The sequence below is a fragment of the Theropithecus gelada genome, chromosome 14 (assembly GCF_003255815.1).
Source record: "Theropithecus gelada isolate Dixy chromosome 14, Tgel_1.0, whole genome shotgun sequence".
Taxonomy (NCBI): Eukaryota; Metazoa; Chordata; class Mammalia; order Primates; family Cercopithecidae; genus Theropithecus; species Theropithecus gelada.
Window position 1 is genome coordinate 53,808,127 of NC_037682.1, and position 72,089 is coordinate 53,880,215.

A 72,089-nucleotide genomic window follows, 5' to 3' on the forward strand; every position below is an offset into this window, starting at 1 on the left:
ATAATTGGAAGTAAAGCACTCCTCAGCAAATGTAAAAGAACAGAAATTATAGCAAACTGTCTCTCAGACCACAGTGCAATCAAACTAGAACTCAGGACTAAGAAACTCAATCAAAACTGCTCAACTACATGGAAACTGAACAACCTGCTCCTGAATGACTACTGGGTACATAATGAAATGAAGGCAGAAATAAAGATGTTCTTTACAACAAAGATACAACACACCAGAATCTCTGGGACACATTTAAAGCAGTGTGTAGAGGGAAATTTATAGCACTAAATGCCCACAAGAGAAAGCAGGAAAGATATAAAATTGACACCCTAACATCACAATTAAAAGAAGTAGAAAAGCAAGGGCAAACACATTCAAAAGCTAGCAGAAGGCAAGAAATAACTAAGATCAGAGCAGAACTGAAGGAGATAGAGACACAAAAAACCCTCCAAAAAATCAATGAATCCAGGAGCTGGTTTTTTGAAAAGATCAACAAAATTGATAGACTGCTAGCGAGACTAATAAAGAAGAAAAGAGAGAAGAATCAAATAGACGCAATAAAAAACGATAAAGGGGATATCACCACCGACCCCACAGAAATAAAAACTACCATCAGAGAATACTATAAACACCTCTATGCAAATAAACTAGAAAACCTAGAAGAAATGGATAATTTCCTGGACACTTACACTCTCCCAAACTAAACCAGGAAGAAGTTGAATTTGTGAACAGACCAATAGCAGGCTCTGAAATTGAGGCAATAATTAATAGCCTACCAACCAAAAAAAGTCCAGGACCAGATGGATTCACAGCCGAATTCTGCCAGAGATACAAGGAGGAGCTGGTACCGTTCCTTCTGAAACTATTCCATTCAATAGCAAAAGAGGGAGTCCTCCCTAACTCATTTCAGACTGGATTAAGAAAATGTGGCACATATACACCATGGAATACTATGCACCCCTAAAAAAGGATGAGTTCATGTCCTTTGTAGGGACATGGATGCAGCTGGAAACCATCATTCTCAGCAAACTATCGCAAGAACAGAAAAGCAAACACCGCATGTTCTCACTCATAGGTGGAAATTGAACAATGAGATCACTTGGACACAGGAAGGGGAACATCACACACTGGGGCCTATTGTGGAGAGGGGGGCAGGGGGAGGGATAGCATTAGGAGATATACCTAATGTAAATGATGAGTTCATGGGTGCAGCACACCAACATGGCCCATGTATACATGTGTAACAAATCTGCGTGTTGTGCACATGTACCCTAGAACTTAAAGTATATACAAAGAAAAAAAATGAAATGGTGCTATTAAAAAAAAAAAAAAGCTTATCCACCACATTCAGGTCGGCTTCATCCCTGGGATGCAAGGCTGGTTCAACATATGCAAATCAATAAACATAATCCAACATATAAGCAGAACCAAAGAGAAAAACCACATGATTATCTCAATAGACGCAGAAAAGGCCTTTGACAAAATTCAACAGCCCTTCATGCTAAAAACTCTCAATAAGTTCGGTATTGATGGAATGTATCTCAAAATAATAAGAGGTATTTATGAGAAACCTACAGCCAGTATCGTACTGAATGGGAAAAAACTGGAAGCATTTCCTTTGAAAACTGGCACAAGACAGGGATGCCCTCTCTCACCACTCCTATTCAACATAGTGTTGGAAGTTCTGGCTAGGGCAATCAGGCAAGAGAAAGAAATAAAGGGTGTTCAATTAGGAAAAGAGGAAGTCAAATTGTCCCTGTTTGCAGATGACATGGTCGTATATTTAGAAAACCCCATCATTTCAGCCCCAAATCTCCTTAAGCTGGCAAGCAACTTCAGCAAAGTCTCAGCATACAAAATCAATGTGCAAAAATCACAAGCATTCCTATACACCAATAACAGACAAATGGAGAGCCAAATCATGAGTGAACTCCCATTCACAATTACTTCAAAGGGAATAAAATAGCTAGGAATCCAACTTACAAGGGATGTGAAGGACCTCTTTAAGGAGAACTACAAGCCACTTCTCAACAAAATAAGAGAGGACACAAGCAAATGGAAGAACATTCTATGCTCATGGATAGAAAGAATCAATATTGTGAAAATGGCCATACTACCCAAGGTAATTTATAAATTCAGTGCCATCCCCATCAAGCTACCAATGACTTTCTTTAAAGAATTGGAAAAAACTACTTTAAAGTTCATATGGAACCGAAAAAGAGCCAGCGTTGCCAAGACAATCCTAAGCCAAAAGAACAAAGCTGAAAGCATCATGCTACCTGACTTTAAACTATGCTACAAGGCTACGGTAACCAAAACAGCATAGTACTGGTACCAAAACAGAGGGATAGACCAATGGAACAGAACAGAGGTCTCAGAAATAACACCACACATCTACAACCATCTGATCTTTGACAAACCTGACAAAAACAAAAAATGAAGAAAGGATTCCCTATTTAATAAATGGTGCTGGGAAAACTGGCTAGCCATATGTAGAAAGCTGAAACTGGATCTCTTCCTTACACCTTATACAAAAATTAGTTCAAGATGGATTAAAGACTTAAATGTTAGACCTAAAACCATAAAAACCCTAGAAGAAAACCTAGGCAATACCATTAAGAGCATAGGCACGGGCAAGGACTTCATGTCTAAAACACCAAAAGCAATGGCAATAAAAGCCAAAATAGACAAATGAGATCTAATTAAACTAAAGAGCTTCTGCCCAGCAAAAGAAACTGCCATCAGAGTGAACAGGCAACCTACAGAATGGGAGAAAATTTTTGCAATCTACCCATCTGACAAAGAGCTAATATCCAGAATCTACAAAGAACTCAAACAAATTTACAAGAAAAAAACAACCCCATCAAAAAGTGGGCAAAAGATATGAACAGACACTTCTTAAAAGAAGACATATATGCAGCCAACAGACACATGAAAAAATGCTCGTCATCACTCACTGTCAGAGAAATGCAAATCAAAACTTCAGTGAGATACCATCTCACACCAGTTAGAATGGCAGTCATTAAAAAGTCAGGAAACAACAGGTGCTGGAGAGGATGTGGAGAAATAGGAACACTTTCACATTGTTGGTGGGAGTGTAAACTAGTTCAACCAGTTTACTAGTGGCGATTCCTCAAGAATCTAGAACTAGAAATACTATTTGACCCTGTGATTCCATTACGGGGTATATACCCAAAGGATTATAAATCATGCTGCTATAAAGACACATGCACATGTATGTTCACTGTGGCACTATTCACAATAGCAAAGACCTGGAACCAACCCAAATGTCCATCAATGATAAACTGAATTAAGAAAATGTGGCACCTATACACCATGGAATACTATGCAGCCATAAAAAAGGATGAGTTCATGTCCTTTGTAGGGACATGGATGAAGCAGGACACCATCATTCTCAGCAAACTATTGCAAGGACAGAAAACCAAACACCGCATGTTCTCACTCATAGCTGGGAACTGAACAATGAGATCACTTGGACACAGGGTGGGGAACATCACACACCGGGCCTGTTGTGGGGTGGGGGGAGGGGGGAGGAATTGCTTTAGGAGAAATACCTGATGTAAATGATGAGTTGATGGGTGCAGCACACCACCATGGCATATGTAACAAACCTGCGCATTGTGCACATGTGCCCTAGAACTTAAAGTACAATTAAAAAAAAAAGAATAATTCAGACTTGATTTTTTTCTATGTTTATATGGACTCATTTAATACGTGTAATTTTCTCGTTCACTTGGAATCTATCTTGATGTATGGTGTGGGAAATGAATATAATTTTATCTTTTCACATCTGGCTATTCAGTTATCCGCATGTCTTTGATTATAAAGACCACCATTTACTCCACTAATTAGTGATTCTACTTTTATAATATAGTTACTATATTAGTATATTAGTTTATTATAAAAGTTATAATATACCAAATAAGATATAAATATTATATTTATACTATAATATATATATTTCTAAATTTAGTATAGGATAGCTTTTTATCTTTTATTTTGTTCCCATTGGTCTATATATGCTCCAACACTACGTTCTTATTTACAGAGTTATTATATGTTTTTGTAATTGACAGGGCTTTCCTTCTCTCGTTTTTTCCTTTCTTTTTTTTCAAGCTTTGACACATAATAGTTGTATCACTTTATGGGATACAATATGATGTTCTGAGTATATATACATTGTGGAATGGTTATGTCAAGCTAATTAACATATCTACAACTCCAAAATATTTTTTTAAGCTTCCCTGTCCCCAATGACTTTTCTTGCTTATCTCTTCTTCCACACAAATTTTATAATAAACTTACTTAGCTCTAGAAAGAAACTTAGTTATATTTTTATTGGATTATATTAAGTTTATGAATTATATAAAATTATATTAAATTAAACTTTATAAACTTCTGAATTAATTTAGGGAGACCTGAAATCTTTGATATTAGTCTTTCTATCCAAAAATATGATATATTTTTCCACATGTATGTTTTAAAATTGTTTTATGGCTTTTCTTCATATAAGTTTCGGACATGTCTTGTTGAATTTATGCCTAGATATTTCATTTTATTTGGCTTTTACAAAGGGGTTCTTCTCTTCCAACATAAGCAAATTTTTGTTTGTATATATGAAGACTTCTGATTTTTGTGTATTTATTTTGTAACCTACTTTACTAAATTCTTTTGTTTGTTTGTAGTAGTTTTCCATTGAATCTTTTGGAGCTTCGAGTTACATACTTATATTAATTATTTGCTCTATTATTATAATGAATAATAATAGTGGATTTTAGTGTATTGAATTATAATTCCTTGATTTGAAATAAACACTACTTGCTCATGATGAATTTTCTAAAGTGCTATTGGATTCTGATTGATAATAATTAATTAGTATTTTTATTATGATATTTATTTATAAGTGATATTAATCTGTAGTTTCATTTGTTGATATAATATTTTCATTTTGAGATTGATGTTACAGTTATTTTATATTTTTAATAGTCTTTTTTTTTTTTTGAGATAGGGTCTTACTCTGTTACCTAGGTTGCAGCACAGTGGCACATTCATTGCTCACTGCAGGCTTGACTTCTAAGGTTCAAGTGATCTTCCCACCTCAGCCTCCCGAGTAGCTGGGACTACAAGTGTGTGCCACCCCACCTGACTAATTTTTGTATTTTTTGTAGAGATGGTTTTATTATGTTGCTCAGGCTTGTCTCGAACTGGGGTCAAGTGATCCACCCGCCTCAGCATCCCAAAGCACTGGGAATACAGGTGTGATCTACTGTGCCTGGCCACACTCATTTTATAAAATGATTTTTAGAAATAAAATTGTTCCAAGAAACAATCTGAGCCTTGTGCATTATCGTGGGAAGATTCTATGCTACTTCCTCTATTTTTTCTGTGACATTTTACATGTTAGACTCTGTTTCTACTGGGGTTGAATTTGATAAGTTATGTTTTTCTAGAAAATTATTAACTTCACCTATTTTTTCAAATTTATTTGCAAAGAATTTTACAAAGTAGACTCTTATGATTTAAAAAAAAATTGCTAAGCTTTGATGATTATTTCCTTCTTGTCATTCTAAGTTTATGTGCATGGTTTCTCCCATTTCTCCTCAATTATTAATATGTTAGCTAGTACCCTGTTTGTTATGTCCATTTTTCATTTTAATTTTTAGATTTATTAATTTTATTTTTTGTTTCTAATGCAGTATCTTTCTTGAGGCATAATTTACTTACTCTAAAATATATTATGAGTACAGTTGGAAGATTTTGACAAATTCTTACTGTCAACAAAATACTAATCAAGATTAGAAAACACTTCTATCACTCTAGAAATTTATTTTATCCTCCTTTCCAGACAAACCCCTACTCTACCCCAGAGGTAAACAGCGTCCTAATATCTATCACCATAGCTTAGTTTTGCCGGTTTCAAACATCGTGCAAATGGATGTATTAGTCCATTTTTACACTGCCAATAGAGAAGTACCTGAGATTGGGATGAAAACAGGTTTAATTTACAGTTCCACATGGCTGGAGAGGCCTCAGAATCATGGTGGGAGGCAAAAGGTACTTCTTACAGGTGAAAGGTGGCAAGAGAAAATGAGGAAGATGCAAAAGCGGAAACCCCGATAAATCCATCAGATCTCATGAGACTTTCTACCACCAGAACAGGATGGGGGAAAACTGCCCCCATGATTCAAATTATCTCCCACCAGGTCCCTTCCACAACACATGGGAATTATGGTAGTACAATTCAAGATGAGATTTGGGTGGGGACACAGAGCCGAACCACATCATTCTACCCCTGGCCTCTCCAAATCTCATGTACTCATATTTCAAAACCAGTCGTGCCTCCCCAACAGTTCCCTAAAGTCTTAACCCATTTCAGCATTAACTCAAAAGTCCACAGTCCAAAGTCTTATCTGAGGCAAGGCAAGTCCCTTCCACCTATGAGCCTGTAAAATCAAAAGCAAGCTAGTAACTTCCTAGTTACAACGGGGGTACAGGTATTGGGTAAATACAGCTGTTCCAAATGGTAGAAACTGGCCAAAACAAAGGGGTTACAGGGCCCATGCAAATCTGAAATCCAGCAGGGCTGTCCAGTTTTAAAGATCCAAAATGATTTTCTTTGACTCTAGGTCTCATATCCAGGTCATGCTGATGTAAGAGGTGGGTTCCCATGATCTTGGGCAGCTCTGCCTCTTGGCTTTGCAGGGTACAGCCTCTCTCCAAGCTGCTTTCATGGGCTGGCATTGAGTGTCCGTGGCTTTTCCAGGTGAACGGTGCAGACGGTAGATGGATCTACCATTCTGGGGTCTGGAGGATAGTGGTTCTCTTCTCACAGCTCCACTAGGCAGTGTCCCAGTAGGGACTCTGTGTGGGGGCTCCAACCCCTCTTTTCCCTTCCACACTGCCCCAGCAGAAGTTCTCCATGAGCACCCTGCCCCTGTAGCGAACTTCTGCCTGAGCATCCAGGTGTTTCCATACATCTTCTGAAATCTAGATGGAGGTTCCCAAACCTCAATTCTTGACTTCTATGCGCTTGTAGGCTCAACACCATGTGGAAGCTGCCAAGGCTTGGGGGCATGCACCCTCTGAAGCCACAGCCTGAGCTCTACGTTGGGCCCCTTCAGCCACAGCTGGTGCAGCTGGGATGCAGGGCATCAAGTCACTAGACTGCACACAGCACTGGGACACGGGGCCCAGCCCATGAAACCATTTTCTCCCAGGCCTCCATGCCTGTGATGAGAGGGGCTGCCGTGAAGACCTCTGATGTGCCCTGGAGACATTTTCCCCACTGTCTTGGGGATTAACATTCGGGTCCTCGTTACTTATGCAAATTCCTGCAGCCAGCTTGAATTTATCCTCAGAAAATGGGTTTTTCTTTTCTATCGCATTGTCAGGCTGCAAATTTTCTAAACTTTTATGCTCTGTTTCCCTCTTAAAAGTGAACGCTTTTAACAGCACCCAAGTCACCTCTTGAATGCTTTGCTGTTTAGAAACTTCTTCTGCCAGATACCCTAAATTATCTCTCTGAAGTTTGAAGTTGCACACATCTCTAGAGCAGGGGCAAAATGCTTCTGGCCTCTTTGCTAAAACATGACAAGAGTCACCTTTGCTTCAGTTTCCAAAGAGTTCCTCATCTCCATCTGAAACACCTCAGCCTGGACTTTATTGTTCATGTCACTATCAGCATTTGTGTCAAAGCCATTCAACAAGTCTCTAGGAAGTTCCAAACTTTCCTACATTTTCCTGTCTTCTTCTGAGCCCTCCAACCTGTTTCAACCTCTACCTGTTACCCAGTTGCAATGTCACCTCCACATTTTCAGGTTATCTTCTCAGCAACATCCCACTCCCAGTACCAATTTACTGTATTCATCCATTTTCATGCTGCTGATAAAGACATACCCGAGATTGGGAAGAAAAAGAAGTTTAATTGCACTTATAGTTCCACATGACTGGGGAGGCTTCAGAGTCATGGTGGGAGGCAAAAGGCACTTCTTACCTGGTGACAGCAAGAGAAAATGAGGAAGATGCAAAAGCAGAAACCCCTGATAAACCCATCAGATCTCATGAGACTTATTCACTACCACCAGAACGATATGGGGGAACCATCCCCATGATTCAAATTATCTCCCATCGGTTCCCTCCTAGAACATATGGGAATTATGGGAGTGTAATTCAAAATGAGATTTGGGTGGGGACACAGAGCCATACCATATCATTGGGATCATATGGAATGTACTCTTTTGTATCTGACTTCTTGTAGTTGGCATACATTTTGAGATTCATAAATGTTCTTGAGTGCATAATTTCTTTTAATTTCTGAGTTGTATTCCATAATAGATATACCATAGCTTATTTATTCATCTGTTGATGGATTTGGATTATACCCCTGGTTTGGAGCTATAAATAGCAAAGCTACTATTTATATTGTTTTACAATGTTTGTCGTTGCACAAAGCTGCTATAAACATTGTTGTACAATGGTTTCATTTTACTTGGGTGAATACCTAGAATTAGAATAGTTGGCTCACAATATAGTAAATCAGCAACTGTTTTTCCAAAGTGTTGTATGATTAAGAATCCACCAACAATATATTACTTGCTCCATAATTGTGTCCAGTTGCTCTGTATCCTCACTGGCAATTGCTATTATGTCTTTTTAATTTTAGTCATTCTAATGGATGTGGAGTGATATCTCATTATGGTTTTAATTTTAATTTATCTAATGATTAATGATGTCATGCATCTTTTCATATGCTTATTAGCCAATTATATATATTCTTTTGTAATGTTTATTTTGAAGCGTTTTACTCTTTTTTTGTTATTGATTTGTAGAAGTTCTTTATGTAATTTGGATACCATTGCTTTGTCAAATAGGTTTTGCAAATATTTTCTCTCAGTCTGTGACTTGCCTTTTCTCTTTCTTTATTGTGTCTTTTGATGATGAGCAGGAGATATTAGTTTTGGCAAAGTCCAACTTGTCAATTTTTAAAAAGTATATAGTGCAGAGTACACTATAGAGAGAACATGTTCTCTCTAGGAAAAATTGGCCTGTCCCTAGGTTGTAAAGAGATTTTCTTAAGTTTTCTTCTAGTAGTTTTATCATTTTAGCTTTTACATTTAAGTCTAGTTTCTATCTTGAATTAATCATTGTATATGGTATAGTTTTTTTTAATGGTTATACAGTTGTTTCATTTATTGAAAAGTCTTTTCTTTCCTCATTGAACTGCCTTCAAACCTGTGTTGAAAATCAACTGACTATATATATGTCCTTCCTTCCTTCCTTCCTTCCTTCCTTCCTTCCTTCCTTCCTTCCTTCCTTCCTTCTTTCCACCTTTCTTTCTTTCTTTTCTTTCTTTCACAGGATTTTGCTGTCACCCAGCTTGGAGTGCGCTGGCGTGATCATGGCTCACTATAGCTTCGACCTCCAGGGCTCAAGCGATCCTCTCACCTCAGTCTCCCAAGTAGCTGGGACTACAAGCACGTGCCACCATGCCTGGCTAGTTTTTTTCTGTTTGTATTTTTTGTAGAGACAGGGTTTTGCCAAGTTGCCCAGGCTAGTCTTGAATTCCTGGACTCAAGCAATCCACCCACCTCAGCCTCCCAAAGTGCTGAGTTTACGGGCATGAGCCACCATGCCTAGTCCATGTAGGTCTATTTCTATCTCTTTTAGACAGTTCCATTGATCTGTTTGTCTGTCCTTACATTGGTACCATACTGCCTTGATTACTGTAACTTTATAATAAGTCTTGAAATCAGATAATTTAAGCCCTATGATTTAAAATTTTATTTTTGAAAGACTTGTGGCTATTCTATGCCCTTTGCCTTTCCATTTTTATTTATTTAGTTGATGAACTAAAATTGTATATATTTATGGTATACAATATATTTTGATATACGTGTACATGTAGAATGGCTAAATCAAACTAATTAACATATGCATTGCCTTGTATATTTATCATTTTTGTGATGAGAACATTTAAAATCTACACTCTTAACAATTTTTTAAATCAAATTTATTTTTATTAACCATAGTCACCACAATATACAGTAGATCTCTTGAATTTATTCCTCCTATCTAAATGAAATTTTGTATTCTTTGACCAATATCTCCCTAATCCTCCAGCCTCTTGTAACTATCATTCTACACTCTGCTTCTATGAGTTTGCCTTTTTAAGATTCCATTATAAATAAGATTATATGACATTTGTTTTTCTGTGCCTGGCTTATTTTACTTAATATAATGTCCTCCTGGCTGATGATTATTGTCACAATAACACAATTTCATTATTTTTTAATGACTGAATAGTTTTCCATTGTGTATATGTACCACATTTTCTGTATCCATTCATCCATTGATGGACACATAGGATGATTTCTTATCTTGGCTATTGTGAATAATGCTGCAGTGAACATGAGAATGCAGATATCTCTTTGACATATTGATTTCATTTCCTTTGGATGTATACCCAGTAGTGGGATTGCTGGATCATATGGTAGTTCTGTATTTATTTTTTTGAGGAACTTCCACACTGTTTTCCATAATGGCTGCAACAGTTTATATACATACCAACAGTGTATGACTTCCCTTTTCTCCACATCCTCTTCAACACTTGTTATAGTTTGTCTTTTTTATAATAGCCATTCTAACAAGCGTAAGGTGACATCTCATTGCAGTCTTAATTTGTGTTTCTGTGGTGATAAATGATATTGAGCATTTCTTCATATGTCTGTTGGCCATTTGTGTGTCATTTTTGGAGAAATAACTATTTATGTCATTTTCCAATTTTTATTATTTATTTAAATCTTCAGCCTGAAACAAGTGTTCATTTATTGACTACTTACGATACAGTGATTTTGTATCTTAGTTGGTAATCAAAGATGATGGTGTATTAGTCCATTCTGGTGCCACTAATAAAGACATACCCAAGACTGGGTAATTTATAAAGAAAAGAGGTTTAAGGGACTCACAGTTCTACATGGCTGAGGAGGCGTCACAATCATGGCGGAAGGCAAAGGAGAAGCAAAGACACGTCTTACTTGGTGGCAGACAAAAGAACGTGTGCAGGAGAACTGCCCTTTATAAAACCATCAGATTATGTGAGAACTTACTCAACTGTCATGAGAACAGCATGGAGATAACCACTCCTGTGATTCATTACCTCTCATTGGGTTCCTTCCACAACATGTGGGGATTATGGGAACTACAATTCAAGATGAGATTTGGGTGGAGACATAGCCAAACCATATCAGATGGTTATATGCTAAGTGAAAGATGACTTAATCTCCCTTCCAGAGATTATCTTTCAAAGGGAATATTTAATTTTAAGAACCAGAATTGCATCTCATGGTGATAGTCATCACTCTGAGAACAAGGACAACATTGTCCATTTTAAAATCAAGTTATTTGTTCTTTTTGCTGTTGAGTTCTCTACATATTTTGGATATGAACTCCTAAACAAATACATGATTTGCAAATATTTTCTCCCATTGTCTCTTTAGTCTATTAATTGTTCCCTTTGCTATGCAGAAGCTTTTCAGTTTGATGTAATCCCATTTTTCTATTTTTGCTGTTGTTGTTTGTGCTTTTGGAGCCATATTCAGAAATATCATTGCCCAGATCAATGTCTTGGAGCTCATCCTCTATATTTTCTTCTAGTACTTTTACAGGTCCAGGTCTTAGGTTTAAGTCTTTAATCCACTTTGAGTTGATTTTTATGTATGGTGTGAGATAAAGTTCTGATTCTAATCTTCTGCATGTGGATATCTAGCTTTCCCAACCGCTTATTGAAGAGATTGTGCTTTCCCCATTGTGTGTTCTTGGCACCCTTGTGTATTCTATTTAAGTTTTAAAAACAGGTTGTCAACTCCTAAAAACATACCTTCTGCAATTTTGATTTGGATTTATATTAATTTGCTAGGATGGCCATAACAAACTACCACAGACTGCGTGGTTTCAACAATGGAAATTTATAGTGTCACAGTTCTGTAGCTTAAAGTCCAAAACCAAGGTATTAGCAGGTAGTGTTTCTTCTGAGGCCTCATTGTCTTGCAGATGGCTGTCTTCTCACTGTGTTCTCCGTGGTCTTTCCTCTGTAAATGTGTATCTCTAGTGTCTCTATGTTTAAATTTCTTCCTCTTGTAAGGACAACAGTCAGACTGCGTTAAGACCTCCCCTTTAGTTTAGGCTTCATTTGAGTTTAATCACCCCATCTCCAAAAATAGTCACTTTCTGAGGTACTGAGGGTTAGGGCTTCAATATGTAAAATTTAGTAGGACTCAATTCACACCATAACAGAATGGTATAGAATCTATGTCAATTCTGAGACAATTGATATCTTAACAATGTAAACCTTCCATTCCAAGAGCATGGTGTGTCTCTTCACATATCCAAGTCTTCTTTAAGTTTCCAGAGATATTTCAGAGTTTTCAGTGTAGAGGACTTGCATATACTTTAAGTGTATCCCTAAATGTTTCCTGTTTTGTGAGGCTGTTGTAAATGGTATTTTTTCCCTCATATTTTATGAACACCCTGTAACAGAACATGGTGACTATGCAAATGCACCTTGCAGATTTCCAACTCTGGGGACATAATGATGACAGCCCTAGCAGCTGCATTCTGAAATCCATCACTGCATTTGTGCTGCAGTCATGCATTCCAAAGACTTCTCCCAGCCGATGCCTAAGAAACTTGGGATCCCTCTGGTGGGTGACTTTGGCTTGAGGATGCCCTGATGGTCTTGCCTAATTCTCTGGGAGCTGCACTGGAGGTTCAGATGCTTCTGAACCAACTACCTTCTTCTCCTCTCTCTTTCACCTGGACTCAGATCTGTATCATGATCTAACAACTCATCTTCCTTCAAGCCTTCTCTTCATTTTTTTCGTAGCATCTCCTTTAATAAATCTCCTGCAAGCCTAATCCTATCTTGGTGTCTACTTTTCAGAGGACACCTACTAATAAAGAGATTGAAGAATTTTATTGTTGTTGTTGAGAAGTGTTTTTGTTTGTTTGTTTTTTGAGATGGAATTTCACTCTTGTTGCCCAGGCTGGAGTGCAATGGCGTGATCTCGGCTCACCGCAACCTCTGCCTCATGGACTCAGGTGATTCTCCTGCCTCAGCCTCCCGAGTAGCTGGGATTACAGGCATGTGCCATCATGCCTGGCTAATTTTGTATTTTTAGTAGAGATGGGGCTTCTCCATGTTGGTCAGGTTGGTCTCGAACTCCCGACCTCAGGTGATCTGCCTGCCTTGGCCTCCCAAAGTGCTGGGGTTACAGGCGTGAGCCACCACGTCCAGCCCCTTCCCCCGACTTTTTTTTTTTTTTAAATGAACAGGTATTGAATTTTATGAGAGGACGTTTTTCTGCATTTACTGAAATGATCATATGTTTTTTCTGTTAGTACAGTTACATTGATTGCTTTTCAAAAGTTACATTATGCTGGGCACTGTGACTCATGCCTGTAATCTCAGCACTTTGGGGGGTTGAGGTGGGCAGGTTGCTTGAGCACAGGAGCTCCAGACCAGCCTAAGCAACATGGTGAAACCCCATCTCTACAAAAAATACAAAATCTAACCAGGAGTGGTGGCACACATCTGTGGTCCCAGCTACTGGGGAGGCTGAGGTGGGAGGATCACTTGAGTCCAGGAGGTTGCTATAGTGAGCCATGATCACACCACTGCACTCCAGCTTGGGTGACTGAGTGAGACCCTGTATCAAAAAAGAAAAAAAGATTATGATAACCTTGTCTTCCTCAGATAAGCCCTATTTGGTCATGATATTTTTATCTTTTCAATATATTTTTGTATGTTATTTGCTAATATTTTAAAGAGCTTATATCTATAGTTACAGAAGATATTAATCTGTAATGTCTAATGCCTTTGTAGAGTTTTGGTACCAAGGTTATTCTGGTCTTGTAAAATGAGTTTGAAAAAGTGTTCCCTATCTTCTATTTTCTAAAAGAGTTTTTCAAAGATTGACATCATTTATTTTAATTTTTTGGATAGAATTCACTCGGGGAAACCATTTGGGTCTGGAATTTTCTTTGTTTCTTTCTATGCATTTTTATTCTTTATGTCTGGCATAGTTTAGCTGCTCATGATTCTCTCTTTTTCTTTTTTATTTTTTTAGATATTTTTTTTGAGATGGAGTTTCACTTTTGTTGCCCAGGCTGGAGTGGAATGGCATGATTTTGGCTCACTGCAACCTCCACCTCCTGGGTTCAAGTGATTCTCCTGTCTCAGCCTGCCAAGCAGCTGGGACCACAGGTGCACGCCACCACACCTGGCTAATTTTTTGTATTTTAGTAGAGACGGGATTTCACTGTGTTGCCTAGACTGATCTTGAACTCCTGAACTGAGACAATTCACCCACCTTGGCCTCCCAAAGTGCTAGGATTCCAGGTGTGAGCCACTGCGCCCAGCTTTCTTTTTTTCTTAAAGTACCTTAGTATAGGATTCAATCACAATCCTTTTTTGTTGTTGCTTAAAGGGCATGAGTTCTCCTATTTCCTTTGAAGGAGAGAATAGGCCAGGGTTGTTTTCCTGGCTTCATAGCACTAGAATTCTGTTCTAGAACTATTCTGGAATTCTGTTATGTAGAATCCTGTTCTAGAACTATCTAGTACCATTCATAGAGCTATTCTGTTGTTATTACAAAGTGTCCAAAAATATATCTTATGTATTCTAAGATTTGCTAGCTGGGTTACCTTTCCTTATTTTTATCAGAAACTTTTCTTTCCCTTGCCCTTAATGTCCTGTCCTGCTTAAATTTGATTTTACTCCCATTAATTTCTATTCAGTGCATACCTTCATCCTGGAAAGGAGAGCTTCTTCGTTCTAAGGATTTATGGAATCTAGATTGCTATAGCACCCTCTGATCTTGTATTCACACACTGAAGTCTACAAGGCCCCTGCTAATTATGGCTGTTTTCCCCAGTATGTGTTCCTTTCCCTTGGGAGCATCCACTGGCAATTTTGCATTGGCTCTTAAGTTCAACATAAATCCTGTTGTCTCTTCTTTGTTCCCTCCTGCATACTTGCTAATACCGTGTGGTCTTCATGATATGGTGATATTTTTTCTCACTTGCTCATATTTGAGGGCTGGTGGTAATTCCTTGTTTTGCCACAGATGTTGTCTGAGAGATTTTGGTTTTGCTGTCTTAATCTCTATTTTCTTGGTTGATTCAAAAAGATTAAAAATTACTTCATTATTGCTACCACCTTTCTAGAACCACCAAACATCTTTGGAAATTTGATGTTGGAGGTGGGGCAAAAGATGTCAAATTCTATGCCTGCTGTAGTTGCTTAGGCACTCTATGCAGACCACCAAAAGCCCTCTTTGAAGTGAAAGTGTTAGGACTCCTGTGAGAAGCCATAAAGAACCTTTAATATTGATGGTGGTGGGCTCCAAACACTGAAATTAATACTTGTGAAATAAAGGTGGAAAGAAAAATTATCTGCTTCTTATTGAGTTCTTTCTGATACAAGGCACTGTGTGAAGTCTTTGACATGAACTTTTCTCAGTTAAGCCTTAAGCCCCTACATGGTGGCACTGTTATCACCTCTCCTTTACGATGTTGAAAAGGAGGGATGGTGATGCTTTGTCACTTTCCCCAGTCACTCTCAAGATCTCTCAAACTACAAAGCTGGTGGTCATAGCCATGCTGTGATACTGTCCCTGCCCTTGGTGGTGGACCCAGCCTTCTCTGCTGATACCAGGCAAAGGTGAATCCTAGCTGAGGGTTTGAGCTGCGCCTTTGCTCCCAGCCTGCCTCCTCCGTGGTGGGCTGGTAGCTGGCTTTTAGGTGGTAAGCTTCAGGAGGCAGACATCTGAGACAAAGCTGAGATGGTAGTTCTTAGGCTTCCCAGGTAACTGCCACTATGTGTTTTTATGCCCCAGGAGAAATGTGTGTAATGTGTTTGGTGCCCTCTTTGGGGTTTTAGGAGGAAATGGACCAGGGAAAAGTCACAGTGTCTCAAGAAAGACAATGCCACAATACCTCACCATGATGTCACATTGCAAGATTACAAAGCCAGAACACAGCAAAGCCACCATGGCCCTAAGCCACCATGGCAAGTGGGTGTCAGGATGCTGTGATGTAATTACCAGATTGACAAACCAGAGCTCTGTAACAGCACATGACCAGAGCCTTCACCACCACAAAATGGGACCTGACACCAACACAACTCCACACTGAGGTTACAACCTGGCTCTACAAAGGACAACACTGCATGACACCACCACACCATAACAGTAAGATTAGAATATGACAGTGCAGTGCGATATCCCTACTGTACCTTATCATGATGTCATCACTTGGGTATGACAATATGGCAATGCCCCGAGAATAAACCAGCATATTACAAAGTCCTAACCCCATAGCCTCTGTTGTGATCAAATTCCTTTATTGAATCTCATTGGCTCCAAGTTCAGATGTTTCAGGGGCTTTAAGCTCAGCTCAGAAACTCTGCAGATATAAACATTGAAAGGAATTCCCTTTGCTAGCCTGTGCTGTTTGTAGGCATGCTCGTTCCTCCACTGGGGTGACAATAAGGAGCATTTCTTTCTCACCTTGTATCTCTCAGCACCTACAGCAGAGGCTGGCTCAGAGTGAGTATAAATAAGGAAAACTCTATTTAGTGGAGATAGGGTTGAGCCAAAGAAATCAGCTGACCTGAGGGATTGTTGTGTAAATCACATAATCATAGGCCTAAAAGGTACCTTTGACTCCATGGTTTCTGGAGTTTATTCGTTTCTGTATTCATTTTTGCCACATTCATGTATTACCTGTTATTAGCTCAATATATTTAAGTCAACTCATCTGTTAAAAAAAGTGGAGATATAATTCTGTATGTATGTATGTGTGTATGTATGTGAGATGGAGTCTTGGTCTTTCGCCCAGCTGGAATGCATCAGTGCAATCTCGGCTCACTATAACCTTCATCTCCTGGGTTCAAGCGATGGAGATAAAATTCTTAAAAAGAAGAAAGGAAGCTAAAAGCATAGACAGGTATTGCCCCCACCTGGCTCCAGTCTCCCTACAGGAGTCATCCAGACGTTGGCCTCCAGGCCCTGCTTGCTGTGCTGGGGCTGCATTCTAGATGCTGCAGACAGCCAGGTGGTGTCTGACATAATCCACGCCCCTGCAGAATGGAGGGCTCCATGCTTTGGTGGCATCAGCCTAAGCCAGGTGGGGGGCTTTGGGCTGTGCGTGACTCAAGCTAGGGAGTGTTTCCTTGGGGAAACAATGAGACTTAAATCTGTGTCCTTGGGTACTTCCTGAACAAACAGAAGGGATAGAGGACTGGGGCTCTTGCAATTTTGCTGGCAGTGACTGCAGTCCTGGAACTATTTGTTGTTGATACCATCCTAGCCAACACTTACTGAGCATTTACACTGAAATGTCCTGCCTTCCTCTCTTAATTTTCACAGCAGTTACATGAGGTTGATACTTTTTGCTTTTCCCAGTTTAACATTTGAGACATTGAGGCTGAGTGGTTAAGTGACATGTACAAAATCACACAGCTAGAAAGAAGTGGAGCCAGAGTTCAACATCAGGCCAGAAGCTCTCTGGTTCCAGAAGCTCGTTTGGCTCTGAACAATTATATTCAACTCTTTCTCTGACTTATTTTTCCTAATTTCTACTTGTCTGGCTAGTGTGACTGGAACATGGGTAGGGGTAGATCGTTATATTTGGATGATGTCTTGCTCACTGCTTTTGCTATTCTTTGACACTTTGGAGAAGCCGGTTCATGCGACTTAAAGCACCTGGGAGCCCATGGTCAGCTGAGCTGTGTGATGCTCCATCTCTGCAGATGTCTGGGGACCTGGCCAGAGCTGTACCCCATGAGGAGCTAGAGACACAAACGGAACTTACTCTAAGGCAACAATAATAAGTAGCATGAGAAAATATGATGTGGCTGTTTTTACTGCCATCATTTTGCTTAATTAAATAAAATCTGCAGGGATGTGTAGCAGGGGTTACTCCTCTGTCATGTGCCCTTTTTCTCCTGGTTATTTTGATCCTGGCACCCACCTATAACCCAAGCCCTGTCATGACTGGTTATTTTCAAATCTGCAATCATTTCTTCTTGTTGACTTGCTGAAACTTCACCCTATTTTGGAGCACAGAAAGTTGGCTCCTAAAAGTGGGGTCCACAGGTGGAGGCCTGGAGAGAGTGAGCGCAGATATTCAAATGCAAGCTCATTAATATTGTGTAGGAGTCAGACACATAGACACACGTCCACAATGGCGTTATTCACAATAGCAAAAAGGTGGAAACAACCCAAATGTTCATCAGTGAATGAATGGATAAATACACTGTGGTGTACACCTACAATAGAACATTATTCGATCACAGAGAGAAATGATGTACTGACATATGCCGCAATGTGGACGAACCCCGAAAATATGCTAAGAAGCTAGACTGAAAAGTCACATATTGTATTATTCCATTTATATCAAAGAGCTAGAATAGGTAAATCCACAGAGAGAATGCAGACTGGTAGTTGCCAGGGTCTTGGGGTAGAAAGGAATGGGAATAGCTGATTGCAGATTTGAAAATATTTTGGAACTAGATAAAGGTTGTGGCTGCATGACATTGTAAATGTACTAAATGCCACTGAACCATTCATTTTAAAATGGTTAATTTCATATATGAATCTCAAGTGAGGCCAAATTTTAAAAAGTGCTACAAGGAGAGATTTGTTCAAAGCATTAAATAGTTGTAAAGCACTTAAGCCATGCCAGCAATGACTTTGCCCTTCAATGGAAGCAGGATATGTATTTTTCCATCCTTGCACATTCCAAGCAGACAGCAAATTTCCCTCGCTGGCAGGAGGGAAGGCAGCCTCTGGGAAGGCTGCCGGGAAAATGATGTGAATGAGAAGAGGTGCTGGGGAAGGGAGAAGAGCCCAGGCCGGAGAGTTAGACTCAACATCCAGATCTTCCACCTGAGCTATGGGAGCGGGAAGGAGATCTATTTTTTAATTCAGGTTTTCTGTGACCTACACCTCCCCCCCAAAAAAAATCAATCAGAGGATACGTAATTAAATAGCAATATATTTTTGCAGAAATGGAAAATGTTCTACTCATAACTTTTTTTCTTTAAAGTTTATTGTTTTACTTAATTATAAGAGTAACACAATATTTATAGATTGGGAAGAAGAGAAAAGCATGAAGAAAAACCGGGAAAAAACACTTATTATCTTACCATATAGAAGTGGCTACTCTTACAGTGTCATATTTTTTTCCAGCATTTTATCTTTGCCCTTTATTCACATAGTTAAAATCACACGACATACACAAATTTTTCACTGACTTATTTTCCCCGTAATATAGAATAAACATTCCTCTGCTGTGCTAAAACTGCCTTGTGTATATCATTGTGTTTGGTTGCACAATATTCCAGTGGAAAGAGGCATAGTTTATTTAACCACTCCTGATCATTGGACATTCTGGTTGTTCTCTGGGAGCTAAATCTTAACCTCTGCACAACAGAAGTCATAGATGCAGAGACCCAAGGAATCCCATGGGACTGTGACTGTGTGACTGGAAATACACAAACCTTCAGTCAAGGTGCCTGGTAATGCTGGTGTATCATTATAATTTAGTAGTAGGAAACTAACTCATAGCAGTATCTACACTGTTTAAAGAATCGATAGAAGCACACAGCCTGAAAAAGAAAGAACCTGAGTTGGCAGGTCCACCCCAGCACTGCCCGGGGAGAATGGAGCCCTGGCCCAGCAATTTCCATATTTTACATCTTAAGTAAACAGTTTCTGAGCACCCTCTGTATGGCAGGCAAAGGGGATGTACCAGGAATAAGGCACCCTACATATCTCAAAGGAGTGCGATGTCTAGCAGGGCAGGTAGACTCATAAGTGTGACTGTGGACTGTCAGGGCAGTGCGGTCAGCGCTGTGTGGGATTGTGTGTTGGGGGCACAGAAGGGGTGTGCTGGGCATAGTCTTGGTAGCAGAGATGAGGGTGGGGACTCCAAGGATGCTTCCTGCAGGTGACTCTGGAGTCGGGACTCAATAAATGGACTGGAATTAGAGAGTCCTCTGGGGTCTAGTGTGGATTCTCCATTGACTGAACCCTTCTGATTCCATATTCAGCCGCAGCCGTTTTTGAACAACTTGGCTTCCAGCATCCAAACACTGTTCAGGCCCATGTGATGGTGCGCTTCTCATTGCCATGGCCATAGAAGGATCTGGTCTTGAGCTTGGTTCACATAAGTCTATCCCTGAGAAATAGGTCTGCTCTTTGTTCTGACCTGCAGTTTTCTGAACCTGCAAGGCTAAGGATGCTGGGCCCTGAGGCATGGTACCTTTGCCCAGATGAGCCACTTCCCCCAGGAAGGCCTCTCCAGAAACTTCAAAGCTCCGTGCATCCTGTTTCTTTCAAAAGCAGAAGCTCCCTCTTCAGGGTGTTGTGAAGATTAGAGATGATACGGCAACAGGCCTGGCTCAGAATTGGTGCTTGGGAGTCTAATCTTGTCTTCCTCCCTCACAGCGCTCTTGCTTCAGATCGGGGTAGCTGATAGGTGGAAAGGATGAGTCACAGAGTTCACTGACACCCTCAAGCTAGTTCTCCCAATTCATTAACCAAGCCGTCAGTCAATTCAGCTAATTGTTATTTTTTGAGATAAATGTTTAAAATATCATCTCCTATGACAAGGTTCTCTAAAAGCTCAAGGATGTGTTGGGGGTGGTAGGGGAAGATAACACGCATGCACAGAGCAATCAGAAAAGAAAACTGGAAATGATGTGACTGCCAAGGCTCCCCGCTCCAGGCACAGGCTGCTATGTGCCAGCACGGACGGCCTGGTTCTTATGGTCAGTGTCAATCTGACCGGCCAATGCCCGTGTGTAACCACTCTACTTCAAGGCTCAGTGTAAGGGCTGACTTCCCCTTTCTCTCTTTCTCCTCCATTTTGCACTTGCCAGCTAGGGCACCAGTCAACATCATATCTGTGTGGAGGACAGATCCTGTCCGTCCCTGGGTCTCCGTGACTCAGCGGTGTTCCTTGAGATGACCCTGTGGAAAAACCCATGGTGGGCTCCGCCTAGGAGCAACAAAAGGCCCTGCTGTCCTTCCTCTGGTGAGGTGAGAGCTAAGGGAGCTTGACTGAGCAAGGCGGAGGTACCTGGAGAGCAGAGAGATGGAGGGCTGGTGCTGTGCTTCTTAGGTGGTAGAAGTGAGGTCACCAAATAATGCAAGGCATGCAAAGCTATAGCCTTAGGCTATAGCTACCATAATTTCCATAGGCCTAACTGAGGCTTTCAGGAACTTCCACAGATGCCCAAGGTAGTCTTGGAATTGAACTTGAGTCCTTGAAAGTGGCCAAGGGTCAACTCCTGGCCAAGGTAGCCAGGTTCTAGATGGACTGAGTCAAGACCACAGCCTTGGGGATGTCCGTCAGTATGGTCTGGGATCTCCCCCAGGAATGCCCCCACTCCACACACACCTAGAGTGAGTCATTCCCTTTGCTTCCCCCTACTACCTATGTTACCAAATCCTCTGAAAACATTTCATCCGTGTGAGACCTGGAGTTGCCATGCTACAACGGAGGGGAGGAGTTGCCACTGAGGCTCTTACCCTACTCAGGGCTTGAGGTTGGTCACCTTTGGCTGGATGACATGGCCTCTTGCCCCCTATGGGACCACATAGACCCTCATATCACAGTTTATGAGTCTTCATACACCCCATTTGGAGCAAGGGACTTGTCCCCCCACTGCTGCTCCTGACCCTGGCCCTGTGGGATACCTGCTGGCCACATTGCTATGTGGCTGAAAACATGGCTCTGAGTGTCACACTTAGACTGGCATCCAGGGATAAATCCCCTTTTTGAAGGATGAAACTAGTAAGTGATAACCCATCAACCAACCAACAACCCCATACCATCACTCAAAAAAGAATAAGAAAGGGAAAAAGGCGGATTCCGGAGCCCAGTTCCAGATGCAACACTCACACCCATCATCTCTCATCCTCCCACCCAAGTGCTGCTTCAGTTTCCTTTAGAGGTTCTGAGGACTTAGGCATACCCCTGTGCTCGTGCATGAAGGAGAGGTCTGAGTACAGCTCACAGGTCAGGAGAAGACATTCTGGGGCTGGGATGGTTATGTTTAAATCCTGGCTCAGCAGATTACTAGCAATTTGACCTTGGGCTCGTTATTACCCCCTCCGTGCCTCAGTTTCCCCATATATAGCATTGTAGCAGGACAAGCCACAGACAAAACCCCTCAGACACTGAGTTAAAGAAGGAAGGGCTTTATTCGGCTGGTAGCTTTGGCAAGATTCACGTCTCCAACAACCGAGCTCCCTGAGTGAGCAATTCCTGCCCCTTTTAAGGGCTCACAACTCTAAGGGGGTCCACGTGAGAGGGTCGTGATCGATTGAGCAAGCAGGGGTTAAGTGACTGGGGGCTGCATGCACCAGTAATTAGAATGGAACAGAACAGGACAGAGATTTTCCCAGTGCTTTTCTGTACAATGTCTGTAATCTATAGATAACATAACCGATTAGGTCAGGGGTCGATCTTTAACTACCAGGCCCAGGGTGTGGCACCGGGCTGTCTGCCTTTGGATTTCATTTCTGTCTTTTAGTTTTTACTTCTTCTTTCTTTGGAGGCAGAAATTGGGCATAAGACAATATGAGGGGTGGTCTCTTCCCTTAGCATGGGAAGGATAACATTATTATACCAACCTCATAGAGTTGTGAGAATTCAATACATAAAGCACTTAAAATAGTACCAGAACATGGTAAGTGCTATGTAAGCATTTGCTGTTAGAAGGCTCCAGGTGGTCACTGGCTTTCTAGCCCAGGCAGAAACACTGTGCGCTAAAGGGGTCTCTGCTTTGCACTTTGATTCTCACCTGTGCTTTGAGCAAGGGATCTGCCATTTTCAATAAAAGATGATGGTTATTGCAAGGGACTCAATTAGTAGGTTGTTGGTATTTACTCCCCGAAACAACTAAAAATATTTTAAAATAACATCTTACTCAAAGAAAGGGTCTTAGCAGAGCAGCGCAGCTGAAAGACACAGGAGCCATCTTGCAGCAGCAGCCAGTCTTTGAACGCACCCCCATGCACTCCTGACACTCAACCTTGTCTTTCTGTCTCACAGTTGCTGGAGTGGAGGCACGTGTCAAGCACATATCGAGGGCGTGGGGCTCTCTCGGAAGCGCCAGGCAGTTTCCTGTGCTCTCTGTGTGCAGGCAGCAGCATTAAAGCCCACCTCTGGCCTTCAAAACTAGAAATGCTGCCACTGTAGAATGTGTTGGCTTCTCTGCCACATTAGAGCCGAAGCCTCTGATATTGTTGTTGATCTCCCTGGAGTTCTTAAAGTGTCCTGGACACTCAGGGATTTCTGGCCAGCATTTGTGGATTTAGAGAGAGAGAAACATACACTCTTTGGTAAAATTCTCAACTCCCAAAAAAGCTGTTCCTTGACAGTTTGTCAACATGTGTTTGGAAGAGGTCTCTAGATGACCTGAAGCTCACAGCGGCCCACCTCCTTTTTCCCAGTGTGGATTTTTGTTTGATAAATTATGTCTTTGCCTGGCCTTTCAATGGCTGATAATAGCAATAATAATTATATGCATTTAGCACTTACTGAGAGCTTTCATGTCTTATATAACTTAATTCTTAAAATTAACCTTGGGGGTAGATACTATTATTATTCTCATTTACAGATCCATGAACTGAAGTTCAGAGAGGCAAAGTGATTTGCTCAAGGTCACACAGCTAGTAAATGACAAAGCTGGTTCAAATCTAGATCTGTCTGACCCTCAGCGCCTGTGTGTTTGCCTGCTGTGTGTGGTACATCCATGTATCATAGGTAGACAGAAAGGTCATGGACTTTGGTGTCAGATAAGCACAGGTTCGAAGCTTGGCTCTGCCTTACAAGCTGCGCAAACTTGGAGAGACCATTTAGTCTCTGAATAATAATAACAGCAGTAGTGGTAATGATAATAGCTAATACTTATATCAGACTTGCTAGGAGCCAGGCAAGCTTTACTATATTAACTTGTTTAACTTGCCACGACCCTATGAGGTTGACACTATTATTTTGTCAGGGAATTAATAACAGTGACCTCAATATGAGCTCATGAAGATTAAATGAGACACTATTTATGTAAGCATGTGGCCTGGCACAGAATAAGAGCTAAATATCAGGTTGTGTGGGTGACTGCCCCTCTGGTAAAAATGCAGAAGGCCAGCATCTACTGTGTGTGAGAAGAGACGATCCTGCTCTCTGATTCTTACCGCTACATGGAGCCGATTTGTTTCACAAGCTGCTGCTCCCGCTGCCTTCTGCTCCCATGCTGAGCCTGTGCACAGAGCAGAGCCTAACACAGACCTGGCACTCCATAAATGTCTGTAGAATGAGTGAGACAAGGGGACCAGGTCCAGCCACTTGCCGCTGATTTTGTCCTTCTGTATTCCAGAAGAGAAAACACATTTTCTCATAAATAGACAAAGCCCATCTCTGAAAGAAGGCATGGGGCTACTCATAAGTCTCTTGTGCATTCGTGTGGTGTTTGGGGACATTCTGCTTTTGGTCATTAAAGAAAAGAGGAAACATCTGCGTGGCTCACCATCCATCACACTCCCAATAGGACAGCCCATTATTCTCAACACAGTTCCTAGGATTTTGTTCCTAGGGGGTAGGAGCTGGGATGGGGTCAGGAGTGGGGGAGAAGGAGCGGTCACTGCACTGGCTGGGAAAAAGCACTTTCCAGCCATAGGAAAAGTGGAAGAGCACTTTCTCATTTAGGGGAACTGGTAACCTACTACTGGGAACCCTGGCCTGGACAGAGGCATCCCTGGGAACTCAGAAGACCTGTCTTCCTGGCAGCAGCCTGAATGTACCCAAGGTGTTTGCTGCAGTTCCTGTAACAGCCCATTTCCACCTTGACAGGAAGAATTTTTCCTTTGTATCTAACCTGAGCATCTCCTCCTACAGAATGTAAACTCATTTCCTTTGGCCCCATGCTCTGAGCAGAGAGGGACCAGCTGGTCACCAATTTCTATCTAATAGCTCTTCGGAGCCTCAAAAGCTGTTATTAAATTGCTCCTCAGCTGCCTCTTCTCCCACTAAATAATTCTTGTTCCTGCTTTTCTCCACGGGTTCAGTTCAGTTTTTCCACTCTGTGCAGCCTTGGTTGAAGCCCCTCCATCTTCCCCATGGGCCTAGAGAACTTGGAAGCTGAGGGGTCAGACAGTTATAGAGGCTGCTGCTGGCTGCAGGATTGGGGCAAAGTCAGCCTGGGGGCTGCCCAAGTAGCTATTTGTTGCTCCTGACCAACACCAGGCACAGTCCCAGCATCTCTCCATGCTCTTCTGCCCACAGGTGAAAAGAATAAAGATGTTTTTTTTCCTCACCCCTTGACAGCCTGGGCACTCAGCTTTTCTCTCCTTCCTCTTGTTTCCAGTTCTGCCCATCTCCACACTGTAGCCAGTCAGCACCCTCCGTGGGCTCAGTTGTACAGGAGAGACAAGCTGGAGAGCTGAAACAAGCAAGCAAGCACACAAAACCAACAAGAACAGCAGCGGGCACCATCCACGAGCTGCCAGCTAACTGCATACTTTATCTCGTTAGCTCCTCAGACAACCCTATTGTCCTCATTTTACATGAGAAAATCCTAAAGCTCAGTGGTACAGCCCGTAAGTAACTTGTCTGAGACCACGCCTGCAGGAGTGGGTACAGCCAGAATTGAAATCCAGGCAGTGGGACTTCAGCGCCAGTGCATTTAACACCTACTGTCTCACCCTATTTATTGTGCAGGAAGTGAATCAGGGATGGAAAAAGAGCCCACAGTGGGTACCTTAGGAGCAGGGTACTGCTGTAGACAGCTGGAGTGAAAGGCAGAGACTATGAGGGGACAATCAAAGTGGGAGAGCCAGAAGCGAGTGATTCAAGCATGAGGATGACCCGTTTCAAATGCTCAGAAGAGCTGAATAGAATTCTTTCTTAAATATCTTTAACCCAGGCCTAAGCTGTCATGACAATGGATCCATTTTCTATCTATGTCCCAGGCCTGTTCCCTGATTGCACAGAGGGCACTGACCCTCCTCTCCAAGCTTCTCCAGCCCCAAGAATCCAAACTCTTCCCATCTACCTCTTACATACTGGTGCCTGAATGGTAACACTCTTAGAAGGTCTGATTCTCCATCTTCTCCCTGGATCCAGCTCTCCTATTCTTTTATTCACAGAGTCTGGCATCTGACTGTACTGCCAGCATACGTCTGTTCCCCAATTTCTCTCTCTCCTTCCTCCCTTCCATAACATGGGTAGAAAAGGGATCTTAACTCCCTTTTTAAAGTAATGTTTTCCACCACCACAACCAACTGGGGTGTGGTTGGCTGAAAATAGCTCCCCCAAAAGATATCTAATACCCGGGACCTAAGAATGTTATATTATATGGCAAAAATCGGGGGGGGGGGATATCTTTGCAGGTGTGATTAAGTTAAGGATTTGGGGATAGAGGATTATCCCAGATTATCGAGTGGGGTCTGAAATGCAATCACATGTCTTCTTATAAGAGGAAGGCAGAGGGAGATTTGACATATTCTGGTGTCAAAGGTGGAGAAGAGAAGGAGATGGGAATATGGAGCAGAGAGAGATTTGTGGATGTTAACCCAGGATTGGAGTGATGTGGTCATCAGCCAAGGAATGCTAGCAGCCAAGGAAGTAGTAGGAGGAGCTAAGGAGTAGATTTTCTCCTAGGCCTCTGGAGGGAGCTCTGCTAACACCCTGATTCTGGCCCGGTGATGCTGATTATGAACTTGTGACCTCCAGAACTGTGAGAGAATAAATTTCTGTTCTTTTAGGCTACCAAGTTTGTGATAATTTACTTCAACAACCACACACACACACACACACACACACACACAAATGAATACATGAGCATTACCAGTACACATTTGCAGATTAAAGGCTACCACCGTTTAAAAGTTCTTGGACCCCTTATTTACAATGCCTAGGGGTGGGATAAGTGTAAGGGTGTAACTCAAAATTCAAACCCATTGTTTTAGGTAGGCAGTGTTTTCCTGCCATTCCCTCAAACTTCCCATCTCCATCCCTCCATGCTCAAGGCATTAAAGGCTGGAAGCTTCACCTATGGGATATGCAAAGAGCTTGTTGAACTTGCTCATTTGTTCCTTCTCAAGGATCCTTGCATTTTAAAAAGAGTCCCACCTCCACATCTCTGCAAAATTCAGTCTTTAATCTTGTACTTTCCCTAGGCTCTGTAGGTACCCACACAGAGAAAGAGCAATGAATGCACCATGTGAACTCTAAAGCCCTAAACAATTGTATGGCATAACAAATTTGAAGGCTGTTTCTGTTGTTCCCTTTCAAATATGCCTAGGTATTACATTTTTTGAATGGTCAAAAGCATAGTTCTCACACTAACACATTTCTGCACAGCAATGAGAAGATACATATTCTTTCCCACAGGATTCAAGAGAGCTATTTTCATTTTGAATGTGGAAAAAAACACAATTCATAAATATTTAATGACCCTCCAAACCCCCCATTTTAGTCTGTGCGAAAAATAAAAATGTAGCTCTCCATTGGTTTAGGACACAAATGTCAGCAGCATTATTTGTGCATCAGAGACGTCCTCTTTGTCCCAACAATGGAACTTCCTTTAGTACCCTCCTTCTTTATCCAGCTTTGAGTAGTCCTATATTCTGAAAAATGGTTTCTTCAAAAAGATCTCAGAATTTTTTTGTGTATTCTTTTGCTCTTGAATTTCTGCTGGCCACTCTGAGAGAATTGGGTCTGGCTCTGGGCTGATAGTTGGTGGCTGTACTAAGTCAGGCATCTCTAAGGCTCCAGGTTTCTAAGCTCTGTCCCCTGAGCTCACATGGTTGCAAGTGACACATTTTGGGAAGTATTTGTTAGTGGATGCAACATTTTAATGGAAATGCCTAAAATGCCAATGTAACAGTAGCCCACCTGCTAGGAGAAGGAACCCATTACCACCCAATCTCTGGCAGTGCATACTAAATCCGTCTGATGCAGGACAGGCAAGCCCCAGAATTGGTCCTTAGCCTGGGAGGGTTGTTGGCTTCACCCAGGAAAGAATTCAAGGGCCAGCGGGTGGTGTCAAACAGCAACTTTTATTGAAGCAACAGTGTATGGCAGCAGCAGAGGTACTGCTCCTTGTGGAGTGGTGCTACTCCATAGGCAGTGTGCCAAGAATAGCAGCTCTGAGGCAATTTTGCAGTCATATTTGTACCCACTTTTAATATATGAAGACCAAGGGGGTAGTTTTGTGGGAATTTCTAGGATGAGGGTGGTAACTTCCAGGTCATTGGGTCATTGCTGTGGAAAGGGGCAATAACTTATGGATGTTGCCATGGCAATGGTAATCTGACATGGCACACTGGTGGGTGTGTCTTATGGAAAATTGCTTTCATCCTGATCCTGTTTTAGCTATTCCTCAATTTGGTCCCATGTCCAAGCCCTGCCTCCAGAGTAGAGTCCTGCCTCCTGTGTCACCTTCATACTGAAGGAGCACTTAGAGTAAAAGTCTACCCAGTGAGGACAGCATTCTGGGAGCTTCCATCACCACCTCACCATCCCTCAGGCCCCAGGCATTATTTTTCTTTTCCACAGCTAGGAAGTTTTCCCTGTCACCTTGGTGTGAATTCATGATCCAGGAGCTCACCTTGGAAATGCATCACTTCTCACTCCTGAGAAAGGTCAGGAGGACCATTTGCCAGGGCTCTCTTCAGTCCATGGGTCTCACACACAGGGGAAGTTCCTGGCTGGAGGTAAGGAGCAGATCCTTCTTCCAGCAGGACTTATTTTGCCAGAATTTGGGGACCAATGGCATTGCAGAGCAGAGAAGCTGAGACTGAGAGAAGCCTTACCTCCTGTGCCCCCAGATGAAAAAAAAAAAAACTTGTTCTCCTCATGCTCAATAATGGAGGACACCAGAAGTTGCCTGTAAAAACTAGGTATTTGACACAGTTGGTGAAGCTGAGAAATACCTAACCTTGGGCAAAAAGGCAAGTAAGCTACAGTTTCCTTGGTACACATGGGAGAGCTGGTCTCTGAGGTGTTAAGGGAGGGGACACATTCCTGTGTCTAGTATGATTTGGAGGGTGGCAGGGTGGAACCAGAGCCCAGAGGGGGGCTAAGCCACTTATAGGTAAACATTTGCCAGTAGATGGACCATGCCTCCAATCCTGGGTCTGCCACTTAACGAGGCCCATAACCTTGTCCATGAAGCTCTGCATGAATTCCTATTTTCTCACTTGTAACAAGAGGCTGGTAATACTGTCACTGATAAACTGCATTCCTTCCCTACTTTATATCAGAAGCAAAGAAAGAACATCCAATTGAAAATAGAAATCAAGTTTCATTCAATGGCCAAAGAATGGAGAAGAGGAGCTCGTTCTCTAAAGGCACCTCCCCTGAGTGATGGGAAGCCAGGGAATTTGAAGAGGTAGATGGGGTAGGGCAAGTTGGGATGCACAGGGTGGAACTGCAGATGCACAGGCACAGTCCCTGAATGTGCTTCTTCATCTAGCACATGTACACCAAATGACGGTAGTCTTCTTTTGGGGAGGGGATTTTAGAGCTGTAGTGATATATTCATGACCTAAAAGTAAATGGAGGTCACCTGTTCTGGTTTGCACAGGTTTCTCTTGGGTCTTAACTCCTGGCATTCTGCAAGGGGTCACAAGACTCTTGTGGTGTCCGGGCCATCTGATTTATTTAAGCAGCTGTGTCTGTAGATAATGACGCTGAAGAAGATCTGTTAAGTTTTTCCAATTGCTTGGATGAGGCTGGGGCTATCCCGGTGACAGGGCCATCCTCTTCGGGCCATGGTGGGGTTTTCATGAGGGACCATGTGTGAAGCGTGCGGCACAGGGGCTGGCTGTATAGAACTAGCTCAGTCATTGATGCTGTTGGTGTGACTTTTGAGCTCACATTGCTTGGGTTGGCACAGAGCGGGAGGTCGCAGTAAAGTCTCCTGGCTTTATCTCACCAAAAATCCTTTAGCACCTCTGAGTGGTCCTGAAGTGCGAGGGGATGGCTGCCCCTCCCACCTGCAATAGAGGCAGAAAGCTGGTCTTTCTTGTATCTGGAAAGCATTGCAGAGCCTCAGATAGCTGAGCTTTGAGATACTCTTCAGCTCCTTTTGCCACTCTTTTTTGGGCAGCCTTATGGGCAGAGTGAGATCCCCAGTCCTATCTGGCTGGCCACTGCTCCCTCTCCTCCTACCTGGCCAAGGTGGGCTGCTGACTTATTGCACCAGAGGCACAGGGCCCTTGATTTTTTGCCATGGGGGAAAGATCAAATGCAGACATGGAGAAACTGTGTTTCCAGCTATTAAGGAGTAGGCCTCCAGGGCAATTGGTGATAGGACGAGTAAAATCTGGCCTGGGGTTTGGTATGGTCCTAATGATCTGCTAAAAAAAAAATACAACTTAATTATACCTTGAAATTGAATGATTCCTTTGTTCTCTTGAAATGAATATGCGGAACTTGGGAAGCCCCTGGCTTTCTTACTGTCTGGTCTATTTCCACCCATCTTTCCTGCCAGTGTTGTTTGTACACATTCTGGAAGTCTTTTCTAGGGTTGAAATTCTTTTGAGTTTTGCTCTTGTTGCCCAGGCGGGAGTGCAATGACACGATCCCGGCTCACTGCAACCTCTGCCTCCCGGGTTCAAGTGATTCTCCTGCCTCAGCCTTCCCGAGTAGCTGGAATTACAGGCATATGCCACCATGCACGGTTAATTTTGTGTTTTTAGTAGAGATGAGGGTTCTCCATGTTGGTCCGGCTGGTCTCGAACTCCTGACCTCCCTCGGCTTCCCAAAGTGCTGGGATTACAGGCGTGAGCCACCGTGCCTGGCCTCTAGGCTTGAAATTCTAATGAAAGTGGACCATGGACAGGCTTATAATGCAGAGTTCCTCATAGATCCAGTCCTGAGGTGCAGCCATGAGGATTGGCCATGGACTTGCTGAGCGTTCTTGGATAATTTCAGTTCACCACCTTGAACTCAGTTTCCTCATAGGAATAATAGGATTTACCATGCTGGCACACAGTGGGTATTCAATAAATGATTTTTGAAAAAAAAGAAATAATTAAAGTGAAAGCTGATGTCAAGTAGGTCAAAATATATGACTAAATTCTGAATTTCATCAGTTTCCTCACCTGGAAAATGGGAATAGTCATATGGCGCCTACTGCATAGGTTGCTGTTAGAATGAGGTGCAATAGTTTGTGCAAAGATCCTGGCCAAGTGCCTGTCATAGACTGGGTATTCAATATCTGTTTGCTGTTATTGTTATTATTTTATTATTATAATTATTACCTTTCTAGGCTTTGGGATTTTTACAATGTGGTCAATTTAAAACCAGGAAGTAAGAGATGACTACGTGCTAAGGAAAGTCCCAGCCCTCCACATCACAGTAGGCAGGAGGGTGTTAGGTGTGGAGGTGGTGGAGATGGATGGAGAAGCAAAGGCCATGCAGAGATAACTCAAAAAACATTATGGGCTGCTATTTACTTTGCAAGGCAATAGGGTAGATCAATTCCAAATGAGTCTTTTTGTTGCAAGAGGAAGGCTAAGCTGGAGGGTATAGAAAGCCTACTACGATTGACTCCAGGCATTCTGTCCTTGGAATCCTGGGAGTGTTGCAGGGGACAAGTCTGATTTTCACCTGCAAATATAGGGTGCAGGGCATTCCCCACAAATGGTTTCATTTCTAGACATAGCTGTTTGCCTCGGAAAGCAAGAACTGAAGGAGGCAAGGCTGAGCAAAGGGAGTGGCTGCTAAAATCTTCATCTCTCTAATAGATGGAGCAGAGTTTGCAGGACCAGCGCTCTGTTAGATGATCATCGGACTAAACCTGGTTTACATATTTGGTGTACCAGGTGTCAGCTGGGATCTCCTTATCTCTTAAGCTTGGAATAAGAAAGACTTGATTCCATGATTATGGAAGGTCCAGTTCCTCTCTAAGGTTTCTGTGATCCCTTGTGGTCTTATGTCTGCACCATGTGTACTCAGAGGTGGAACTCACCCCTTTTCTAAATTTACACACACACACACATTCACATATGGATTTGTGTGTATAGCAGACTCTATCAAAGACCTGAATAAATAAGAAAGATACATAACATAAAATTGGATGTGAGATGTCCTGATTCTAGAATATTCATTAGTTCTTTTATCAACTGGGAGTATTGCTTCTCAACTTTTTTCTCCCCTCTCTGCTTGCTTTAGTGGCTGGCCTCTCCTCTCAGTTGAGCTCCTCCTGGCCACCTTTGCATACCTTTGATTATTCGTAAAGGATTGTCATTGAACAGGACCCATCCCCCTCAGGAGGTGGATGTGCTTATAAATTGCACCTCCCTCCCTACATATTCAAAACCAGGAGGATTTCTTAACCTTAACCCATTTGTTGAAGAAGGGCAAGAAAATGGGCTCCATTCACAGGAAAATGCTTCCTCCCAAGCTGAGTGAGACAAAAGAGGTAAGAGCCATCTGTCCAGAGCCCCAGGCCTCCCTTTCCAGTCTGGAGAATGGATGGGCCAGGCTAACTCCATCCTCTGAGTGCACCATGTGTTTGGAAGCAGCCTCAGGGCCTTGCATTCTGCACACAGGGCTGCGTCTGTCATTAGGCACATCCACTTCGCTGCCTCGGACTAATGAGCCTGGGCGACAGGTGGTGAAGTACAATATTCTAGGCTGAAGGCTTCAGCAGGAGGCCAACACTCACACTGACCAGGCAGGGGAAGAGCTGGCACCACCCTGAAAATCATAGCACTGCCATTTGCTTCTCCTCTGTCCTGCCATATCATAAGAGCAGATTAAATCTGCCCTGGTTGTTGCTGTTTCCTCCTGAAGAGCAGGAGGTTGACAGCCTTCTTTTTCTAACACTTACCGAAAGCTTACTCCGCTAAGTGCTCTACCTGCATGGGCTGTCTCCACTGGTCTGCACGATAATTCTGTAGGTAGATATTTCACTTCACAGATGAAGGGGCAGGCATGGAGGAGGTAAAGGCACTTGTCCAAGGTCAAGAGTTAACAAACGGCTCCAGTGCCTGCTCAAGTCACTGCTCATGATAGGCTCTCTGATTTCTTCCTAAGAAAAGAAGAAGGAATTGAACATTTTTGGGCATAAGCTATGGGCTTGGCGGTTCCACACGGTGTTACGCTTTCTAATTCTCACTGCACAGCTCCCAGGTATTATTAGCCCCATTTTCCAGATAAGGAAACCAAGTCTTAAAGAGAGAATCATCAGAAGTCATGTCATGATTCTGGCTGCAGCTATCCTGCTTGTTGTCACCCACAGGGCAGCCACTCTGGGTTAAGCTGACTCCAGGCTCTGCCTGCCGTGTGTGGATGTTAGTGGGAACCCCATCCAGTTGTGCTGGCCCATGGTCTCCAGACCTCCCCAGCTGGCAGCTTTCAGCACTAGCCACCACTGGGCTCAGTCCTGCCTAGGCTCTGTGCCCACGGAAGCCTGGTCTGTCACAGTGTAAATTCCCTCCCTATCCGAGAGTGACTTCTGGGGCTGGCCTGCTGCCCCATGGGACCAGGTTGTTCAGAACCAGTGAGCAGAGCAGGAGGTGGCTGCAGGATCACTGAGCTGCAGCCTCCCTTCCTGACTCCCCCACCAGCCTGGCCTTATGCCAGGACACCAGTGCAATCCAATTCCTACATTACTAGGGCTTAGTGGGCCTGGAGACTGACCCTGCCTCTGCCTTTGATCAGAAGCTTTGATTGGATTTGAATGTATCTTAGTTAAGCAAGGTGCCTGTCTATACAGGTTGGGTGCAAACAAAATCCCCAGCCCACCCATTCCCATTGCATTCCAGAATGCAGTGTTTCAATACTGTATTAGTCAGGCTTCTCCAGGAGATATGCATATATATATATATATATGTGTGCGCGCGCCCACACACACACACACACACACACACACGTGATTGTAAGAGCTGGCAAATCAGAGATCTATAGGCCTGTAGGGCAGGCTGGCAGCCTGGAGACTCAGATAAGAGTAGATGCTGCAGTCATGAGTCTGAATTCCACAGGGCAGCAGGCTGGAAACTCAGATAGGGTTTCTCTGTTGCAATCTTGAAGAGAATCCCTTCTTTGAGAAACCCCAGTCTTTGCTCTTTAGGCCTTCACCTGATTGGATGAGGCCTATCCTTATTAGGGAGGGTAATCTGCTCCACTCAAAGTCTATGATTTAAACGTTAATCACACTGAAAAACAAACACCCTCCACTGCAACATCTAGACTGGTATTTGACCAAATAACTAGGTACCATAGCCTAGTCATGCTGACACGTAAAATTAACTGCCACAAGTACCCATCTGTGACTAGCAGCAGCTGGTCCAGAAGTCCAATCTGTTCCCTCCAAAGCTCCTTGAGATGCATTAGGGATGGCCTAATGCACAAAAGCTCCCCCAGTGGCCACACACAGATGTCACTGTCAATAGCAGTAGTGGCTCCCCCCAAACATTACGCTTGGGTGGAGGGTACCTGGTCAAACTGATCAGGGCTGTCTGGATTAAAGATCTGAAAATTCCCAGGCATAAGGAGGTGAATTTTGCCATGGAGTACCTGTGAAACTAGAAGCACAATGTCACTGGCTGTGTACAATGTCATTTAGGAATTAAACCGTTGAGCTTTACCAGCAGAAAGCAGGTCAACAATCCTGAGGTGACACCCAGAGTGCAGCAGTGGCAGTGAGGGCCTCTACCCAGGCTGCCACCTCAGTCAGCAACTCATGGCATTGGGTTCCACTCTGGGGTCCTGCTCTCATGGGCTCAGCTCCAAAGGGAGAGCACTGTTGGGTTTTGATGCTCCAGCTCCTGGTTCTAATTGTAGCAAGGTGTCCTTCCAGAAAGTGTTTCATCTCCTTGTCTATGAAAGAAGCTGGCTGCTGCTCTCTGCACAGCGGTGGTAAAATGTCACATTTCTTAATATAGGTGACCTGAAGGAGCGGATTGTCACACATGATAATATAACTGGCAAGCCCTGATTGTCCCCCATAATTGTGAGGCCCACAGAAACAGCATGAATGGAGGACCATAGACCATATGTTTAAATATTTAAGCATCATAAGTCATGCTAACATACTGTTGAATAAAATATGTTCTCTCCTCCTACCTGGACAGATATACCTGCATAAACACCTGGAAGGCTGGTTTGAATTTAGAATCCTCATTCTCCTCTGAGTTCTGAGAATATGCATTGCAGAGAGTCATGGTCCCCAGACTCCAGACTGCCTCACTTTCTCTTCCTGCTCCTGGCTTCAACCCATGGAGGCTTTGCAAGGGGCCAGTGTGTGCACACAGGTAGACATCTCAGCTTGCACGTCGAAGCTTTGTCTGTAGGTCCTGCAACCAGCTGCTTCTTGCCCACCTCAAGCCCAGACATGTGCACACTATTGGAGTGGTCTAATTTTTGGAGGATAAGTCCAGGGAAGAGGCCACCACAAGTCTGGGAAGCAGACTCAAACTGTTTGGGCAAAGAATTTAATCCAGGATACCCAGAGTGTAGTTTGGATGGAGGGTGTGGGGGAAGGGACAAATGGGATGGGCTCACTGTGTTGGCTCCATGACTTTGCTTCATGGGAAGGGGCGTGGCCTGAAACGGCCAAAACAGAACTGTCTAAAATCTGGAGACCAGGGCAGGGACCCCTCTGGCCTAAGAGTTGCCTTGTACATTGGACTAATCCCCTAGATGCTACATCAGGATGAGCTTCTTGCTTTCTGAGGACTTTTTGTGATTTGATGTTCAATATCTGTTTCCATGGTTATCGCCTCCTCTCATCCTTCTCAGCTCCTGTTTTCTTTCATCACTAATCTTGGAGATTTTCCTAAATGTGCTCTCTATATTGCAGATGATATTTTTTTGGAGGGTCAACTTTGCTGATCATTGTAATTTATTGTCCTTTAGGGCTATTTAAAATGTTTTGCTACTTTATTTTTATTCCATTGTAACTTTATACATTTTAAATTTCATCCAGTTCCCTTTGTTTTCCAATTTTTAACTCAGCTGAGTCTTTGTGATTCTGTTAGTCTACCTTACAGAGACCAAGAATCTTTCATGATATTCAAACATCAAGCAGGTTTCTAAAAATGTATTCTGTCTCTGATGATAAATAGTTTTTTAAAAAAGATAATTTTGATTTTTCTTTTTCTTTATTTATTTCTATTTTTTTAGAGACAGGGTCTCAGTCTGTTGCGCAGGCTGGAGTGCAATGGTGTGATCATAGCTCACTACAGCCTCGAACTCCCGGGCTCCAGATCTTCCTGCCTCAGCCCGCCGAGCAGCTGAGGTGGGCACCACTGGACCTGGCTTAGTCATTCATTTTTGAGAGGAAGTTAAACAGACTTTCTTTCATTTTGCTGACAGTTTAGTCCGTCTAGGGTCCTGGCATCCTGCCCTCACACATCTTGACATGCTGGGTGGCCTGAAGAGTGTGGTCTCTGCTCTAGTGTGCAGAGACATGGCATCCAGGGACCCTGGCTTCCCTTGGTCACTATGCAGATGGCTCAATGTGAGCCGTTCTTGGTCTTTTTCAGAATTCTTTCTTTCACTGCTGGTAAGGAAACAGGTGCTTTCCTCCTGGGCTGGCTGGAGCACTCCATGTTTCCTGAGCTGGATAGCTGTCATGGCCACATGTCACGTAGACCCTTTCGGGAACACAACACAAACTCGGTGACTTAAATCAACAGAAATTTACTGTCTCACAGTTCTGGAGGCAGAGATCCAAAATTGAGATGATAGCAGAATCATGTTGCTTCTGAAACCTGTAGGAGAGAATCTTTCTTGGGCTCTTCCTAGCTTCTGGTGCTTTGCCAGCAATCCTTGGCATTCCTTGGCTTGGAGCTGTATACCTCAGTCTCTGTCTCTGTTGTCACATGGTATTCTTCCCACAAGGGAAGAATACACAGTACCTGAGTCTCTGTAGCTCTTCTCTTCTTACAAGGACACCAACCATATTGGACTAAGGGCCTACCCTACTCCAGTATGATCTCGTTTTAAGTAATGACATCTGTCATGACCTAATTTCCAAATAAGGTCACATTCTGAGGTATTGGGGGTTAGGACTTCAACATATCTTTTTTGAGGACCTGATTCAATTTATAGTAAGTAATGTTGTAGTGGGTGTCAAAATGAAGGTTTGGGGATATCATTAAGTGGGTAAGGCTAATTCATGGGGAATTTACAGTGCATTTAATCAGGAATCCTGGTAGGTTGTGGGGTGGTTGAGGAGTCAAAGTGAGCTTTGGGTTCTACTATAGTGACATGATAGCCAGGAACACAGGCCTACCTGGATGCCAACCCTTCTTCCCACTAGATTATTATCTAAGGAAGGTACCCACAAGGAACAATGGTCAAATGGGAAACAAAACACCACCTAAAAAACTGATCAAGCCTACTAGTAAAATATGGTCCATTGATTGCTTGGGTTCTGACCAATCATGTTACAGTGTTTTCTCCCTTAGAGAGAGCTGGTGACATGAGAGGCAGAAAAAGGCACATGGTGGGGAGGCCCTGATGTGAGAAGGTTGGGGGCAGGCAGGAGAACTATAGCCACTAGTTTGAGGATCTCCATTTTATAGAAGCATAGGTCTGAGAAAGGGGTTCTAGGTGATGATAGCCCCATTCTTTGAACCAGGGTACCACATGAAGGTTCAATCTGGGCACAGGGATGGGTTCAGAGGTGCTCAGAACCCATCTGAATCTGCATCTGTAAGTCAGAGGAGACCAAGACTTAACTCCAGAAGCTGGGCTGGGAGCTGATTAAATCTCTCTTCCAGCCTCCAGTCAGAATAGAGAGAGGCATACATCTGTCCAAATGCAGTGTGTGTGGTTGTGGGGAGATGGAAGGGAAGGGAAGCACAGACCCAGAGACTGGAAATCGAGTGAGAACCTGCCCTTTCGTCAAGACATTCCTTCTGTCGAGAATTCTTTATATGGTCCACAGTTTTCATCACTTGTTCAGTCATTCTGTGTCTCTCTCTATAGCTGTCATACTCACTTGGCAAAACTCCAAGCTGAATGTACTCAACCCATTACCTGCCAGAATTTGAGCAACTGTATGTTGCTGGAGAAAATCACACAAGCTGAGAAGCTTCTTTTTAAATGCATAATCTCAACCCACCACTTGGCATTCAACCTGTAATTAATAAACTTGCTTTTCCATCATTTAGGATGTTATTTCCTACCTTTGCCTATCTTCTCAAATTCCCTACTCCATTCCTGCACCCTTCACTCTGACCTAATTATCCTGTTTCAATTGTATTTAATTAAAAAAATTAAAACCATCAGCCATAAATGCCCCTAGCTTATGTCTGAATTCATTTGGGTCTTCTGCCTCTGGTCCTTCTGGTATAAAGGTGAAAATATGCTGTTCCCACCCCAGTTCCTGGAGCTCCTGGGGTTCTAGATCCCGTCCTTTCTTGCCTTCTCGAGGTTTTACTCTTCTGGCTATCTCCTATTCATCCTAAATTACCAACCCTACCCTTTTCCCTAGGGCTAGTCTCTTCAGTTCACTAACATGATTGATGCTCCCTTAAGCCTAAAAGTCCTTCTTTGATTCCTTCATCCCTCTTCAGCTGTTGCCCATTTCTCTGCATCTCTTCACAGTTTAACATCTCAAAATAGCTGTTTACATACTTGTTCCATGGTTTAAGTCTTTGATTAGTTTTCAGACTCTCGAGTTTGGTCTCTGACTTTAACACTTCACCCAAACTTCTTGTGTCAAGGTTACCAACAATCTCCAGGTTGCCAAGTCCAAAGGACAATTTATACTCTCATTTTATTCAGTTTCTCAGTTGAGTTGTATCCCAGTGGCCACTCCTTTATTTGACAGTCCACCTTTGGTTTTCTTCCTATCTCTAGATCTCTGACAATTTCATCCCAGTCTCTTTTATAGGTGCTCTTCCTGTACCAATGTCTACATATTGATTTTTTTTTTACAGTACTTGTTCTCTCTACACTCTCTTCCTAAATGATTTATTTTCATGACCCAAGATACCATCTACATGTTGATGATGTCTAAATTTATATCTCCAGATCAATCTCTCCTTTGACCTTTAGACACACATATCCAACTGCCTACTTGAGTTTTTTAGTTGGATATGTCATAGGCATCTAAGCCTAAATGTGCCCAAAACAGATATCTTTAAAATTTTTTAAATTGTTTTTTCTTCAATTTTTTTATTCAACTTTTGTTTTAGATTCAGGGAGTACCAGTGCAGGTTTGTTACAACGGTATATTGCATGATGCTGAGGTTTGGAGGTAAGATAGAACTCACCACCCAGTTAATGAGCACAGTACCTAATAGGTATTTTTCAGCCCTTGCTGCCCTCCCTCCCGCCTCCTTCTTGTGGTCCTCAATGTCTGTTGTTCATATCTTTATATTCATGTGTTTTCAATGCCAGAACAGAACTCTTGATTTTCTTTCCCCTATATCTTTCAACCAGCTCCTCTCATAGTTTACCTATTCATTTTAGTAAGTGGCAAGACTCTCCACCCACTTGCTCAAGCTAAAAATGTAAGTGTTGTCCTTTATTTCTTCATTTTGTTGTTGTTGTTGTTGGGTTTTTTTTTTTTTGGTTTTTTTTTTTTTTTTGAGACAGAATCTCTCTCTGTTGTCCAGGCTGGAGTGCAGTGGTGCTATCATAATTCACTGCAACCTTGACCTCCTGGGCTCAAGAGATCGGCTCACCTCAGTCTGCTAAGTAGCTTGGACTACAGGTGCACACCACCATGCCTGGCTAATTCAATTTTTTTTTTGTACAGAGGGGTTCCTTCTATGTTGCCTAGGCTGGTCTCAAACTCCTGGGTTCAAGTGATTCTTACACCTCATCTTTTTAAAAAATCAATAAATCCTGTCATTTCTACCTCCTAAGTATATCTTAAGTCTATCTATTGGCTTCTGTTATTCCTCAGTATTCTAAGCCTTCAGAATCTTTTTCTTGGACTATGGCATTAACCCCTTTACTGATCACCCTGCTTGTTCTTAAACTCCCTTCAAATCTGTTTTCAAAAAGTGATCTGAGGAATCTGTAAAAAACAAATCAAATTACATTTTTTCTTTGCTTTGAAAACTCTTCAGCAACTTCCCATTACACTTTCAATGTTGAGATATAATTTACAAACTATAAAATGTGCAAATCTGATTTTGTCTATTCAGTGAATTTTCATAATGATATACACCCAAGTAGGCACTAGTCAACACAAGGCTGTCTTGTAATAGTAGTCTGTTCCTTTTTTATTTGCCTAGCAGTAATCCATTTTATGGACATACCACTATTTATTTGTCCATGCTCTTATTGATGGGCAATTAATTTTTTTTCCAGTCTTGGACTATTATAAATAATGCTGCTATGAATGTTCATGTATAAGGCTTTGTGTAAACACATGTTTTCATTTCTTTTGGGTAAATGGTAGTGGAATTGCTGGGCTATATAGTAAATTTATATTTAACTTTTAAAGAAACTGTCACATTGTTTTCCAAAGTGACTATATTTTCACTATGTTTAATGTAAAATCCAAACTCTGTACATGACCCCAACTCTCTTTCTTTTCCCTCTATCTCTCCTCTCCATTTTGCTGCTCCACTTAGTTCATTAAACACATGAACCTCTTTCCTACCTCCAGGTTTCATCTATGCTATTCCATCCAGCTGGTTCCTGTACCACTCACTCCTTATCCTTCAGGCCTCAGAGAGCCTCCTCTGCCTTCTCTCATCTAAGAAGTTTCCCTCCTATTATTGCCTATCATTGTTTCCTGTTCATTTCTTTCATAGCACTACTCACTCATTTATGATTATTTTTGAGTTTATTGACTTATTTTCTTTTCTCTTCTCTACTACATTGTGTCATCTTTGAAGGTAGGGCTGTGTCTGTTTTCCTCACAGCTGTGTACCCAGCTCTCAGCACAGTGCCCAGCGTGGAGTAGGTGCTCAACAACTATTGGCAAAATGAACTGTTATCTATCGGCTGGTCTTTAGATTGCCTTATAAACACCCCTCAATTGGGCAAGGATATCCTCCAGGACTGTTACCCACTTTAAGAACTTAGTGCCAAGGAAAGAACATAAAATTTCATTCTAAGAAATCTGAAAACATTTCAAATAAATGTGCCTATTCATTTATATAATTGTATAGAGCTCTTCCCAAAGGCTCACATTCTAAGTACTTCAGTAAAATAGAATAATGAGTCAGAGTGTTGAGAGGAGAAAAATGCTTTGGAACTCAAGGTCTTGGAAGAATCAAGAACAACACCCTCGGTAAGGCTTGTCTATGAAGAGAGATGCTGATCCAAGGGGAGACAGTGAGTCCATCATTAGAAACTGGGACACCGGCCGGGCGCGGTGGCTCAAGCCTGTAATCCCAGCACTTTGGGAGGCCGAGACGGGTGGATCACGAGGTCAGGAGATCGAGACCATCCTGGCTAACAGGGTGAAACCCCGTCTCTATTAAGAAATACAAAAAACTAGCCGGGCGAGGTGGCGGGCGCCTGTAGTCCCAGCTACTCGGGAGGCTGAGGCCGGAGAATGGCGTGAACCCGGGAGGTGGAGCTTGCAGTGAGCTGAGATCCGGCCACTGCACTCCAGCCTGGGCAACAGAGCGAGACTCCGTCTCAAAAAAAAAAAAAAAAAAAAAGAAACTGGGACACCAGGCATGAGCCTGGGAGATACCCTGTTAGGTTGAATATACGCCCTTCAGACATAAGGAATGAAGTCTGTTTTATATTTCTGCAAAAAGGGTTATTTGGCTAAGTGAAGGTAGCTTCTGTTTGCCTGGGTTCCCAGATATATACACCTTCTCTAAGGAATCGTGTTCCTGACTCTTTCTCTCAGAGATAGCCTAAGAAGGTGGGAATGGGGTTGAATATAAAAACAAGACAGAACTCATGGTGCTTCTTGCATAAAAGGCAGCCCAGAAGGTTGGATCAGGAGTAGAGCAACTGATCGATAAAGGAATATTTTATTCATTTCAAAGATAGTATGTTTTTGTTCTTTCCAAAAAGAAGGATATCTTCTAGTTATTCTAAATGGACATGGGAGAAACTGGCCTCCCTGGGAACCAAGTTACATCAGAGAGAATTCTAAGTCTAGAAGTAATAGAAATTGACTGTGATTACTTAAACAAGAGATGGAGGTTTATTGAAAGAATAGTCAACAATCCTAGGATTGAAGAAAGAGCTGGAAATCAGACCCCTGGAAGGCTAGAAATCAGGAGAACTCCAAGGATCTCAGCTGCAGAAACTTATCAACCTTTTTTTAAGGAACTACTATCTAATGACTTATATTAAAAATTCCTGCATGGGAGAGACTGACCTGTATTGCAGGTTGTATTCCTATTTCATTGGGCTGGGGGTGGGGGATGGAAGCCTGGGATTTGTAATCCCACCAGAGCCACAGTGAGTAGACAAAAAGCCATTTCACAAAGAAATTAATGTAGAGGAGCAAAACAAACTATTTGCTTTTCTGGTAGTGGTAGAGGTATAAGTATAAGAGGTATAAACAGATTAATTAATTCATTATTATCTCTATGAACATTTGTATAATTCAGTCATGTTACCATGAGCTGGGTTACACAGATGAAATAGAACACATTGCTTACCCTTAAAGAAGTTACTGTGCAATATTGAGAGGCAATTAAAAAAAACACTCGCAATTGTTCAAGTTATGGGTCCTTTGGTTGCAAGAAAACAGAAGTCATTCAAAGTTAGTCAAGTAAAGAAGTGTGCTTATTGCAAGGATACAGAGTTCTCACAGAATCAAAGGACAAGAAATCAGGGCAGCTGAACACCAGGGGAAATGAGAGAAACAGAAGCAGCTGGCTACTACCTCTATTTCCCTCTCCTGGGCCGCAGGCTCGTCTCTCCCCTCTACTTATTGTCAGCTCCACTTTCCTTTTTCTGAAGAACAGCTTCCTCCCTTTACTCATCAACTTGAATATGGCTGTCATTACTTTCAATATTCAGGACCATCTCACCACCAACTGTCAGCAATCTCATGTCTTAAATCAAGTTCTCAAGATAGAATCTGTTCATCCCTGCTCATCTCTTGGTGCAAGGTCACACAAAATCAGATTTCTAGTCAACTGACGTTGGCTACTTATGGGTCAGGTGGTCATCACTACTTCCATTCATCCCTAGCTGTGTGTGTGCACATTTCTTTGGGTGGAGCTTGGTTAGAACAGGATATGTATATGAAGCTGTAGATGGGGAAGGCTCTATGAAACATTTATTTTACAACGTATACTTACAATGAATTGAAGAAAATTCATGCCTGGTGTTGAAGTAGAGACAGGTCTGTTGCATCCATGCTTTGGATGATGTTTAACAAAGAGGAGAAGGGGAGAATTGGGATGGAAACTTGATGAGGTAATAGAACAGAGGGGAGGTGTGTTGAGCATCTGTTGCATTTGCCAATCAAACATCTCTTCTGTTTTTGACTTGCAATGTATTGCATTTTACCTTTGGTGTTCACTGTGTCCAGAGTGTTCATCATGGTGTCCAGTTTCCCTGACCACAGGCTGGCCAGATTACTCTACCCATGAAGGTCATGATTGGATGAAAGGTGAGCAAGTGGGACAAACAGATTCTTTTCTAAATTTTGAGGTAAGCTTCTTATTAATGAAAGGTTCTTTCTCTTGCCTGACGTTGGGAGCTGTAATAATAGTATAAACCACACCCATTTGTGGCCATTGTCTTCAACACCTGGAGAAGCCTTCTTTATTCTGGGAGAATGAAGCCAACAAGCAAATAAAAGCAGACTCCAGAGATAGAGAAAGGATACAATTACATTGGTTGAACACTTGTATTTTCTTGGAACTGGACTTCTCAACTGTGTGAGTATCGATGTTTGAATAAAGTTTCTGTTACTTACAACCAAAGAGGCCTGCCTATGCATCTTGCCTTTTTATTCAATCTGACAATCTCTGCTTTTAATTGCAGTGTTTAATTTACATTTAATGTAATTATTGATATGACTGAGTTTAAATCTACTGTGTTATTTATTTTCCTATTTCCTATTTTTTATTCCTTCTTTTTTGCTTTTCCTACATTATTTTCATAATTCCATTTGATTTTTTGTCAGCTTTTTAGCTATACCTCTACTTTATTTTGCTATTCATTGCACTAAAGTTTATAATATATATCATTAACTTATCACAGTCTACCTTCAAATAACATTATACCACTTCATGTATAGTACAAGAACCTTCTCCCATATTTATACTATTGTCACATTTTACTTCTATATATGATATAAATCCCATGACATGCTAGTATTATTTTTGTTTTAAATAGCCAGTTTTCTTTTGAAGAGATTCAATGATGAAAAAATGTTTTTATGTTAGCCCACATATTTCTCATTAATGGCACTCTTGATTCCAACTTTAGACACAAATTTCTATTTGGTATCATGTTCCTTCTGCCTGAAGAATTTTCTTTGTAATTTCTTACAGTGAAGCTCTCCTGGTAACACATTTTTTTTCAGATGTTGTTTGTCAGAGGAAGTATCTATTTCATCTTTCATTTTTGAAATATACTTTTACTGGGCATAAAAATTTATTTGAGTTTTATTGTCTTCTGGTTTGTACACTTTCTGACATGAAATCTCCTTTCTTTCTTATATTTGCTTCTGTGTACATAATGTGTCTTTTTTCTCTATTTGTAAGAATTTTTTATCAGCGTTTACAGCAATTTGATTATAAAGATATAAAGTGGCCTGTTGAATTTTGTAAAGTTTATTCTCCTTGATGTCATTTTACACCTGCTTATAATTTATAGTTATTAAATTTGGAAAGTTTTTGGCCATTATTTCTTTAAATATTTTTCTATCCCCCTTCCTTTTCCAGAATGCCAATTACACATTGGTAAACCATAATAGAATGGACAGAAATGGTTCCAAAGGTCACAGACCCACTGCTCATTTTTTCCCAATATTTTTACTCTCTCTGCTTCAGTGTGGATAGTTTCTATTGCTATGTCTTTTTCTTCAGCACTGTCTAATCTATTCTCAGTCTCACCCAATGATATTTTTTAAAAATTAAATCTTCTTTATATTCAGAAGTTTCATTTGGATCTTTTATATATTTGTTAGTTCTCTCTCTGTCATGGTCACGTTTTCTTCTACCTTCCTGAGCACATAAAGCAATTTGGAATAGCCATTTTAATATCCTTGCTTGCTGTTTCTATCATCTCAGTCATTCTTGGGTTTATTGGCATTGATTTTTCCCTGGTAATGGGCCATATTATCTAACTTCTCTTCATGTCTGGTGATTTTTGATTGAGTGACAGACATCGTGACTTTTACATCATTGAATATAGGATTTCATTGTATTTTTAAAAAATGATGTTGGGCTTACGTTTTTCTGGCATGCAGTTATATTTCTTGGAAGTAGATCCTTTTCAGGTCTGACAGTAAGCTCTGTTGAGGTAGATTCAGGGCAGCCTTTAGAATAGGGTTAATTTAGGCGATAGCCTTCTGAAGACTCCAGCTGATATCTTTTTCATTATGAGGTCTTTCTACTACAGCTGGTAGCAATATGAACTATTCTCAGCCCTGGGTGAGCTTTGAGAGTTGTTAAGCCTACTGCTTTCTGGTGGCTCTTTCACCAGCATCAGGCAGTTTCATCTTATGCATGTGTAGTTTAGTACCCAGCCAGAGACACAAGGGACCTTCACTGCAGATCTCTGGAAAACTGTCTAAGCAACTTCCTTCTCTCTGGTACTGTCTCTGGCAAATTCTAGACAAAGTGGTCTTTCTGAATTCTGATTTTTGTCTTCTCCACTAATCAAGGCCACCAGGCTCTGTTTGGAATCCTTGTCTTTGCACTGCAGCCTGGAAGCAGCCTTTGGCAGTGTGCTAGGGCAATTGCCGGGCTCAGCACATTTGTTTCTCTTCTCACAGAGGTCATGGTCTTGTGCTGCCTTTTGTCCAGTGTCTGAAAATTGCTATTTCATTTATTTTTTTCTGGTTTTATAGTTGTTCAAGGTTAGGTGGTGAATTAAATCCCTGTGACTGAATTATATCTGGAAGTGAATTTTCTATATAATCATTTTTAATTAAAAATACTTCACCAGTAAATAATATATGTGTATAATTCGAAACATTAAATATATTCAAGAAATTTAAGATAAAAGAAAAAACATTCCCTTACTCCAGGCCTCTCCACCTCAGCCCCACTATGTAGAAATAACCCCTTTTTAATTAATTAGCTTTTTTTTTTTTTTTTTTGTAGCTAGTTCTGAATTTTCAAATACAGTTGATCTTCAAACAACATGGAGGTTAGGGGTGCTGACCCCCTGTGGAGTCACAAATCTGTGTATAGCTTTTGACTGTCCCCAAACTTAACTACTGATAGCTTAGTGTTGATTAGAAGCTTTACCAGACACATAAACAGTCATTTAACACATATTTTGAATGTTATATGTATTGTATCCTGTATTCTTACAATAAAGTAAGCAGGAGAAAAGAAAATGTTATGAGAATCATAAGGAAGAGAAACATATTTACTACTCATTAAGTGGAAGTGGATCATCATAAAGGTCTTCATGTTTGTTGTCTTCACGTTGAGTAGGCTGAGGAGGAAGAAGAAGAGGAGAGGTTGGTCTTGCTGTCTCAGGGGTGGCAGAAGCAGAAGAGGTGAAGGAGGTGGAAGGGGAGGTAGGAGAGGCAGGCACACTGGTATAAGTTTTATTGAAAAAAATCCATATATAAATGGACCCACATGGTTTAAACCCATGTTGTTCAAGGGTCAACTGTCATATGCCTCTACTGATAATTTCTATTGATTTGTTTTTGACATTATCTATTGATTTCTTTTTATGGTAGAAAAGGATTTGGCTCTTTTACACCACTTTCCAATTTTCCATCCTTCACCCTCCTAATATAATTGTACCACCATTTTTACATGATAAATAATCAGCTATATATCATTATGACTGTGCAAATATTGTTTATTTCAGAGCCTAATAAAATACTATGGTTTCATTTTATTTCTCATTCTGTTTTTTATTATTCTTGGAATTTGTAATCGCTTAATTAAAAAAAATGCATACTTTGCCATTCATGTGTTCTTAATATTTTCCAAATACTTCACTTTTAAAGAGATTCTATTGAGACCCCATCTCTTTCTTTTAATTAGAGGTGACCCTCCTGGGGTCCTCCGAGATACTGGAAAGTTACACATTTGTTACCCTGGAATCTCCCAACGCCACTTTCCTAAGTTGTATCCATTGCCTCCTCTTTCCCATGCCTTCATCTTTCTTGATTTACTCTCTCTTTTTGCTGGAGTATATCTTCAAGTATCTTCCTAACAAACGGAGGTAATTTTTTTGAGTCATCCCTCAAATTTGAAATGTGTCAAATATTTTAGTTCTTCTGTTAAACTTGGTGGATAGTTTGATGATGTATAAAATTTTAAGTTATAAAAGTTTTCTATTAGAATTTTAAAGACCTTGGTCCATAGGTTTCTATTATCCAGTGTTACTAAGAAAAAGCCTGAAGTCATTTTAATTCTAATTCCATCTTTGTGACATTTTATTTTTTCATTTTAGAATATCTTATAATCCTTTCTTGATCCCTTGTTCTCTGACATTTAATGTTCATGTACTTTTAATGTGGCTCTTTTTTCACTTATTGGGCTGGACATCTTGTGCATCCTTTCAATATGAAGACTTGTCTTGAGAAAATAACAGTACCCTCCTTCCAGTTCCATTTCCACAACTTTCTCTGTTCTTTCTATAGCCATTATAATTTGTATGATAGAGTTCTTGGGTTTACCTTCTATTTAAATGTTTTTTTGCCCTTCCCATTGGTCGTCTTTTTGTTCTCTTTTTCTTCAGATTTTCTTGACTTGCTTTTTCAGCCATCCAGTTCAAGTTTTTAAGTCATGTCAGTTTCCAAAAGTTCTTTCTTAATTTCTGAGTTTTTTTTTTCTTTGTTTCCTGCTGCTTAATATATGCATTTTTTCCTATGTAACTGAGGATAAGAATTAGGGGAACTATTTCCTTCTGTCTTGCATTATCTCTGATAAATAAAGATCTTTATTTCCTGTTTGTTTTGATTTCTCACATGAAAACCTTTCATGTTAGAGCTTTTCTCAATTACTTATTTAATCTTAGTTGTCTGTTCATATTTAAGATGCTAAAATGTGTGTGTGTGTGTGTATGTGTGTGTGTGTATCTGAGTAAAACTGTGTGTGGGTATGGGTGAAAGGTGGTAGTATTTTTCAACTGATGGCATAACTTCAAGGAAACTGGAAAAACTCTTGGTCATTTTACTGGCACTTCCCCAAATTCCACAGAAGAGATTCCAGTATTCACTCAAGGAAATGCCTGGCCATAGCATTCTGCCTGTAGGGATTTAGAAGGTGGGGACAAAGGAGAACTTGGTTTCATCACTTAATTTACGGACTTTTAATTAATCTCTTTGTCATTACTTCTGCCCTCCGCCTCTTTTGTTGCCTCTGAACCCTGAGTTTTTCCAGTTAATTTTTCTAGAGAAGAAAATGCAGATCTCCTGCCTGGAGAAGAGGTGAGTGGGTTGAGTACCAAATGCTTTCTGATTCTGGTGTTCTGATTTTTCTACATGCTTAGCCTTTCCAGGGTTATATGGAGCAAACTGGTTCTTTCTCATGTTTCTCCTCTGGTGTCTTCCATCTTGCCAAATCAGTAACTGTTCCTCCAACAACTTTTAATCTTCTAAAAATTTGTTGAAATTTGTCATATGCTGATATCTCCTGTCTCATTCTCTATGTGTGTGTGTATGTTTTAAATTATTCTTTTTATCCTATTAGTGGGAACACAGAATGAAGAAGCAATAAGCACATGCTAGCAAACTGCCATCTTTAATCAGAATTCTAGGTTATATAATTTTTATTGATATTGCTATAATGAACACTTTTCTGTGCCTGTAGCATTTTTCTCCTTTTGCATTTATGGATTAGTGTAGGATCAAAAGCACAAGTAAGAAATTAGATTTAAATACTTAGAAGGAGACTTTATCCCACATTTCTGAAGCTGGGAAGAGTTGTAAGGAGAATTCAAGGCTAATGGGAATGGAGATGAAGAGCTTTGTGTCATGTTTTTATTTCTTAAATGAGATTATTTGTAGAGTGATGGGATTATAAATGCTTTTGACTCTTTAAACAAATGGGATGTGGGGAGGGTGTCTAGAGCACTTTTCTTTGAGAAGTAAGGTGTTATACAAGAGCAACTTCTCCAACCTCAACTTTTTGCCTGAGGCAGCCCCCGTTGTCAGCCTAAATGACTTAACTTCTCAAAGAAATAAAATTTTCCCTGGGAAATGAAAGACATTAGTCCTGAGGGCCAGATATCTTCCAGAGATTGTGTCTGGGTGTGCTCAAGTCCTCTGCTTCTTCCATATTCCAGCCCCATTGAGCCATGGGTATATGGAGATCCCAGATAATAAAGAAAAAGCTTGCAATGCTTTTCTAGAAGGTAGAAGTTGCTCCATGAGTGCTCTGTGCTATGGTTTGAATGTGTTTCCCAAAGGTTCATGTATTGGTAACTTAATCCCTATGCCCTTGAGAAGAGATCAATAGATTAATGAGGGTTCTTCTCTCATGAGTGGATTAATGTCACTATCACAACAGTGGGTTTGTTGTTTTGGTAGTGGGTGTTTTATAAAAGTGAGTTCTCTCTTGCTTTCTTGCTCTTACCCTCTTGCCGTGTGATGCCCTCCACCATGTTATGATGCAGCAAGAAGGCCCTCACCAGATGCTGGTGCCATGCTCTTGGACTTCTCAGTCTCCAGAACTGTAAGCCAAATAAGTTCATTTTCTTCATAAATTATCCAGTCTGTGGTATTCTGTCATAGCAACAGAAAATGAACTAAGACACTCTGTATCAGGAATGGAACCAGCTACCTGATAAAGTTTGCCCCAGAAGAAAGGTCCTTCTCTTTAGTTGGTTAACTTTGGATTCTGGGTGTCAACTCACTGAACTGTGAGCTGTCCCAGGAGGCTCATTGCCCATTCTCAGTAGTACCTGGTCCCTCAGGGCCTAGTGTCAAACCAGGTACAAGTGGGCTTATAGACCAGAGTACAAAATGAATGAATTGACTTATTCCCTCCTAGTCTCTCATTTGAACAATGAACTCTTCCAAGCTTTTATTTCTTACATTTCTCCAACAAGGACTCATGTAACAAAGTGAGCATAGAAGAGGCACTAATAAAAACCCCCGTTATCTAAAAAATTAGTCTGAAGAGGAGTGTGGCAAATGACAACTCCACTCATTTGCACAGCATTTTACGGTTTTCACATCCCTGTTTTTCTGCATTGTCTCATTTGTCCTCACCACAACCCTGGCGGGTTCTTAAGATAGTGAACAGCATCTTTCTTTTACAGATAGTGTGATTGAGGCCCAGTAAATTACATGGCTTATGCAAGGTCATGCAGCTAATATGTGTCAACAGAAGGTCTTTGTCCCAGGTCTTCTGACTTCAAGACCAAAGTTATTCCCAAAATATCATATGATTTTAGAAAAATAATAACAATAATGAGACTTAAATCACCCACATAAGAAATATCCATGAAATAATAGCATATTATACCCAGACAGCTGAGTCTGCTCTCAAGGGATTTTTATACTTTGGGGTCTATTATTTGATTGATTGATTAATATTCAAGTTGTTTTAACTCCAAATGATTCATTCATTCACTTATTCACTTACTTAGAAAAACATCCACTGGTTGCTTAATTTGTGTCCAGTACTCTTTGGTAGCTAGAAAAAAAAATATTGACTCTAGTCTATGATATCAAACAGTTTAGCATGAAAGTGTAGGATATGAGGCAGCATATGAATTTTCTATTGTTGCTGTAAGAAATTGCCATAAATATAGTAGCTTAGAACAATTCAAATTTATTATCTTACAGCTCTAGAGGTCAGAAGTTTGAAGAGTCTCATTAGGCTAAAATCAAGATGTTGGCAGGGCTGTCTTCTTTCTGAAGGCTGTAGGAAAGAATCTGTTTTCTTCCCCTTCCCAGCTTCTAAAGACCTCCTAGAAGGTGATCTCTTTCATCTTCAAACCCAGCAATACCTGGTTGAGTCCTTATGACAATGCTGTATTTCTAGTTATGGCTCATCTGCCCCTGTTCTTCTTCATTTAAGGGCTCTTTTGATTATATTGGGCTCTCCTGGATAATCCAGGATAATCTCCCTATCATAAAGTTAGCTGGCTAGCAACCTTAATTCCCTCTGCTACTGTAATTCCCCCTCACCATGTAACATAATATGTTTTCAGGTTCTAGGGATTATAATGTAGACATCTTCAGGGGCTCATTATTCTGTCTACCACAGATAGTAGGTGATCTCATCTGGAAATAACATTAAGATTGTAATTCTAGGCATTGCGTACTTGGTGCCAAATGAGTATTATAGACCACAAGCGCAGAAAGCAAGAAGGAACATCCTCTTCTGAGTGATCAAGAAACTCTTCATATTAGACAAGTGCTATGGTTTAAATATTTGTTCTCTCTGAGACTTATGTTGAAACTTAATCCCCAGTGTAACAGTATTATCAGGTGGGGCCTCTAAGAGGTGACTGGGTCATGAGGGCTCTGCTCTCATGACTGGATCAGTTCATGTATGGATTAATGGGCTAATGGATTGATGGACTATCATACGAGTGGGTTAGTTATCAGGATAGTGGGTCTGCTACAAAAGCCGGTTTGACTCTCAGTGCACCCCTCTTGTCCTGTGATGCCTTTCGCTATGTTATGATGCAGCACGAGTTTTTCACCAGAGGCTGATCAGAGGCAGCTCCTCAACTTTGGACTTCTCAGCCTCCAGAACTGTAAGAAATAATATTTTCTTCTTTACAAATTACCCAGTCTTAGATATTCTGTTATAGCAACAGAAAATGGACTGAGATAGCAAGGAAACTGAATAAGCAAAGTTTCTTGAGTAAGAATGAACATGGCCACAGGGAGTCACAAGAGATTTTTTAAGCAGGGAGAGCGTAATAAAGGCAGTTTTGAGTGGATGAATCTGGTGCTTGGTTATATATGAACCTCATTAGAATATTACTGTCTCTGTCCCTCTCTGTTTCATAGAAGGAAAACCTGAAGTCTAGGTAGTATGGATGTCTCATGAGAAAGTCAGCTGACAAAGCCACTGGCCAGATGGTAAGGGGGTTTTTCACAGTTCTGGAGAGAGAAGGAGGCTCTAACTTTTGCCACTGCTCATGACTGTTCTCAATAAAACAAAATCTGTTTGGAATTATTCCCAGAATACCACTAAAATTAGTTCTTTCTGTCTTTACTTCTGGTCATCTTCTCTTATGGGGTATGCATTTTGCAGAACCCGCTTCTCTATGTCCCTATTCAGTTGTAATTGAGGGATGGGAGGAAGGAACATAGGTTGGGATAAGAGGTATTTTCTTGAAACATTTTGGGAAGTCTTTTTCTCCAGTATTGCCATTAAAGTCACATTGGGTTGTCAACTCTGGGCCCTTACCTAAAGCTTCAGCTCCAATTTTTTTTTTTTTCTCTGCTCTTTCATTAAATGTGAGGCAGCACAATGCAGAGGAAAAGCACAGGGAAGAGAAGCAGAAGAGCTGGCTCCTAGCTCTCTTTTACGAGCTAGCTCTGGGATCACAGGCAACTCACTTTTCCTAGTCTTATTTCTCCACCTGTTAAATGGGTTGGCTTGACATGACAGTGGTCTTCAGGTTCATTTGAGTTCTGAGCCTCCGTAATTATGATTCTATGACTCAGCATCAATGGAGCTCCCACTTGTGGAAGTCAAAGGTGGATCTACATCTACTACTCATGTATCCACCTCCCCATTTCCCTGACTGACTTTATGCTTCACGTTCGTTACCTGTTTGGGTGTCTTTCTCATCTTGGTTTGGCAACCCTTTCATCAAGATGTCCCAGAATGTGTGTCATTGGATGTCACTTATTCTCTGATCCTTCCATTCATTCATCCAACATTTAGGCACCTATTTGTGCAAGGTGAGGCAGCTCCATCTTTCTAAGCTTTCCTGTTAGGTAGGAAGGAAGTGCAATCCAGGCTTTTCAAATCATTGTCAGAGAATGTCTGAGTTGGAAGGACATTTAGAAACCATGATTCAATAGCCTTCCTTTCACAAACAAGGAAACAAAAGCCTAAAGAGATGAAGTGATTTGCTTAAAATCACATGGCTGAACTGGGAATGTCAGAACTGGGACTGGAGTCAATTTTCCAGTTTTCCAGCCCAGTTCTGCCTTCTCCCTCCATTATCTACCATATTCTATTAACTGCTTTGAAAACAAAACTGTAATGAGCCCTAAATTATTTTCTCCTTTAGCACAAAGAATTTTTAATTGGGGAAGGATGTGCCCAAATTTGTGATGAGAAACAATGAACACAGCCTCAGTGTAATTACTGGGCCATGGCCCATTGTTTCAGTAAAGGCATCCTATAATGGAAGGAAAAAGAAGATGAGGAAGGAGAGAATGCAGACCTTCTTTGTTCTCAAACCTTTTGTCTCTCTGTTAGGCTGTGTTTGTTTGCCAAACATGAGCCTGGTAAATTGCGTGCCCCAAGTAATCCCAACCATCTACCCCGACTCCTCAGTGCTGAGCTTGGCAGCTGATAGCTCAGCCTGTTTCATTGCCAAGCTGAATGAATAGACCTCAGCCAAGTTCTGGCTGTGAAAAGAGGCCTTGGGTACAAGGGCCCCATGCTTTTTGTGATCCAGTAGGGACAGGTCACTGCCTGGCTTATTTGTCTTCAAACCAGGCCAACCCACTCCACACCACGTGGGGCCAAAACAAGAGGCCAGCCTCATAGCAGCAACAGGGCAATTGCCTTTGACCTCTCTCTTCACTCCCGCTCTGGTGTTGTCCTCTCTACTCCAATCTGGTTTCTACCAGCTCCCCAAATTTTTAGCTTCTAAAAGTTTGTCTCCTATTCCTAGTTCCATCAAGTTAATCCTTTAACTTATCCACCAGAGTTTTTTGGCTTAACTCTTGGTTCTTCCCTGAGTGATGGATTATACTTGTCTTTCAGCTCATCCCACTCCTGGTCACTTTGGGTTAAAACCCAGCCCAATTTTCATGAGATCTAGTCCCCAGAAACTCCTTTTCCTTACCCCAGGGGTTGAATTACTCTAGTGGGCTTGTTCCTATTGACTTGCCTTAGTTTTCTACGTCTAAGCCATTGTGCCTGTCTCTAGGACTCACTGAGTGCTCTCCTCCAGAAACTGCCTGCACCTGCCACTCTTACATTCACCTCCTCATCTTCCTGTCTTTATGCTTCACTTTCAGAACCTGCTTTGGCTGTCTTCCTCATCTTGGTTCTCCTACCATAGCAGCTTACCAGCTTTGGGCTCTGATTTGGCATCACTGGTGCCATTAGATAAGAGACCACCCCCTCATCTCCTGTAGATCCCTTACTTACTGGGTGAAATCTCAGCTCCTTCATTCCCATGCCTTGGTTCCACTACCAAGGAAGAAATATTTAGAAATGACCTGTAGTTTTCCTGCAGTACTTTTAGCTGAATGTTTTGAATCTCTTGTATACCCTGGAATTTGAAATTAACCAGACTCCTATGGTTAAAAACAGCTGAAAATCAAGCCTAAACATTTCTCAAATTGTAGTTCTGTGACCATCTGCATCAGAGTTCCTTATTAAAAATATAGATTCCAGGCCATCACCTCAGATCAAATGAATTAGAAACTTGGTGGGGGCTCTGGGGGAAGATTATTAGATTGATTATTAGATACAAGAAAATTTGATAACTACTGATTTATCTCCCAGGTTTCAGTTGGTATCTTATTTAAGCTATCCATAGCAACCCTTCTGGTCTAGCTGGTTCTTGAAAAAGGGAGATTTCAGAAGCCACCAGACTATTAAAGGAACATTGATATTATGTGTATTCACTATATTAAAAAATCAGTAAGTTTATTAGAAATCTTTCTTATATAGACCTCTGAACAGGCACAGTGGGGGATACTGGTTGACTAAAACACTCAGACTAGCTATAATTCTAAAGTAAAGGTGCATATTTTCATTTGCATCTCAGGGAAACAGAGACGGTATGGGGACAGCTCGCAACAAGTCTCCACCTTGTCAGAGTGGAGCTGTCAACTTTGGCAGGTAAGTCTGTTCTGATTGTGATAAGTGAAAGTACATGGGGTGAAGAAAAAGTGGGTCATCATTCTGAGATCCAAAAATTGACATAAAATTGCTTGTGAAAGTAAATCTCTGTGAGAGATAATTATCAAATTAACAGAAGCTTATGGAGAGGAAATAAAGTCAAAATATGTAAAGATGATAGCGAAGATAGCTGGAGTGCTGGAAGGATCTCTATAGAATCATAGATTTCTGACTGGAAGGGGCCTCCAAAATCACATTGATTGAGAGTTGCAAATTATTTTAAGCTCTTGGATTCTTCTATGAAACAAAATCTTATGCAGAAAGCTAACATGTAAAACAAATACAGAGTTGCTCTGGTTGGGGCGAATGAGCGAGACAGAGAGAATATGTTAATTAGGATACACTAGGTTATGTGCAGTAACAAACAATCCAAACATGTTATCAGCTATTGTAACAACAAAGGCTCTTCTGGTTCATGCTATATGTCTATCATGGATGGACTTGGTCAACTCTACAGTTCCTTGCTTCAGGTCCCAAGCTGAGGGAGCAGCCCCCGTTTTGATCACTGATGGTTACCATGACGAAAGAAAAGTACAACTCTGACAAATGTTGCATCGGCAATTAAATGCTCCAGTTTAAAAGTGACAGAGAGTACTTCTATCCAGGTTGCCTTGGTCAGCATTAGTCACATGGCCCTACATAACCACAAAGAGGCCAAGAAGTACAAGCCTACCGTATGCCCAGAAGCTATTTCCTACTGAAAATATTTAGTGAACACCACTGTTGACTAGCATTGTGTGTGTGTGTGAGACAGCTTTCACTCATGCCCAGTGTTATCCCTAGGTACCTGCAAAGAACTCTTAGGCTCCATGAAAACTGATTTGGAAACTACTAAATTAGCTCTCTTATTTCATAAATGAAGAAAACTGAGGTCAATTTACTTATTTAAGGTAAGATAATATCAAAATGTAGGCCAGAATGGAGGTTTTCTTTGGTCTCAGTCCAAGGCTCCTCCCATTTTTGCTCTGAATGCGGGGTGTGTGTGTGTGTGTGTGTGTGTGTGTGTGTGTATGAGAGAGAGAGAGAGAGAGAGAGAATGGTGACTCAAGAGTTAAATGTAGATGAAGAACAGACCGGTTCTGAAAGGAAATGTGAACCTGAGGAAATTTTCCATGAAGGTTCCCCATGCATTCCAAGTGACAAATAGATGCAGTAAAGATATTATATTTGTTCTGATTACCCAAAGGATGCTGGGCAACATAAAGAGTTTTTGAAGAGAACAGCAACTGATGATGAAGCGTGGTGCCCCTAATGGAGTGAGGAAACCAAGCAGCAATCACCAACTTTGCAGGGACCTAGGGGAAATGTTCTGGCTGAGAGGCTTCCATTTCCTGTCCTATCAGCTTCGCCAGGACCGAGACTCAGGGTGGTGGGAGAAGCAGGTGGCAAAATGCATAGCACTGCCCCTGCCAGGGCTGACAGTTTCTCTAAGAGGAGAGTGTGGGTAGGAAGGAGATAGCAGATGTCTCTGGGACAGTGTCCTGTTCATCAGGCTTTGTAGTATTTCCGTGTTCAGTGAAAGAGAGATGAACAAAGAGAGAAAGACAGGATTTGGTGGCAGAACAAAAATGGCCATCATGCTGACTCACTTAATTTTTTTTTTTCTGGCCACTGCACTGCTGCCTTCCTTGTTTTGTTATTGTTTCGACTGTTTGTATTCCTTCTGTAGTGCCTCCAGGAGCACCATTTCGGTTTTGATGAGATCCAAGGAAGCCCTGTCACTTGCCCTATCGTGTATGTATGCCCTCTCCACTCTGGTCTTCTCAGGATGAATCCCTTGATAGTAGTCAGAATAAACCTTAATTGATCAAAAATACTTGAAGAAATTGAAGTTATAGATATCAGCAACATCTAAGACAAGGAGAATCCTCCTTCCCTTCCTATGACTCTCAATAGTGGAATCCCCTAACTCTTCTTACCCCCATTACTGACTATGTAAATCACACCTTAATGTGTCTGATGGCCCTGAATTGACGGTTGTGTCAGGAGGGCCTCTGATCTGACACAGGCAGTTTAGGAGGCTGTGGTAGAAATGGGGTCTCCACTGGGGGCCTGGGAAGTGCAGGGTTAATGTGGAGGAGGAGGAGCTGAAGTACTGTGAGCAGGAACATAAAGAAGGGAGAGGAGCTTGTGCGGGGCTGCAAGATCATTAGTCAGAAAGGGCAGGGACAGGGACTTGTGGTGGTCCTTTGAGGGGATGAGGTGGTACCACCTAAAAGTGTCAGTGAGAAGGGTAAGCGTTCTCTGCTGCTTCTTGTTTGCTCACTTTCTCAGATGCCCCAATCACAAAATATTTCTGGTTTCATTTTTCTTTTTTTTAATTCAACAGACAACCTGATGTCATCATGGAGGCTGAAAATCCTCACGCCTTTCATTCTGTCTAGGGCTGACTGGAACCAGGGCTGGCTGTGCCCATCAGCTGTCAGGCTGCTCTTTAGCGAGGCTTGGAAAGTTCCAGCAAAAGCCCTGCCTTTGAACCGGAATCACTCTGCCACTGTCTGCATGTGGATCCTTTGTAGTGGAGACAGAGATCTTTGTTTTGTATAAAAACAGACGGGCACTCTTCTTGGGTCTGTCCCTCTGCTGACAATTCCAAGTAACGCTTTATCATCCCCAAGTGCATTGCATTGCTTTAATATCTGGCAGAGCGTGAATTGTAAACACGTCATTAGACTTAAAGGCTGCCTTGAGATGGTGGCTGGAGGAGAACCGGCCCTGAAGAAAAGAGGAATTTGGCTGAAAATGAGCTGCTGAATAATTTATCATGAATTGAAATGTCAATACCTTAAGTGAGGCATAGTGAAGCTTCATAACTCGGAGGTAAACACTGTGAGGATGTAATTCTGGAGAGAACATTATCAAAAGCAGTGGCTCTTTGGAAGGAGCAGGAGGCAGAGAGACCCTGGCTGGGTGTGGGCTGAGTCTGACAAGGAGATGGGGGGTGGGAGGGGGCACAAAAGGAGAAGCAGAACAGAGCTTGCCTTGGAGCTGCACCATCTGAGCTGGAGGAGAGGTGAGGCCAGAAAGGAATTGGGGAAGTCAAGAACGAAGGGAGAGCTGTTAAGTAGGAGTGTCAAGAAGACCTGACCAGTGGGCCCAGGAAAGCTTCTTGGAGAAGGGAGGACCCAGGATTTGATGAAGGGAGATGAGGTGGAGAGAATTTTATTAGACGTGTTATTAAGGGGTAGCAGGAGAGAAGTCGAGAAGGCTGGTGGTGGGTGCAGGTTGAAGAACACTATGCAGAAGAATGGGAATTTGTTGAAGTTGAAATGAGAGCTCCTGCAGATCTTTTGACAGGAAACTGACATTTATTCAGCAAGTATTCAACATAATTGAGTAGCTATGTTCCAGATTCTGTGCTCGTGCTGCACACAGGTCTCTGACCTCAAAGAACTTATATTCTAGTGAGGGAGACAGATAACCAAAAAATAGCCGTCACATTTGTTTTCCTGAGTGTTTGACTTGCAACTTATTCTTTGCCACAATGTTAGGAAGTAGGTGAAATAATTATCTCCATTTTACAGATGAGGAAACTGAGACTTAAAGAGGGTAATTTTCTCAAGGCAATTTTAACTAGTAAATGGTGGAGCTAGAACTGTATCATGCAATTATGCAGTTATAATTTGGGCTAAATGTTTGGATGGGGAAGTTTATGAGGCTGTGGACCAGTGTTAGACACATGACTGTTCAGGGGACCAGGGAAATTTTCCAGAGAAAGGAAGTAAGATATAACCTGATGAGCTGGGGTGATGTGGTGGGGTAAGAGTGGCTTGCACAAGGTCCCAGAAATGGGAGGAAGATGGTAGAGGTGAGATCTGGCAGGTTTTTGGAGGTGTGTCAAGGAGGCTAGACTTCATCCCAATGGCAATGAGAAGCCATTGAAGGGTTCTAAGAGGGGAAGAATGAAGACAGTATGTGTGAGAGAGTCAATTTTGCATTTTTAAAAGATTACTCTGGCTGCTTTGTGGAGAATTGATTGGTGGGGCCAGAAGTGCAAGCTGCTGGAACAGTGAGAAAGTTGAGAAGCAGGAAATAAGTAAACCAGTAAATGCGTCAATCTCTTGAGTACTTTATTTATAAGAGGGTCCCTCAACCCCTTGGTCAAAGCCTTTTTTCCCTCATTTACATCCAATTTTAATAATTCAAGTGCTTGTTTTCCCAATTTATAGCAGATTAAGAGTTACGATTTAGGAAAGAATTTGGGAATGCAGTGAGTGTTCAAGGAGGAAAGACACTGGCAATTATGAAAAGTGACAGTTTGATTTTAAGGAAAGACACACACGAAAAACATTTAAAATATTAAAACAAACTGCACAGCAGAGCGGGACTATTCCGTGGAAAAGCAAATGACCCTATCCAATGTCATCCTCCCATTTCAGGCTAATATTTGATATCTTCAGTGATTAATTTGAGATAACAATAAAATGAGTCAACAATGACAAAGTGTGATGTTCAATAACCTCTGTTTAAAAAGACAGGAACAGAAAAGAGCGACTCCACATTTCCAGCCACATTTCAGGGTGTAGGTGGGTATGAACCCAAGATGGCCGTGAGGCCTGGAGCCCTGCGTTCCCCTTTCAGTCTCCAAGGCCGGCTGTCTCCCGCTGAGGCTTAAAGAGAATAAGTATTGTGTGAGGGGTTGCTGAATTGGGGGGAATGGAGCTTGGTCAAAATCTCCAGCCCCTCATCAGTGAGCCCAGAACATGAGCTGAGGCAAAACCACTACAGCAACCATGGTGGCTCTGGGGCTCCTTCAGAAGCTGGGCTGGAATATTCTGTAGGCCACTGCAGGCTTTTAGGGATTTAGAAAGGTTCCTGCTGCTAGAGGGATTTCAAAGAGAAGCAGAGGGAGTAAACCAGGGGTCCCCAAACCTAGTGCCTTTTAGGAACTGGGCTGCTGGGCAAGGAGGTGAGCCGCCATGATTGAGCATGACTGCCTGAGCTCCGCCTCCTGTCAGATCAGCCGCGGCAGCGTTAGATTAGGAGCGCGAACTCTATTGTGAACTGTGCATGCCAGGGATCTAGGTTGTGCACTCCTTATGAGAATCTAATGCCTGATGATCTGAGGTAGAACAATTGCATCCCAAAACCATCTCCTCTCTCTCCCATCCCCAAACCAGTCCCAAAAAGGTTGGGAACTGCCGGAGTAAATCTTTCTGTGTGGGACTCTGGATCTGACCATCTAGGGTGTGGTGCAGTCCCCTTCCCTGGTCTCCTCCCTTGGTGTTGTTTTTCGTGTGTGTCTTTCCTTAAAATCAAACTGTCACTCTTCACAACTGCCAGTGTCTTTCCCCCTTGAACACTCACTGCATTCCCAAATTCTTTTCTAAATTGTTACTCTTAATCTGTTATAAATTGGAAAAACAAGCACCTGAATTATTAGAATTGGATGTAAATGAGGGAAAAAAGGCTATGAGCAAGGGGCTGAGGGACCCTCTTATAAATAAAGTATTTAAGGGGTTGACACATTTATTGGTTCACTTATTTCCTGCAGAGGAACTGTTGCTCTTGTGTGCAGGTAGAGATTAAACTGTACCTGCCTGCAGCCAGCCCAGGGCAGGAGTTCGGGCTCTGGGAACCACCCGACCCTGGCCTGCCACCGCAGACTTCAGCTGCCAGCTCCCCCAGCTCCTTCCTGCTGAATGAATAAATAAATGAATGTCAATTTCCTGTCAAAAAATCTACAGGGGCTCTCATAGGCTGGAGCATGCTGGACTCCCAGCCTGACACCCTCAGCACCCAGGTAATCAGACATGCAGGCACGAACCAGCCCCCCTCAGAGACATCCTCAATCCTTCACAGCTGGGGGCACCAGGCCCCAGCCCCAGGCTGCATCTGGTTTCCTCAGTTATCTGACTGGGATGGTTACAAGTGTGACCAGGAAGTGGGCCAATGGAAGACTCCCACGCAACTTCTCCTATTTCAGGGGCCTTATTTTGTTGCTTTTGTTAGTATAGTAAACAGACTAAAGAGTAAAGTTTTTGTGTTATTTGGTTAAGATCTTGGAAGCTGAAGTAGGAAAACAAAATACTGTCTGAAGAGTGCGGAGGCTTCTGGGGCCTCAATTCTGTACAGATTTAGATGCATTTATTACCTCCTCCAACTATCCTGGAATGTCATTCTCCACTGATTTACCCCAGACATTAGAATTCCACCTGGGAAGCCAATTAAGATGAAAATCTTCAATAGAAGATAATTGGGAAGGTCTGAGAGGCTTGTTATCCAGTTACACCATTCCAGTTGGGACCTAGGACCATTGGAAGGATAACTGCTGAAGCCGTGATGTCTCTTGCACAACTTTTGCTAACTTGAGCTTTAAGTATATTTTTTGTTACTATGATAAATATATTTTTTCATTGTTTTCAAATTGTTTGTTGGAGTGTAAAAAAGCAATTGATTTTTCATATATAATTAATAATATAACCAGCAATTTGTTAAACTACCTTATCAATTATAATAAATTGACACTTATTTGGAGTTCTCTAAATATCATCTGATAATAATGACAGTTTCAATTTTTTTTTTTTTTTTTTTTTTTTTTTGTGATGAAGTCTCGCTCTTGTCTCCCAGGCTGGAGTGCATTGGTGCGATCTCGGCTTACTGCAACCTTCGCCTCCCAAGTTCAAGCAATTCTCCTGCCTCAGCATCCCAAGTAGCTGGGATTACAGGCCCCTGCCACCATGCCCGCCTAATTTTTTTTATTTTTAGTACAGACGAGGTTTCACCATTTTGGCCAGGCTGGTCTCTAACTCCTGACCTCAGGTGATCCACCTGCCTTGGCCTCTGAAAGTGCTGGGATTACAGGCGTGAGCCACCACACCCAGCTTACAGTTTGATTTTATCTTTTTTTTTTTTTTAAGTATATTCAAGGAAGATTGTTATCCAAACTGAAATAAAAAGGAGCAGAAAAAGAAACTGAGTTTCAATTATCTGGAAATTCTTCCTATATGTAGGATTTATTGTTCTCTGACATTATTAGATAATATATAATTTAAGTAAAATAAATCATCATTATTATTTTTTAGAGAAATGATCTCATTCTTTTACCCAGGCTGGAGTGCAGTGGTACGATCATAGCCCACTGCAGCCTTGAACCCCTGGGCACAGAGGATCCTCCCACTTCAGCCTCCCAAGTAGCTACATGCCTCCACGCCCTCTAGTCTTTAAAACTCTTGTGTAGAGATAGGGTCTCACTATGTTGCCAAGACTGTTCTCCAACTTCAGGCCTCAAGTGATCCTCTTGTCTTTGTCTCCCGATTCTTAAAGTATATTATTCATTAATTTATTAAATAATTATTTAGTACTATAGTAGGCTCTGAGGTTGTTATTGTGAGTAAAACTTAGAGATCCATCTCTGCCCTCCTAGAGTCAATAGCCTAAGGTTGTTTTCCACTTAGTAGTCAAGTGAGAGACAAGGCAGGGTGGTAGTAGAGATGTGGATATATTTGTGATGTAATTAGTAGTTAAAACCAGTACAGCCTGGTCATGGATTGGAAATTAGGCACAAAGGAGAAGGAACTGTCAAGAATAACTTCTGGACTTCTGGTTTGCACAACTGAAGGGAGATGTCATTTATCGAGATTGGAACATTGAAAAAGGATCAGATTTGGGGGGTTGGGAAGAGAGGGAGCTCATGACTTTGGTTTTCCTCTTTTGATTTTGAGATACTTTTGAGTCATATAAGGAGGGATAGTAGCAGGCAATTGGATATACTGGTCTGTACTTTGGAGGAGAAACCTGATTGGAATCATCTGTTTATACAGAGTAATTGGTGGTTTGGATGTAGATGAAATTGGCTAGGCCTGGGGAGAGCAGATTAAGAAGCGGAGAGAGAGTTGGATGGAATCTTGAGCTTCAATTCTGATTGGCCAGGTAGAAGAGGATGGGTTGGTAGTGGGAAGAGGCAAGAGGAAGGATCCAGGAAAGCATGCTGTCCTAGAAGGTAAAATAATTGAAAGTTTTAAGAAAGAAGAGAAAGTTAATGTTCAAAGCTGCTGGAAGGTTACATAAGGTGAGGACTGAGAAATGTCATTGGATTCAAATACATTGTGGTAATTGGCAACATTATTGAGAGCTATTTTGGAGAGGATTATCATGGTTGAAGAGTGAGTGGGAAGTGAGAAATGTTTTGAAAATGTATTAGAAAATAAATGAATCTGTATTGTATTTTGGTTTTAGAATACACATCACAAATAAGAATGTTACTAAGGCTTATGGTAAGGTTTATTGAGCACAACCTTAAAATGCTGGATCAACTTATGTAGTAGTTGCTGGAGATCCTGCAATGAAGTTAGGGTGGGATGGCAAGGATTTGGCATGTCTGTCAACCTACTTGGGGACATGGAGTCTTAAACCCTGTATTCTGGAGTCTGTCACCTCTCTCATCATGCTTGCAGATGCCTAGATAAGACAGCCTATGCACAGTGGAGAATTATTAGCAAATACCTAGACACAGTGGGTTTGGGCTCTGTTACAAGAGTGATTATATTGGTCTCTGGAAATACATAGTGCCACATCAGCCTATTCATTGGCACCTGCTGAAGCTGTTTTATCTGGAATCATTTGAACATTTTGTACTTTTGTGCATCTGCCATTTGTCTTGAAACTAAGTTTATTCAAGTCCTTTGATGACAAATTCCACCGCTCTCTGAGGAAGGGCTCTGGGCCTGCTGCAAATGCAAGCTGTCCCAAGCTTTGGTCTCTGGCTCTGTCAGAAGAAGCAGATTGTCGACCATCTCCCAGCTGCTTCTTGCCACTTGCAATTTGTGCTTTCTACAGAAATCACTCTGTTCTGAACAAGCCAGTCACCTCACTATTGTGAGAGGTTTGTGTGTCTGCTGAATATTTTATTTACCATCTGGCTGGTGGTGATGCACAGAGAACATACTTATGGGCCAGTAATGCCCCGGACCAGTGTATGCCAACCCTGAAAAGGTCACTTGCTTCTCCCCATGCCTGGCAGGCACCCACAGTCCCTCACACAGAGCCCTTGCTATTTCTTTGAGGCTCTAGGAATAGGAGATGTAAGGCAGTGGAGGGAGCTTTCTGCCCTTTTTACCCAGGCATCAAGGTGGTCACCAGGTGTCTTCCTAAGAAGAGGGGCATTTCAGCATCCAGCCCCTCTTCTTGCCTTCCTGAAACTCACATACAAGTTTTCAGGGAAGCACCTTCCATGAGTCTGAGGCAATTTGTGACTATTTCTGCCATCAGTAGGGGCTAAAGAAATCGCCATTCCCTTGCCCCTACTTCACCAACCAGATTCTGTCTTTTGAAAGGGAGGAATTTAATAGCACTTTTCCTTGTTCAGAGGACAATATCTAATTAGGGCTTGAAAGTGCTTCTGTTTTTAACAATCTCCTTTGCAGGTGCAAATAATTCCAAGAGGCCTCTCCCTTTTTGCATCTTAATTCCGTCATTGAAGATAGATGTCCCTTAACAGCTACTCAGGAGGGAGGCGGTAAATGGAAAGAGTACTGGACTTGAAGTCAGGAGTGCTCTATTCTTTTCACTCATTAATGCTTGCCACTAGATATAGTTTGCTCATCTATCATTTGGGCATATTACTAATTTACCTTGTAAGGTTATTTTGAAAATCAAGACATGTGAATAGTGCTTCATGGATTGCCTGTGTACTGGCCTGCCCAGTTTCTATTGTATAGGAAACTGATACTCAATCCTTTAAGTAATAAAACATTTAAAAATACATATGTAGCCCCTAGGCCACATATATATGCTGTATAATATATATAATTGTGGATTGAGAATAAAAAAATGCTATATGTTAAGTCCTATTAAAACTAACATTTGTTGAATGCTTACCACAACTTAGTGCCAAGCTCTATAAATTTCATTTCATAATTGTCAAAACAACCCTATAAGGAAGATGCTACATTTTACAGATGAGGAAATTGAGATCCAAGAACTTAAGACTCCCAGAATCAGTAAATAGCAGATCCAGAATTCAAACCCAAGTCTTTTTGGTTACATGTGTGCAACCTCGGGGCTGTGCTGCTTTCCTCCTCAACATATCTCCTACACAACATCCTTTTATCGAGAAGGAAGCCAAACTCTTATAAAATGTTTCACTGCATCTGAATAAGCAGACAACCCTATAAAAATGTTATATAAGGCCAAGCACAGTGGCTCATGCCTGTCATCCCAGTACTTTGGGAGGCCGAGGTGGGAGGATCACCCAAGTCCAGGAGTTCATGACCAACCTGGGTAATATAGCAAGACTTCATCTCTACAGAAGATTTTTAAAAATTAGCAGGGCATGGTGGTGTGTGCCTGTAGTCCCAGCTACTTGTGGGGGTGAGGTGGGAGGATTGCTTTCAGGCTGCAGTGAGATATGATGGCTCCATTGCACTCCAGCCTGGGTGACAGATTGAAATCCTGTCTAGAAAAGAAAAAAAGTTATGTACAAATACATGAAACCAAACAATGGCTCTGAGGGCAGAACAAAGTGGTGGCTGATAACATCCCTGTTCTCACTACATGGTGAAAATGGTTATATACCTTGATGATTTATTTTATATTTCAATGGGAAACACTTCTCTGGGTAGCATAAGTAGCTCAAGAATCTTGTATGTTGTGTATATATGTGTGCATGTGTATCTGTTCGCTTTGGTGAAATCCTCCCACAGTATTTTTATCTTCTCTATGGCCATAAAGCATAAAGAATGGCCATTTTCCTGACAATAAGAATTGTCATTACGGATGTCAAAGGTTGAGTTGTGCTTGGTGTGATGTGCTCAAAGCCTGTTGGTGTGTAAGGCTGGACTGGTTATTTATTTGCTAGGTGTGGATTATTATCCCTATTTTGCAGGTGAGGAAACAGGCTTAAAATAGTACAAGACTAGCTCAAGTCACAAAGCAGGACTGCAACCAATGCAAAGCAGATTTCACCACAACCAGAAGAATCACTTTTGAAATAAAAAAAATTCTAATTTCAAAAGAATTACATTAAGAAATATTTGCTGTAAAAATTCAGAATTACAGCTGAACATTATAAAAAGTTCAGAAGTTGGTCACTATCTCTAATCCTGGTTCTTTTTCCAAGGAAGACCCATGGTTAACAATCTCATATGTACTGCTTCTCAGATTATAATGTATATTTAAATCACCTGGACATTTGTTAAAATGCAGATTCTGACTCAGTAGGTGTGTGATGGGCCTGATCTACTGAATCTCTACTAAGCACTCAAGCGATGCTGATGCCAGTGGTCCATGGATCATGCTATGAGTACAAGGTCATAGGGCAATGTGCATTTTTATTTTCATTGTTACTGCCAAATTACATTCTGAAGCAACTGTATCAATTACCAACAGAATATGGGAGTAGTACTTATTTCCCACGTTTTCTCTAACACTTAGAAATTTCCCTATTCATTTTTTTCTCAATTTGATAGGTGAACTATATCTATGTTTTTAAAATGTATTTTTATTTTTTAACAAGTTTTTTCACTCTCTTATACGTTCATTGGTTATTTATACATTCTCTACTTGTCTGTTCATATTCTTGACTCATTTTTCCATTTGGATATTCTTGCCCCTCTATTTTAGTGGCTTATATGAATTCTTTATATATTTTGGGTATCAATCCTTGGTCTACTGACTGTCTTGCAAATATTTTCCTCTGGGTCTAAAGAAGAAATTTTTACCCAGCAGCGTTATGCGGTGACTGAATGGAAGTGAAGCTGTTCAGAAGTTGCATAACCACTTGCTAGGGAGGAATTTGGTACCTCTCTCGACTTCCTGTGCCTTCTTTTTCATATTAATACAATATCTCAGAAAAGAGCTTATCCTACTGTATTATGGTTGTTTATTTTTTGGCCTCATCCATTCAACAGTGATCTCTTTGAGGGCAGGGATGAGGGTCTGTGAGTCATCTCTGTATTGCCAGTACCCAGTTTTGGGTCTAGCACAGAGCAGGCACTCAGAAAATATTTAGTGGATGAATCAATGGACAGAGGGTTAGATGGGTCTTGTTGCTGGATTCCGGCCAGGATTTGCCCTGTGACTCAGCTAGGAGTTGTTTTGGATCCTTAAATAGGGTGACAGAAGAGGAGCAAGAGGACCCTTTGCTCCTAGAGGAAAGTGCCCTCTGGGTGACTTGTCTTCCCTGCATTCATTTGCATATTAGATACTCTGGTGCCCAGAGACAGCAATAATGACAATAGCCAATACTTATGTAGTGCCTTTAGTGTGCTTTGTATACATTAATTCATCTAATTCTTACAGCTTCTACATGAGGTAAGCATTATCAGTATTATCTCCATTTACAGATGAAGAAACTGAGGCACAGTGTGGTTAAGGAATTTTCCCAAGATCATACAGCTAGTAAATGGCAGAACTGAGATATGAACCCAGCTGTCTGGCTCCGTAATCTGTGCTCAAGAGAGAACATGAAAAACACTAGACCTGGTACAAAGTAGGCACTAAACAAACATTTCTCTCTTCATTTACCATCCCTCCCCGAGAAGTGAGCCTTTTTTGTTAATGATATCTCAGACCACTAGCTTGGCAAAATCCAATCTTGGCCCTACTTTTCCTCTGTAGCTTTTGTCTCTGAACCACACATTCATCCTTGCTGGAAGTGCCAACAATCCCTGTTCTCCTAGGAACCTGGTAACCCCAATTCCCATGCAGCCAGCACAGGGATTGAGGCTTTCCATGATCTGGACCTGTTTTTACCCTCTAGCCACCCCCCCCCCCCCCACCAAATCCTGACACTCTGGCCCCAAGGCTTTGCATGGTGCTGCCATCTGGTAGGTACAGATGGCCACTGACAACCGTCTCTGAAGAGTGAACGGCCATTGGCCAAGACTGGTTACTGTTCCTCTTTAACCCTCAGGTCAGGGTACCCTATGCAGAATGTAATCAGTTGGTGGCTGAATTCCATTAGTGACTGGCCTTTTCTAACTCTAGTATCAAAGGTATTTTGAATGAAGGCTTAGTGTTGGGGGAGTCATAGTGTGGTGGTACTTGTGGGTAGGAAGTCCTACTTAGCTTGTCCTCAATCACATCAAGAGAAGAGCTGCCTACCCAATGTAAAAGATGGGTGAAATCCAGAGGCTGTAGTAGGTAAACCTTATCAAGAATCTTCAGCCCCATTGTATATGCCTCAAGGCACTCACTCTCCTCTTGCGGGAAGAGTTGAAGGAGACCCTAGATTCTCTCAGTGTAAGTTTGAAGAACTACTTTGTACTGGAGTCTCTGCTAGGCCTGCTCACACCTATTATCTGATTAACTCCTCACAATGATCCCCAGCAGGAGGCAGGATTTATTTAAAGTAAAGGAGAGGAAACACAGGAGTTAGATAAATGACCGAACTTGAGAATCAGAAACATCCTTACAATCCAAGGATGATTTTTAGCAGCTTCCTGAGCTCAGAAAAGAGGCCCGTATTGACACAATGAAACTCAGATTGGATCTACATATCTGGAGCAAAGTGGGCAGAGTCTAGGACAACTGGTCATTTACACAAAACCTCAGGAGCACAACCATTACTTGTTGGATTGGATGTACAGTAACTGAATTCAGGACTAAAGCTATGGATTTCTACCCAGGTATTGTTTACGAGGGAGCTTGCAAAGGGACTTTTTTCTGACCTGTGACTCTGCAAAATCTTTGTGAGCAGAGTCTTTATGCCCCCTCCCATTTCCTTTGTTTGTAACCAAGGGATTAAGGGTCTTGAGTGGAAAGTTGAGGGTACTGGGGGTGACCAGTACCTGGAAGAAACTAGCCTTTGATTTTGAATATCTTATCAACCTATGCAGATCACTGTACTACTGATGGTGAAGACAGACATTATGAATAGAAAGCCAATGTGCTGGAGCCCAGCTAGCCACGATGAGATGAGCTCCTTGGTGCTCATAGCTTTAGTTCCTGTTAGCTTCCATTAGGGGAGAGAGGGCTGATACTGGTAGGTAGAGAAACCAAGTATTGCTAAACAGCAGGATGGAGATCACGGAGCTGAGCTCTGGCCTGGAAAGGGAGTGACCATATCTGGAAGGAAACTCACATGATCCTAACCATTCACTATGTGTCCTGCACTAATTAAAGCCCTTTCTGGAACATTCTCTCAGTTAATTTTCACAACCTGTCCTCAGTAAGGTATTGTCTATCTACATTTGATACATGGGAGAAATTGAACCCTAATGACTTTTTGAAATGTGTCCAGGCTCTCATAACTAATACATGGTAGATCTAGGATTAGAACCCTAGAGTCTGCCTGCACCTCCAGAGAAAACTCTGAACTGGTCAGCCACACCCTGTGACTTTTCAGAGAGGAAAACCTGTTCAGCATTCTTCTTTTGTTGTATTCATACCCTGTACAGTTACACATTGTCGTAGATGATCAGCTGTACAAAATTTAAGATCACACAATTCACTTTGTTTTCTTCTTGACCCTCATTTTTTTTAAACTTGGGATTTTTTTCCATTAAGAATGTGAAAAGAATGTGTATTGCCTCCTCTTTCTAGCCCTGTGGTGGTTTAGGAAGATTCCAAGAAGGGCTGAACTTCCAGGGCTCCTCCCGGGAGACAGGGCAGAACAGAAGGAAAGATTACACCTTAACCTGTACTCAAGGGCATTGCTTATAAGTCTGTCCAACCAGAAGAAAGTTCACATCCTTTATTTGTGAGCTGGATTATACCTCCCTCCTGGAGGCAGATTTCTCTACCTTGATTTTTTCAGAAATTTTGTACATTCTTTCCTCTCACGTAGGTATCTCCTACATACCATACACACGATTCTTCTCCCCCTCCTATACCCTAGGCCACCTCAACCCACACCCACTGTTCTCTCTTCCAGCTATGGATCAAGGGAAATCTTCCAGGGTCCCTAGTTGGTATCTGTTTTCACAGCATCTTTGGGGAGGTTTTTTTAAGCAAAGTGCTGGTAGAAGGGCCCTTGGCTGATGGGGCCATAAAGTGCCCTTTCTTTGGTTTTGTGCCTTCCCTCTTTTGTGGGGCCAGTTATTTGAATCCAGAGACATCCCAGGAGGGAGCTGCCCTGAGTATTTCTGTGACTGGTTGGAAGGCTGGCACACAACGAAGTGGGCATGCAGCAGACTGCCTCCCTGGCTTTTAGGCCAAAAAATTAAAGCAACTCAGAGATGGAGAAGAGGCAGGAAATCTGTGTTGTAAAAAGTCTTTGTTTAAAGGAATTCTGTTCAGGTGCTGAGAACGGGGTGTTCAGCAGAAGAGGATAATATAAGTAAACATTGGCACTAAGAACAAACACAGCAGTATCACCCTCTGCGTCTGGCCTCCCCCTGCGCTCAGTCACAGTTCTCTCCCACCGCCCTCTCCGACAGCAATCACAAATAACATATAGAAGGGCTTTACAGTTCAGAGAGACCTTAATTCCCCCCAGTGGCATTTCCTTGCAGGGTTTCCCTATGCACTGGGTGACCCTGGTCCCACATGAATGAAAACTGGGCTTAAAGGACACATCCATGTCCTGGGAGCTGTATAGACTTAAAGAAAAACCTAGATAGGGGCAAAATTTGGGGCAAGCGGTGGGGGTGGGGGAAGAAGTGGTAGAGAGTCATCTAACAGGTCACCAATGTTGCTTCTGGGAGATTCCCGGAGGGTTGGTTCCTTTCAGCCAGGTTTAGGGCCAGGTCTGGACACATTCAGGAGGCCAGTGGCTGAAGGGCGGAGGGCAGGGTGGAGGCCCAAGTGAGGCCAAGGAAGGAGTGGATGCCCCTGGGGCTGCCACTTCCTTGGCTTCTCAGGGTCCTGGCAACCAAGAAAAGATTCCAGGAGTCGACCGGTGGCACCAATGCGAGAAGCCCCGGGCGGATGAAAGAAGCTGACCCGTGCGACCCCACCCCCCAAAACCAGGAGATTCCTGCCCAAGAGCAAGAGATGGAATTCCCCTCACCGAGGAAGCTGCCGACCTAAGGGCTGGGACTGGAAGCGCGCCCTCTCCGGGAGCTTCGGGTCTGTGGCAGCCTGCGAAGGCGCGGGTGGAGGCCCGGGCGCGTCCCTGGGGGCGGGAGCCAGGGGCGGCCAGCAGGTGGGGCCTGGGGGCTGGACTCCGCCCCCCGCTCCCGCCCCGTTGGTCCGCTGCCGCTCAGCACCTGCCCCTCTCCAGAGCCGGAGCGCGATTGGTGGCGGCGCTTGTCGCTCGGAGGGGGCCGGGCCGCTCTTCTTCGCGGCTCTCCCAGCCGTCGCTGCCGCTGCCGCGGTTCTCCTCGCAGCGCCGGCCGGTCGGACCGCCAAGGCAGCCGGCACTGGCGATGGGAAACGGTGTGGCCGCCGACACAGGCAGTGGCAAAGTTTCCCAGACGTACACATCTGGGCGCGCGGCTGCCGGCTACCCGTGACCCCTCTAGGAAGGGCTCAGGGATTTTTAATTTGGAAAAAATTCCACCTGGTTTCCTTTGTCAAGGTCTCTCCGGGTGGCCAGTAGCAGGAGCTGCAAACTTGGGCACGGCGGCTTCACCGGCAGCGGACCGGGCTTTGGAGAACCTCAGGACTCAGGTGCTGGGGTGCCCAGCGGCTCCGGACGTGCTACGGGGTGTGAGCGCGGGGGAGTCCGGGGCGCGCGACAAGGAAGGGCCCCCGGGAGCTCTATATGGAGGAAGGAGCCCAGAATGGTGTGCACCAGGAAGACCAAAACTTTGGTGTCCACTTGCGTGATCCTGAGCGGCATGACTAACATCATCTGCCTGCTCTACGTGGGCTGGGTCACCAACTACATCGCCAGTGTGTATGTGCGGGGGCAGGAGCCAGCGCCCGACAAGAAGCTGGAGGAAGACAAAGGGGACACTCTGAAGATTATTGAGCGGCTGGACCACCTGGAGAATGTCATCAAGCAGCACATTCAAGGTACGGGCGCCCCGGAAACTTGGGTCGCCCATGAGGCCCGGG

The 72,089-nt window shown here is 42.2% G+C and overlaps 1 protein-coding gene across 3 annotated transcripts in view; it reads left to right on the top strand.

Moving 5' to 3' along the window:
- Positions 1 to 71,343: 71,343 nt before the first annotated feature.
- Positions 71,344 to 72,089, top strand: part of GALNT18 (polypeptide N-acetylgalactosaminyltransferase 18) — a 363,310-nt gene continuing 362,564 nt past the window's right edge. For 2 of the 3 annotated variants that reach the window (XM_025357813.1, XM_025357814.1), the window contains exon 1: positions 71,392 to 72,047. In XM_025357813.1, coding sequence (XP_025213598.1) covers positions 71,813 to 72,047 — 235 coding nt within the window. In that variant the 5' untranslated portion in view covers positions 71,392 to 71,812. Of the gene's footprint in view, positions 72,048 to 72,089 lie in introns of all 3 variants that reach the window. The other variant, XM_025357812.1, reaches the window with a different exon arrangement.